General features: G+C 37.0%; 1 protein-coding gene across 1 annotated transcript; it reads left to right on the top strand.

Moving 5' to 3' along the window:
• Nucleotides 1-35774: 35774 nt before the first annotated feature.
• Nucleotides 35775-38450, top strand: LOC104653917 (calcineurin subunit B type 1). The gene has a single exon (XM_030934486.1). It carries the CDS (start codon nt 35827-35829, stop codon nt 36337-36339), a length of 513 nt encoding a protein of 170 aa, XP_030790346.1. The 5' UTR covers nt 35775-35826; the 3' UTR covers nt 36340-38450.
• Nucleotides 38451-72089: the final 33639 nt, after the last annotated feature.

The raw sequence follows: 72089 nt of genomic DNA, 5'->3' as shown, positions 1-72089 counted from the left end.
TAGCAGACAGATAGGATGGGTAAGTGGACAGATATGGGATAAAATAAGTATTATAAAATGTTAATTGCAGAACCTAGGTGGTGGCTATATTGGTGTTCACTGTAAAATGCAACTTTTCAGTAAACACATTCAAGATAAAACTTAAGAACAAAAGAAAACTCCCCAAAGTAATTTTACAACCTGAAACCCTAAGCAGTGGTTAAAAATAGGAGCTTGAAAGTCAGCCAGACCTACGTGAATTCAATTCATGCTTCAGTCATTTTTCAAGCTGTATAACCTTGAGAAAGTTACTTGATTTCCCCAAACTTAGGTTTCTTTACTTATACTACAATGATAATGAGATCAAGGATCCAATTCTCTTAAACAGTGTAAATAAATCACTTAACAGGGTGCCTGGTATAATCTTGCTCTTTAAAGCATGTATTTGACTATATGAAGTGAAAATATGTACTAATCATTTCTATTGGTAAATGTATAAATATTAAAGGGAGTATACAGGGAACTGTGGGTAAACCTGCAATAAATGTATCTCTACCAATAATAAACATAGATGGTAAAATAAATGAGAGTTCAGCTATTTTTTAATTACTTAATTAATTAATTAATTTATTTATTTTTGAGACAGAGTCGCACTCTGTCGTCCAGGCTGGAGTGCAGTGGTGTGATCTCGGCTCACTGCAACCTCTGCCTCCCGGATTCCAGTGATTCTCCTGCCTCAGCCTTCCAAGTAGCTGAGATTACAGGTGCATGCCACTACACCTAGTTAATTTTTGTATTTTTAGTAGAGATGGGGTTTTGCCATGTTGACCAGGCTGGTTTCAAACTCCTGACCTCAGGTGATCCATCCTGGCCTCCCAAAATGCTGGGATTACAAGCGTGAGCCACCGTACCTGGCCCAGCTGTATGTCTTAATAAGATTTACTTCTCAAAATTTAAAAAAGAAGAGCTGCCTGAACAGACCTGATCCAATAGGTCTTGGAGACCCTATTATTTCAAGAGATGATTATAAGGAAAAATGAAGTTAATATAAAACTGATGTGGGACCTTGATGACCAGGACTTAATGAGCACAAGAGATGAACGAGAAGATAAGAAGTTTTAAAAAAAATAACTCTCTGATGTAGTTAAGCCAGACTCCCTGTTATTCCTCTGGGTGTTGGCAATTTGGCAGTTGGTTTGAGTGGGTTTTCTGAAAGGCAAAAAAGTAAAACATCAAAATAAAAAAGTAACTTTTTTTTTTTTTTAAAAAAAGGACAAAACAAAAGAGAAAAGCATTTATCCTTTCTTTGGCATAACCACTGCTATTGTTTTGATACATTTCTTTATGAAAACTAACATTGGTTGGGTTTCTCCTGTGTATCAGGCCCCATGTTAGGCATTTTCATATTTTATTTAATTCATCTTTGTAATTCTTGCTGAACAAATCTCCATGATGAGCAAACTAGTTCCATTCTAAAAATTAATTGTAAATTTCCAAGGAGAAAGAAGGAAACTTATATCTGTTTTCTATGAAGGTAGGTTAAATAGCTGCTAAGTAACAAGTTCTTTCTAGAGAAGGCACAGCCACATTAAAAAACAACAACAACAACAACAACAACAACAAAAACTCTACTCTCCTCATCTTACTTCCCATTAACTCTTCAATTCACAGCAGCCTGGCCTCTTCTTCAGTCAGTCCATTAAAGCTGCTCTTGAAAATGTCACTGGTGACCCCAGAAGCACCAAATCTCATAGGCAATTTCCTGTATTTATTATAGTTGACTGCTGCTCTGCAGAGATTGATACCCTCAATCCTTCCCTTCTTGAAAGTCTTATTTTCCCTTAGTTTAGATGATAGGAATCACTCCTATTTCTTTTACCACTCTGACAGCTTATTATCAGAATTTTGTGTGTGTGTGTGTGTGTGTGTGTGTGTGTGTGTGTGTGTGTGTGTGGTGGGCTTTCTCTTCATCTGGGTTCCTAAATACGAATATTCCTCAAGATTGTTATTAGTTCACTTTTCATCTAATTCACTCTCATATACTATCTCATTCATATACCCAACTTAATATGCAGCTTAAATGCTAATGACTCCTATGTCTAGATCTTTCTTCAAAAAGACTATATTTTCATGGATGTTATAAAAATATTTGTATATTGGAAAAAAAGTTGGAAAGCACACAAAAGGAGAAAGGAGAAAATGCTTATACTCCTGTAAGCCAGAGAAATAACTACGGTTACTGTTTCTCACAAATGTTAGCATAAGAAATCTCTATAATGTGTGAAATCTCAGCTTACTGGTGTAAAATCAAAGTCTGTGAAATTTAAAGCACACATTAACTCATTACATAATAGAAACTGATAACCTACATAGTCGAGTCACAAACTTTTAACACAACAAATTTCTGCATTGAAATACATACAAAATAAATTTAATATGTGCTTCCATGTCTGACACATTAAAGAGTGATACATAAATGAATAAGTGAATAAATCAGAGTGAATAAGTAAGACAGTGGGAAGTTAAATGAAAGAAATAACTCATGGATTTGCATAAAAGCTTTACACAGGATTCTGTTGGTCTAGTTCCAATCCTGTCACACAGTAAATTATTCTATGTCCCTGGACCCCTACTATCTTATTTGTGAAATGGAAATAATATGAATATCTTACATACCTTTCAGAATGGTTGTGAGGATAACTGATCATTTAAGTAGAAGTTCCTCCAAACCAGGGTAGACTTGCATCTGCATCTACCACTAGAGAAGCATGCTCAACCAACAGAAGAGTACACAACCAAATCAAGACTCACTGGAGAGATCTGCAAGTGAAACCCTTATTCCCCAGGCCTCATAGTATCATAGAAGGGAATAACTTTCCACTCTTTTTTTTCTAAGTGGAAACACAGAAAGTACACTCTTTACCTTTTCATTCGCTCCTCCCTAGAGGAGGTGGAGTGATTTCCCTGATTGGTGAATTGACAAGAAGAAATAAATACTTGGCTTAATGCTTTCTGGGACCTGGTTTTCCATGGAGGTACTCTCTGGTGTGTGCATGTGTGGAGGCCTTTAGTTATCTAGCTGTGACTGTGGCTGGATCAGTTGGTTTATCTTCCTCAGGAATAAAATATTAGAAAGTCCATTATGACTGCTTATATAAGTCAAGTCCTGTCCTCCGCATTTATCATGAATAGACATGATTGTGATCTCTTTCTCTCACTTGTTTCTGAACTCAGGTATAAAAGACAGGACTGTAAGTTATTTATTCCTTCCCTTCTAAAATCCCCAGAAGGTTCATTCTCAGCCATCCCTCACAAAGCAAATTATTTGGGAAAATGTAGCAGTGTTTCCCTATTCAATGAATGATGCTAGGATAACTGGCTAGCCATATGCAGAAGATTGACACTGGACCTCTTCCTTATGCTATATACAAAAACAAACAAACAAAAAACTCAATATGGGTTAAAGACGTAAAACGTAGGACTATAAAAACCCTGGAAGACAATCTAGGCAATACCATTCTGGACATAGGAATGAGCAAAGATTTATTGATGAAGATACCAAAAATAATTGCAACAATAGCAAAAATTGACAAATAGGATCTTGTTAAATGAAGGAGTATCTGTACACCAAAAAAAAAAAAAAAAAAAAAAAAAAAAAAAAAAAAAAAAAAAAAAAAAACTATCAACAGGGTGAATAAGCAACCTACAGAATTTAGGAGAAAAAGTTTACAAACTATGCACATGATGAATGTCTAATATCCAGCATTCATAAGAAACTTCAACAAATTCACAAGAAAAAAAAATAACAGATAACCCCATAAAAAAACTGGGCAAAGGACATGACCAGACACTTTTCAAAAGAAGATATACATGTGACCAACATACATATTAAAAGAAAAACCTCAACATCACTGATCATTAGAGAACTGCAAATCAAAACCACAATGAGATACCATTTCACACCATTTAGACTGGCTAATTATTAAAAAGTCAAAAAATAATAGATGCTGGCAAGGTTGTGGAGACAAAGTAATACTTACATACTGTTGTTCAGAGTGTAAATTAGTTCAGCCACTGTGGAAGACAGTGTGGCAATTCCCGAAAAACCTAAAGACAGATCTACCATTTGACCCAGCAATCCCATTATTGGGCATATGCCAAAGGAATATAAATTGTTGTATTATAAAGAGACATGCCCATATATGTCCATTGCAGCACTACTCACTATAGCAAAGACATGGAATCAACCTAAATGTCCATCAATGGTAAACTGAATAAATAAATGTGGTACATATACACCATGGAATAGTATGCAGCCATAAAAAGGAACACAATTATGTTTTTTGCAGGAACATGGATGGAGCTGGAAATCACTACCCTTAGCAAACTAATTCAGGAATAGAAAACCAAATACCACATGTTCTCACTTATGAGTGGGAGTTAAATGATGAGAACACATGGACACATAAAGGGGAACAACACACACTGCGACCTGCTTGAGGGTGGAGGGTGGAGGGTGGGATGAGGGACAGGATCAGGAAAAGTAACTAATGGTTACTAAGCTTAAAACCTGGGTGATGAAATAATCTGTACAACAAACCCATGTGAAACAAATTTACCTGTATAACAAGCCTGCACATATGCCCCAGAACTTAAATAAAAGTTAAATAAAAACAATGAATGCTGCAGTGAACAACCTTGTAAATGTATCTTTGGACACAGTGCAAACATTTCTTCATAAAATAGAATCTCAAGAGCAGAATTGCTGGGCTTAAGGGTATGCCCACTTTTAACTTTAAAGGATACTAACAAATTGCCCTTCAAAATCATACCCCAACAAGTCCTGTGTCGAAATTCCCATTTCTGTACAACTTACCCAACTGAAATATTGTTACAGTTTTTACAATTAGAAGGAAAAAAACAAATATATGCTATCTAATTGTAGTTTGCATTTCCTTTGATTGATAGTAAGATTGAACATACTTTCCTATCTTTAATGGCCAAGTGTATTTTTCTTTAGAATGCTTATTTATGTTGTTTGTTCATTTGTTTTTCCTGATGGCTTGTTTTTTCTCATCAATTTGTAGGTACTTACTTATTTTTGAGGATATTAAGCTTTGATGCTTAGCTGTAATATATATGTTGAAAATATTTTTGAGGATATTAAGCTTTGATGCTTAGCTGTAATATATATGTTGAAAATAGTTTTATCTTATTATGTCTTTTCTTTCAATATTTTCAATATTTCATTTCACTCTCTTTTTGCTTGCAGGGTTTTATATTAGAAGCCTATTGTAATTTTTGTCTTTGTTCCTCTGTAGTAAAGGTATCTTCCTCTTCTCTTTCCCCTGGTTTCTTCTTCTTTTTTTTTTTTTTTTTCTTTTTTAGGTTAAACGCATGCTATTTTTGTTTGTTTTTAAAACTACTATTCATTTTAGTATATTAGCAAATAAAAGAAACCATTCTTTTCTATTGTGAGCTATATTTCAAATACTTCCATGTTGTGCATTTTATGGATTAGTCTTGTCAAAAAAAGAAAATTAAATAGATACCTTAAATCCCAAAGATTTTTAAATTATTTTAGGTTCACAGGTACATGCACATGATTGTTATATAGGTAAACTTGTATCATTGAGATTTGGTGTAGAGATTATTTCATTACTCAGGTACTAAACTTAGTACCCAATAGTTAATTTTTCTGATTGTCTTCCTTCCCCCACTCTCCACCCTCAGGTAGGCCCCAGTGTCTCTTGTCCCCCTTTTTGTGTCTATGTGTTCTCATCATTTAGCTCCCATATATAAGTGAGAACATGTGATATTTGATTTTCTGTTCCTGCATTAGTTTGCTGAGGTTAATGGCCTCCACCTCCATCCATGTTGCTACAAAGAACATGATCTTGTTCTTTTTTATGGTCAAGTAATATTCCATGGTACACATGTACATATTTTCTTCATCCAGTCTACCACTGATGGAAATTTATATTGTTTCCATGTCTTTGCTATAGTGAATAGTGCTGCAGTGAACATATGTGTACACGTATCTTTATGGTAGAATGATTTATATGCCTTTGTGTATATACCCAGTAATGGGATTGCTGGATATAATGGTAGTTCTATTTTTAGGTTTTGAAGAAATCACCACACTGCTTTCCAGAATGTTTGAACTAAGTTACACTCCCACCAACAGTATATAATATCATAAATAATCTGCCAGTTTTATATATTCAAGTATTTTATCCCTTTCCTTTACAGTTTCTGGGATCTATTGTCTAGTTTAATAAAATCTTCCCTATCCCAGGATTATCCCAGGATTACAAAAAATGTTATCTTATATTTTCTTGTAATGCTTCCTTTTATATGCTTTTTAAAAGTGTGTGTGTGTGTGTGCATGTGTGTGTGAGCATGTATGCATTGGGGTATCGCTGTATGAAATACATCTCTATAAGCTAAAGAATATATTGAAAAATGGCTATGCACTTGACACCCAGGTTCAGAAATGGAGTATTACCAGTACTCTGGAAGGCCCTTGTGGGCCTATGTCTGATTATATCCTCCTGCTTTCCCCAAAGAGGTAACCACTGTTGTGAATTTGGTTTTAATTATTGCCTTGTTTTTGTTTATAGTATTGCCATTTGTGTATATATCCCAAAATAACATACTGTTTATTTTTCTTATTTTGGGACTTCGTATAAATGGAATCCTACTACATTTTATTTGTCCGGGTTTTGTAGAGAAACAGGACTAATAGGATATGAATTTCTATAGAAAGTAATTTATTATAAGGATTTGACTCACACAATTATGGAGGCTGGTAATCCCAAATTCTGCAGGGTGGGCCAGCAACTGAAAATCCCGGAGAGCCAATGCTTCAGTTTCAGTCCAAATAGCAGCAGATTGGAGACTCAGGAGAGCTGATGTTCCAGTTTGAGTCTGAATGCCATCTGCTATAGAACCAGAAAGAACTGATGATGCTGCAGATGAAGTCTGAAGACAGTCTGCTCTGCTGGAGCATTTTCTTTTATTTGGAGGAGGGCAGCCTTTTTGTTCTATTTATACATTCAACTGATTGGATGAGGCCCATTTACATTATGGAAAGCAATCTGCTTTACTCAAAATCTACCAATTCAAAAGTTAATCATGCCCAAAAGTACCCTCATAGAAACACCTGACTAATGTTTGACCAAATATTTGATCACCCTGTGGCCCAGCTAATTTGACATATAGTATGAAATATCACATCTATTTATTCCTCTGTGGCTTACTTTTTTGACTAATATGTTATTGCAATTCATCCATATTAATACAAATAGAGGTAATTCATTTTCACTATCATATTTAGCTTTTTGAATATACCACAATTTATGTGTTTCACTGTTGAAGGATATTTGGATTGTCTCAAGTATTTATTATCTGAGCAAAGCTATACACATTTTTCTATATCACTCTTGATGTACAGGTGAAGTACATTTCTTGTAGGCAACAGATCATTGGGTCTTGTTTTTTCATCCATTCAGTCACTCTATGTCCTTTGATTGTAGAGTTTAATCCATTTACATTCAATGTTATTATCGATAAGTAGGGACTTACTCTTGTGATTTTATTAATTTGTTTTTTGTGTTTTATTATTTTCAGTCTTCTCTTCTTTCTTACTGTTTTAGTGAAGTGATTTTTTATGTTTTAATTTCTTTCTTTTTATTTTTTGTGTATCCAGTTTATGTTTTCTGATATGGGGTTACACTGAGACCTGCAAATATTTCATAACCCATTATTTTAAACTGACAACAACTTAACACTGATTGCACAAATAAACAAGCAAACACACAAAAGGAAAACTAATAAAAACTACCCTTTTACTTTATCCATTGTTTTTCATCTTTTTTGTTATTTGTGTCTTATTGTACTATGTCTTGAAAAGTTGATGTAGTTATTATTTTAATTGGTTCTTCATTTAGTGTTTGTACTTAAGATAAGAGTAGTTTACACACCACAATTTCAGTGTTATTATATTTCATGTTTTTCTGTGTGCTTACTATCACCAGTAAGTTTTTAATTTTCAGATGATTTCTTCTTTCTCATTAATGTACTTTTCTTTTGGATTACAAAACTCTCCTTAACATTTCCTGTAAGACAGTTCTGGTGCTGACAAAATCTCTGTGACTTGTTTGTCTGTGAATGTCTTAATTGCTCCTTCATGCTTAAAGGATATTTTTGTCTTGATATACAATTCTAGAATAAAATTTTTTTCAGTACTTTAAATATGTCATGCCACTCTCTCCTGGCCTGTAAGGTTGCTACTGAAAAGCCCGCTGCCATACGTATTGGAGCTCCATTGTATGCTATTTATTTCTTTTCCCTTGCTGCTTTTAGGGTCTTTTCATTGTCATCAGCTTTGCTCTTGGAAGTTTGATTATTAACTGCCCTGAGGTAGTCTTCTTTGAATTAAATCTGCTTGGTGTTGTACAACCTTCTTGCACTTGAATGTTGGTATCTTTCTCTAGGTTTGGAATGTTCTCTGAGATATTCCCATTGAATAAACATTCTGCCTATACCTGTTTCTCTACTTCCTTTTTAAGACCAATAACTTAGATGTGCTCTTTTGAAGCTATTTTCTAGATCTTGTAGGCTTGCTTCATTGTTCTTTATTCTTTTTTCTTATGTCTCCTCTGACTGTATTTTCAAATAGCTTGTCTTCAAACTCATTAATTCTTTCTTATGCTTGATCATTTCTGCTATTAAGAGACTCTGATGCATTCTTCAGTATGTCAGTTCAGTTGTTCAGCTCCAGAATTTCTGCTCGATTCTTCTTATTTTCATCTCTTTGTTAAATATATCTGGTAATATTTTGAATTCCTTCTCTGTGTTATCTTAGAGTTGAGTTTCCTCGATACAGCTATTTTGAATTTTCTGTCTGAAAGGTCACATATCTCTCTTTCTTCAAGATTGGCCGCTTCTTCTTTGTTTAGTTCATTTGTTGGAGTTAGTTCACCCTGTCTGGTGTTGATGCCTGTAGATGTTCCTTGGTGTCTGGGAATTAAAGGGTTAGGTATTTATTGTAGTCTTTACAGTCTGGGCTTGTTCGTGCCTGTCTTTCTTGGGAAGACTTTTCAGGTATTCACAGGGACTTGGGCCCCAAGCCCAATTTTTGCAGACTCATAGAGGTACCTCCATCTTGATGGCCTTGGATAAGATCTCAAAGAATTCTCTGACTTACCAGACAGAGGGTCTTATTCTTTTCCCTTCCTTTCTCCACCCAAAAAATAGAGCCTGTCTTTCTGCTGAGCCACTGGACTTAATGGTATGGTGATGCAAGCATTTCTGTGGCCACCATAACTTGGACTGTGTTGGGTCAGACCTGAAGTCAACACAGCACTGGGCCTTAGCCAAGACCTTTCTCTTCAGATTGGTGAGCTCCCCTAGGTGCTGGGTCTGTCCAAAAATATTTCTGAGAACCAGGGATTGAAGCCTAAAACCTTAGGAATTTACCAAAATTGAGTAAACCTCAATTTTACTGTGGCTAAACTGGTGCTCAAACCACAATACAAAGCTTTGCCCATTCTTCCCTGTGGTTTCTACAGGCCTCTCCCTGTGGCCACCACCACCACCTGTCCACAGGGTGTTCTACCAGGCCACCACTGACGCTTGATTATAGACCAACAGTTCTTCCATCAGCTTATGTTGAATGCTTGCAGGACTGGGACTCACCCTTTAGGGCAGTGAACTCCCCTCTGGTCCAAGGCAGGTCCAGAAATGCTGTCCAAGAGCCAAGGCCTGGACTCGGGGACTTTAAGAGCCTACTTGTTGTTCTACCCCACTATGCCCAAGGTGGTACCTAAGGTGCAAGATAGAGTCTCCTTTACTTTTCTCTTTGCTTTTCTCAAACAAAAGGAGCTTGCACCATAGCCACCACAGCCTGGAATGTGCCAGGTACCCCCCGAAGTCAACATGTCTCAGAGCCCAAGGCCCATTGCATACTCCCTGTGGCTGCTGTTTATTCAGGACCCAAGGGCTCTTTACTCAGCAGGCAACCTTTCCTTCCAGGAATGGGTTCTTCCCTTCAAGGCAGTGGGTTCCCTTTCTGCTCAGGGTGTGTCTAAAAATGTTTTTCAAGTATCTTAACCTGCTGAATAAGAATTTTAATTAGATAGATTCAATGTATGGGTTTATGGAGATGATCCCAAAGCAAATTTATGTACCTGTTATCAGTATTATGCTCCCTATTCCCTTTGCCTTTGAACACTACTGATTCTTATGCTACATGTATGTAAGTATTGGCCAATATAAGTTCAAATTTTTGAAAACAATGTGACTAAGAATAAAAAAATAATTAAAATAAAGCAACATCCAAAACCATTGCCAAAGCAAGAATTGTTCAAATGTACGATAAACTTTTCAATAATCTGGGTTGTGGACATGATGAATATGCTTATCTGTTCTCCTCTAACTGCCACATATGCTTACTCCATATTGACATGGGGTCTTCAGCTGTTAGGGAAATATTTTAATGAAATGTTATTTTTAAAATTAACAATAATTAAATGAACCTCCTCAGATACCACTAGTTATGAAATGTTGCTGTTGTATAATATGTGTGAACATATAAATGTGTATATATGGATTTGCTGCAGTTTGGTATGTGAATTTTAAACTTACAAGGTAATATTGATCTTTTTCTTCATGTATACTTATTTATATTCTCTTGAGCAATATATAAGAAACGCTTGAAGTTAAAAGACGAAGTTCTTTACTCATATTTTCTGCTAAAAGTTTTAAAATTTTGCTTTTGACAATGACATATGAAATACATTTGAAATTTATTTTTATTTATAGAATGAGGACAGGATGCAATTTCATTTTTTCCACATGGATAAGTCTTTTTCAGGTCCATTTATTGAATGGTTTCTTCTTCCCCACTGGACTTCTATGCAACTGTTTAAAAAAATTAATTGGGAGGTGATGAGGCTGAGGTGGCTCCAGTACTCTTGTTTTATATGTAAGGAAATCAGTGCTCATCTCAGTGTAGGTGGTCATAGCCTAAGACAGGGAAATGTAAGCTGAACCAATCATAAACTAACCTCTCACTTGGGATTTTAAGGCTACTGTCTCACTTTAAATAATGAAATATATATACATATATATTTTTTAAAATCTTATTTTGCAGACTACCTTATGAAAGTTTTCCCCTTGTACCTCTTTGGCAGAGCCCCAACTGCTTGTAGTCTGGTGCTGCCCAATTCATGAATCTCTGTCTGCTCAAATAAACTCTTTAGCATTTAAACGTGCCCAAATTTATCTACTCGTTTGTTTGTTTGTTTGTTTTGTTTTGAGATGGAGTCTCTCTCTGTCACCAGGCTGGAGTATAGTGGTGTGATCTTGGCTCACTGCAACCTCTGCCTCCTGGGTTCAAGAGATTCTCCTGCCCCAGCATCCCGAGTAGCTGGGACTACAGATGCACACCACCATGCCCAGCTAATTTTTGTATTTTTAGTAGAGACGGGATTTCACCATGTTGGCCAGGATGGTCTTGATCTCTTGACCTTGTGATCTGCCTACCTCGGCCTCCCAAAGTGCTGGGATTATAGGAGTGAGCCACTGCACCCGGTCACCTAAATTTATCTTTAAATACTAACTGTGTCATAAATCACCATTCCATGTATGCATGGATCTGTTTTTGGATCTCTATTATATTCCTTTGGAAAATTTTCTGTTGCAGTAACACCACAGTGTCCGATTATTACAGCATCAAAATTATACCTAACATCTGGTATGGTATTATCTCTATTCTTACTCTTTCTATGTGTATTTAAATTTTAGTAAGCTTATTAAGTTCTACAGGAAAACCCTGCTGCGGTTTGAATGGAGTTGCATTAAAATTCAATTATAGATAAATTTGGAGAGAACAGACATACCTACAAGGATGTCTTCTATTTAATGAACATGTGATATTTCTCTGTTTGTTTGTCTTTTGTAATATATTTCAATGCCTTTTAATACTTTTTTAAATTTAGGTCATGCATATATTTTGTGAGATTTACTGACAAGTACTTTATAGTTTATGTTGCTATTGTAAGTATTGTCTTTTAAGAAAATTGTACTTTCTAGTTGTTTGTGCATGTATGCAAATGTAGAATTGACATTTGTAAATTCACCCGTTTTTCAGTCAGGGTTATGGAGGCATAAATGACAACGATTAAAATCCACCGTGATATGATTTTATGAGTTTTCAAAAGCACTACCAAAATTAAGACATGAGAGGGTTCAATCACCCTCCAAAATTCCCTTATATGCCCCTTTACAATCAACTCTTGCTTCTGGAAACCAGAAGGCTTATCATTTTGCATTTTTTGAAACATGATTTAAATGAAATCATATAGTAGCCTTTTAAGTCAGGTTTCTTTCACTTAGCAACATGCATCTGAGGTCTGTTTACATTGCTGTGTGCAACAGTAGTGCATTCATTTTTCTTGCTGAGTATTATTCCATTGTTTGGATGTACCACGCATCATACTCATTCATTTACCAATTGTTTCTAGTGTTGGGCTAGAACAAAGCCATTAAAGTATTCACATGCAGGTTTTTTAACAAAAATATATTTTATATCTCTTTGGTAAATACTTAGGAGTAGGATTGCAGGGTTGTATGGTAAGTGTATATTTCACTTTTTTAAAGACAGGGTCTTATGCTGTTGCCCAGGTTGGAGTGCAGCAGTACAATCACAGCTCACTGCAGCCTAGATCTCTGAGGCTCAAGCTATCCTTCCACCTCGGCCTCTTGAGTAGCTGGGATTACAAGCATGCACCACCATGCCCAACTAATAGTGCATGTTTCAACTTTAGAAAAGAAAGTGTCAAACTGCTTTCCAAGGAGACTGTAGTTTTGCATTAACTCAGGGCACATGACTTCATCCAAACCTCTGCACTAAGTGATGACCAGCTTTCTATCATGTCTTCTAGCAGTGCAAAGTTATGCCCTTAAGATAACCCCAGCCCCACATTAAAATTCCTGCCTGAGAAAGCTCAGAATTCTCTGTTTTTTTAGCCAACAGTTGATGATATGCTCTTGACCTCCCTTTCTTAGAGCATTTACTAAAAGGGACTTAAAATTGTGAATCCTTTCTCTCTCCCTTTGAGATGTATATGTATCTCTAGAATGTCTTTATCAAGGATCTGAAAGCCATTCATTTGAAATGTAATCATCAGGAAAGATGGAGCTTCTGTCTCTCAGTTTCTATGGGAGGATAGAATCCTGACTTCCATAATTGCCAGTTAGCAGACACAGCTGGCCAAATCACATTTACACAGAACAACCCCTGGTTATTTTTCAATTCAACCCTGATCTCTCTCCCATCCCTACTGCCTTGTTCCTTTAAAAGGCCAGTCACCTGTGGAAAAATTTAAAGACAGATCAACTCTTTCCCCCAGTCTCTAGTAGTTGCTGAATAAAACCTAGTTTCAATGCTTTAACTTTATCTTTGACAGAATTTCACATGCTCTGAATACTTACTAGCACTTGCTATTTTATTTCTAAATTTTATTTTAATATGCATGTACTGGTTTCTCATTGAAGTTTTAATCTGCTTTTTCCTAATGACTAACAATATTGAACTTTTTTTTTTTTCATGTCTGTCTTAGTCCTATTTGTGTTATTATAAAGGAATATCTAAGGTTGGGTAATTTAAAAAGAAAAACATTTTATTTGGCTCATAGTTCTTTAGACTGTATAAAATCGTGATACCAGCATATACATCTGCCGAGAGCCTCAGGCTGCTTCCACTCATGGCAGAAGAGGAAGAGGAGCCCACATGTGCAGAGATCACATCCAAGAGAAAGCAAGAGAGGAAGGGAGATATCAGGCTCTTTCTTATCAACTAGGTCTTGAGGGAGCTAGTAGAGTGAAAACTCACTTATTACCTGAAGGACTGAACAAAGCCATTAATGAGAGATCTGCCCCATGACCAAAACAGCTTCCATTAGTCTCCACCTCCAACATCAGAGATCAAATTATAGCATGAGATTTGGAGAGGTAAAACCAACCAAAGCAGAGCAATGTGCTTATCTGATGTTTATTTATCTTCTTTGCTGAAGTATCTGTTCAAATATTTGACCCACTTTTCATTCCTCTTTATGTTTTATAATTTTTTTAATTTTAAAAATCCTTTATATATTTTAGGTACCAGTCATTTATCAGTTATGTGTTCTTCAAATTTGCTCTCCTAGTCTGTATTATCTTTTCATTCTGTTTCAAAGAGTGGAATTTTTCAAATTGTTTACTTATTTGTTTTTCTGTTTGTTTGTTTATTTATTTATTTATTTTTACCCCAATACAGGAAAAAAGTTCAAATATTGATGAAATCCAGTGTATCCATTATTTTATACATTTTGCTTTTGGTGTCATATCTAAGAAATCTTTGCCTAACTCGAGATCATGAAGAGTTTCCGTTATATTTTCAGCTAGATGTTTTATAATTTAGGTTTTACATTTAGGTTTGTTATATATTTAGACTTACATTTTATGTGTAGTGGGATATATGCATCAAGGGTCATTGTTTGGGATATGGCTTTCCAATAATTCAAACACTATTTGCTGCACCTTGGTCAAAAATTAATTGGATATTTACCTGTGAATCTATTTCTGGAATCTTTATTATGCTCCATTAATCTACGTATTTTTCCTTTCATCAACACCATGCTGTCTTGATTACTTTGGTTTATAGTAGTCTTGAAATAAGACAGTTAAAATTTTCCAACTTTATGAACTTCAAAAATTTTTTAGCTATCCTAATTCCTTTGCTATTCAATATCAATTTTAGAATAAGCTTGTTGATTTCTATAAATATTTTTTCAAATAATTTTATCAGAATCGCATTGCAATTACAGATCACTTTTAGGGAACTTACATCTTGAAAATGTTGAGTGTTCCAACATATGAACAACTTTAAGGTATTTTTGGTTGTTTCATCAATGTTTTGTGTTTTTTAACATGTAGCTATTCATGTATTTTGTTAGACTTTTACCTAACTATTGCATATTTTTGTGCTATTGGAAACTACTGTTTATCCTCTAATTCTTACATATAATATTATGTATTATCTTGTTTGATCATGGTGTGTTTTCTTTTTCATACGTTGTAAGATTTAGCTATCTTTTTGTTTAGGATTATAGCATCTGTAGTCGTAATTGAAATCACGTTTGTGTTTTATCTTCCTATCCTTCTTTGAATTTATTATCATGATTATACCAGCCTCACATGATAAGTTGTGTAATATTTTTTCTTATTCTATTTTTTGGAAGAGTTTGCATAATATTGAAAAGTTCCTTGAAAGTTTTGCTTGTAAATTTTATATGGGCCTGGTGCTTAATTTGTGTGAAGTTTTTAAGTAACTGCTTTAATTTCTGTCATACTAACTTAAATATTCACACACTTTGATTTCTTCTTGAGTCAGTTTTGGTAATTTATATATTTCCAGGAAGTTTTTCATTTCATCTAACTTTTCAAGTTTACTGACATAAGGTTTTTAAAAAACCTTTCTAATATCTTCTTTAACTGTGCCCATATTTAATTTTTTATTTAAAATTATACCGTCTTTTTTTAAGAAAAATCTTGCTATAGGCTTTTTCATTAATGTTTCTGTATCTGAATCCTGTTTTTATTATTCACAGATCTCAGTGACATGCTTGATATATCCAATATCCGCTAAGCTTTAGTAATAGCTAGAGGCTATCAGATTTCATCCAGAAAAAAAAAATGTGTTCATTTGTACTGGGGTTAGAACATTTAATATAAGCATTAGAGGTCATAATTTTTAGGCATTTTCTTGAACTCTTGTTGAAATTTCTCCTCCCTTGTCTCTTTATCTTTTAGCTATCAAGTGTGAAAAATAATAGCGCATTTCACTTCAGCTACAGTAAAATAAAGAGAACTATTAGTAAACTTAAAAGTGGATGATTAAAACTATTTGTGTACTCTAATCTTGTTGAGGCACTTAGATTTCAATGTGCAGTGTATACAGCAGCATTTTCACTTATGATATTAACACAAAATATATAAATCCCTTTTCTTCCTATTTCTTAAGCTTGCTATATGCCAACGAAGATACCTAAAATATACAATTTTGACAAGTCGAGAAGTTGGCAGCTATTAGCTGTTCTTGCAAAACAAACCAAAAACCAACCTGTAACTTGGAAACTCACACATGAGCAGAAACGGTGCATTACTATGAGGGCAAAGTAGGAATGAGATAGGTACTGTTTCTTCTTCAGAAAACTTGCATCTAGCATGTTATTATTCTTTATGACACATTACAGAATCTTCTTTGAAATTCCACTGTAGTGGACTTCACAATACCACTTACTGACTCTTAAAAATTGTTTCCTTAGAAACAGGGTCTTGCTATTTTGCCCAGGCTAGCCTGGAACCCTTGGGCTCAAAGGATCCTCCTACCACAGGCTCCTGAGTAGCTGGGACTACAGGTACGCACCACCATGTTCAGTTATCACTTATTGTTTTATATTGCAGATCATACCTCATTCATTTGCATACTGTTGTGCAGCTATCTTTTGCACTAAGGCAGAGTTGTTATGCATGTGGGCTCTGAATTCAAGCTATTTTGGTTTAAATTCTGGCTCCACAACTTCCTAGCCATCTGGCTGCTGGCAAGTTGTTTAAACTCTGATTCCTCATCTGTTAAATGAGGATACTACTTACCTTACATGACTGTTGAAAATATTAAATGAATTAATCTGTGAAAAACTTTGGCATGGTACTTGCTACATAGTAAAATCTAATTAGCTGTTTTAATACATGACAGGTACATTTTCAATTTTTTTACTGATATTAAAATTAGTTTAGGGTTCTGTCTATATTTGGGTATTGATTTATAAAACCTTAGCCATAGCCAAAGTGTTAGAGTATAAAAGTAAAGGAGATGTGAACTATATAAAATACAGAAAGTAGAAATTACATCAGAAATTTAGGAAGAGAATATTTTGAAACAATAGTCTTGAAAATAAGAAGTTGTTTTTACATGTTCTCTAATTTATTTATTTAAAATTGATTTTTAATTGACAAATAATACTTTTATATATTTATGGTACATGAATACATTGTGGAAAGATCAAATCAGGCTAATTAACATATTCATCACATCACATACTCATTATTTCTTTGTGGTGAGAATATTTAAAATTCATTAAATTTTGAAATACAGGGTACAGAATTTTTCTTTTTTTTTTGAGACAGAGTGTTGCTTTGTTGCCCAGGTTGGAGTGCAGTGGCACAATCTCGGTTCACTGCAACTTCTGCCTCCTGGATTCCAGCAATTCTCCTGCCTCAGCCTCCCGAGTACCTGTGATTACAGGCATAATCCTGGCTAATTTTTGTATTTTTAGTAGAGATGGGGTTTCACCATGTCGGCCAGGCTTGTCTCGATCTCCTGACCTCAGGTGATCCGCCTGTCTTGGCCTCCCAAAGTATTAGGATTACAAGCGCAAGCCACTGCTCCTTGCCGATACATTATTTTTAACTGTAGTCACCATGTTGTGCAATAGATCACCAGAACTTATTCCCCTTGTTTAAAATGGAAACTTTGTTCCGTATGATCAGTGTCTTTCCTTGCCCCAACCACCCCTACATCCCTCAGTCTCTGGTAACTACCACATTCTATTCCTTACTTGTATGAATTCAGCTTTTTAGTATTCCACATATCTTTTTAAGTAAAGGCCTATAGCTGGGCATGGAGGCCTATGCCTGTAATCCCAGCTACTCGGGAGGCTAAGGCAGGAGAATCACTTGAACCCGGGAGGCGGAGGTTGCGGTGAGCCATGATCGCGCCATTGCACTCCAGCCTGGGCAACAAGACGGAAACTCCGTCTCAAAACAAAAACAAAAACAAAAACAAAAGTAAAGGGCTAAAGTGATGATGTAGTTTTATGAGTGCAGTCATGAAAAGATGTCTCAAGTCTACTGTTAATTTGAAAAAAAAAGTTAACATGTATATTTATGGAATAAGTGCATTCGTTTAAACTCTCTGCAAATGCATTTTTACATGTAAATGTATCTTTAAAAAATATGGAAGGTAAATGACTAAGATGTTAACAGCATTTAACTTTGAGTGCTCTGAGTGGCATATTCTAAGTTATTTACTCTTATTTCTTAAAATTTATGCAATATTTTAAAATTCAGAGTATACAGGTAAAACTCTGCATTCTTCTTAAATAAGAAAACCACTGATACTTTGGGAAAAAAAGAAAGCCTAATTCAAGAATCAGAGAAGAGAGTAAATGTTCACCACTTGTCTAAAGTAAACTAGAGTAATCCTTTATGAGAAATTATATCTGCCACTTTTGTTAGTCAAAACATCACATTCTTATGATATACTTCTTCATCCAGAATGTCTTTAACAGGAATCAACTTTATAAATAACATGGCAATGTATGCTGACCTAACAAATAAAGGGGTTTATATTTGGATACATTAAATAACAGGCAAATGGTTTGTAAAATATCCAGTGTGCATTTGGGAGATTAGGGAGGAGGACTGGGAAGTGTTGGCTGTATTTTGCTTATAGTTGGTGTTGGTTACCCTGAATTGAAAATGGACAGACATAATCTATACAATCGTGTTTTGGTTATACTTGGCTTCCGGAGCACAGAAATGTATTTTGTGTCTGATAATTTGTATTGTTTCTTCAATACAGAGCTTATTTTAAAGATATTTTGTTCCTTGAGAATCAGAATATAAATATAATCAAAACGTCTAGCATAGCTATATCTTATTTTCACCTATAAGTCACTCTTCTGTAATAGACTTTATGAAGTCAGATTGCTATGCCTCTAAAATGGTCAAATTTTAAGAGCTATTTTAGGTTGAAAAAAGCCACTGGCCTTGTGATGCTTAAAATGATCAAACCAACCGTTTTTAGGTCAGTTACACCAAAGGTGGAGTGTTTAAGGCAGAGGTAAAAGGTAGATTTAATTTAAAAAGAGGAAGGGCCATCTAGAATGTCCTGTTTCAAGGTGCTGTTTTTAAATTCCAACCTATACTAGTAGCTACAGCTTTTAGAGAACATACTAAGTGCCAGGCATTGTGCTAAAAGTTTTACAGGTGTTTTCCCTTTTAGTTTTCACAGTAACTCTGAGAGGTTAGGAAACTTATTACCATTAGCCTGTTAAAAAATGGGGAAACTGAGGCATAGACATGCCCATGATTAAATATTATTAAGGGTTTCAAAAGAAGTTTTCTCGACTCTAGAGCATCATTACACTATAAAATCCTGTCTTAGTATCTGTAGGGGATTAGTTCTAGGACACCCCTTGGTTACCAAAATCCACAAATGCTCAAGTCCCTTATATACAATGGTGGAGTATTTGTATATAACCTATGTGCATCCTCCCATATACTTTAAATCATCTCTAGATTACGTATAATACCTAATGTAATTCCTACACATCACTTCATTTGCATGAATTCAACACAGCACTTGGTGTGCAGCAAATTCAAGTTTTGCTTTTTGGAACTTTGTGAAATTTTTTTTTTTTTAACAGTATTTTCGATCCATGGTTTGTTGAATACAAAGGTACTGAACCCATGGATAAGGAGAGTTATCCCGCCCTATAAGTACTGCCAAAGAACAACCTTTATTTTATTTTCTGGCTTACCCAACCAAAGTTTATTTCTTGCTCTCATTACATATCGAGCACAGGTCAGAATAACTTCTAATACTTTAAAAACAGTACTTGAATCTAAAGAGGTGGAGAAGTTCAGTGACCTAAGGATAAAATATGCTTAATTGAACAAGAATATTTGCACTTGGAACTGTGAAGCATTCCTTGAAGATGGCCTGTGCCTAATCTAAATACAGGAATGTTAAATGATATCCAAGAGAAAACTGCGGCTTAGGAACTGAGGCCAGTAAACAGCTGTGACCTCAGTCAAGCAGGCAGTGTTTTCATTCTGCAAGCTGTGCCTCATGCTTCTTCGGCTAGAGCTATGTATATTTAATTAGTGTCCTCTCACCTTCACAGTACATGTTTTTCCACTTGACAGTTTTTGATACCAAAAGAATGTCCTTGAGAAAAACGTAGGGCCTATTGACTACTCAGCATGTTATTTTACTTGGTATTCAAGCATTCTAATGAAAGAATTGGGAATAATGAAAGACAGTGGGGCATAGAGCCACTTTAACTGACACCGTGAGGTCGGTCAAAGCTATTGAACAGTTTCTATTAAATTAGTTTGGCTTCATCTAGGCTAGTTAAAGCTGACATGCTGACAGATTAGTTTCTGTCTGTTTAGAAAAAGAGTAAAGAAGAGCATATTTACATTTGGAGGCTTAGTGGCAGTCACTTTACAAGGTCAACAAGAATATATCCATCACAGAACTGTTTGTCTCCTGTCGATACATTGGATGATCAGCTTCGAAGTATTTAGCCCTTCTCTAGGTGAGTGCATTTCTCCTAATGAATGTTATTTCGTTACTTATTTTAAATAATTTAACAGATGATTATAGTTTTGTAGTTTGTTGGAAATCCAAATGTAAATTTTAATACAGCAGTTCTACTTATAGAGGTGTGGCATAAGATAGTGCCACCACCCCAGTAAAAAAGTAATAAATTAAGATGCTCATTTTCTTACCAATGTGAGTTTAGTCTTTGGCTTAGAATAAAGTTGAATCTATGATTAAAAATGGAGACAAAATTGGTCCTATCTGATTTTTTTTCATCCTGTGAATCCGATTGCAAGCCATATGGAGTTTAGAATCTTTATGAACATAAGGGAAAAATAACTGTCATAGAGGGAATCTTAGCCCCTTCTAGGAATTCTTTTGTATGTAGATCAAGAGCTCTTAACTCAAACTAGTTTCAAAAACTGACTCTTACACAAACCAATGTCTTGAATGCATAAAATAGCTCACTTCTTTATGTTGCTCAAAATCAAAGGAAAACTTATTCTGGAGACATTAGAAAATGGGGTATATCAAAACGACCTTCTCCAGTGCATACATACAGTGAACAAAGTGTCTCTACCATCACTTGGTGCTCTCTCCCTTCATCCCCCGTCTACCTGATTCCCCTTTTGTTGCCCAAACTTTTCAATGATATCATTCATCCAGGCCAAATCTCTTCATGCTTCCAAATTCTCTCTTCCTCTCTCCACTCTATCTTCATACTGAGTCACATTTTAGAGCTCATTTTACTATTTAATCAGATCACTCCTTCCAAGAAGTTAAATAGCGGATAGCGCCCCCAGAGGAACTTTATATTTTAAAAGAGAGCAAATGCATTAATATCTACTTGTTAGAATTTTAAAACTGTCTCAAAATAAATTATTCTTTAAGAAGATTTCAAAGGCAAAGTCTTCTACCTGGCACTTCTAAATTGCCCTACCTACTTTTCTTCCCTGACTACTCCATTCCGTTTGTTCTTATTTCCTCAGTCTCCTTCCCACAGATAAAATCAATAGGTCTTATTATCCAATTGAAGCTCCTCTATTCACCATTTCCCACAGATTGTGACAGATGGTCCTCAGGTTTCATATCTGCTCTATTCGTTATAACATTGCATAACAAGTTGTCTCAAAATTTAGTGGCTGAAAACAATAATAAACATTTTTATTTAACAACTTTGGTAAGTCAAGAATTTGGGAGAAGCTTAGCTGAGTGGTTCTGGCACAGGGTCCTTTGCAAGGCTTCAATCAAGGTGTGAACTGGGGCTGCAGTTACCTAAAGGCTTGACTGGGAGATGATCCACTTTCAAGTTCACTCATGTGGCTGTTGGTTGAAGATATCAGCTCCATTGGGATGCTCACAAATGACTCTTTAATTCAGAGAGAGAGAAAAGAAAAGGAAGAGAGAAGAGAGATAGGAAGAATCCAAGGTAGAATTTTTATTTTATTTTTATATAATCTAATCTTGGAAGTGAAATCCCATTATTTCTTTTCCTTAGAATCATCTCAGTGTAGGCCCACCCCACAGTCAAGGGGACATAATGACACAAGGCCAGAATACTAGGAAGTGGAGAATATTGGGGTTCATCATAGAGACTTTTTACCACATTTGCGTACACACAAATGAAGGGATGAGAAGGTTAAAATATCATTCTTAGAATGTTTGTTATTTGAAGTTGTATATACATTATAAACTTGGTTATATCTATAGATGTCCATATAACCTAAACCAGTTACTCTTAGATGACATACTTTTTGAGAATGCATGCTTATATGATGACTATGTGTCACGCATCATACAATATACTGTTGACATAAATGTAAGTAAAACAAATCTATGCCTGCAGGTCGTTCTAGTCTAGTGGAGGCGACTAAAAGGTAAACGAAACCTACTACAAAAAGCACATCCTAGCATAGGAGATTGACTAAATATTGTGGATAATGAAGTGCATAACTTTGCCTGGATATCTGGGAAAGGAATTGTAACTTGACCTAAGTCTTGAAGTAAGAGTGGTATGTGTGGAGGGAACAGAATAGGAGAGCGAATTACATGCAACAGCAAGGACAGCATGAACAAAGGGGTGGAGTCAAGAAGGCATAGGCACATTAAGGAACCCAATGTGTTCAACAAGAGGAGCTCTGTGTGTGTGATATAGGGAGAGAAATCAGAGGAGGCTTGAAATAAATGTAGGCAGGGAACGGGTAATATCAGGCCTTAGGTGCTATGTTAAGGGCTTTGGACTTTACATTGAGGTTAATGATGCATTTCTGGAAACATCTGGATTTTACATTGAGGTTAATGATGCACTTCTAGAAAAATCTAAGCAAAAAGTTAAGAAGGCTGGTAGTTTAGAAACATCGCTCCAGCTACAGTGTGGCTTGCAAGGCAAGGCGGAGGGGGAGTTGGGATTATGGGGCTGTAAAATAAGGTTAAGGAGCATGTGCTTTGGCTTTAGACAATTGCTCTCCACAATTTACAAAGAGTGGCTAAATCTCTTTGAAATCTTCAGATTCCTCACTGGTCAAATGCAGATGGGTATAGCATCATCCTCATAGGGTTGTGATGGAGATTGTAGGAGCTGATAAATACAAAGCACTTAGTAGAGTTTCTGACTCATAGTAATTGCTCCATAAATGATAGCTCTTCTTATTCAGCCTATTTCAAAAGAGACCAATTAAGAAGTTTTTACAATAACTCTGGTAAGAGAGGAGGGTGACCTGGATTATAGTGTTGGCATTACTGAAGGACAGAAGTGGATGTCAGAGAGATTTTCAGGAGGTAGAATCAATAGGTCTTAATATCCAATTGGAGTTCTTCTATTTACCATTTCCAAGTAATCTATTAGTAACCACATAAGACTGCAGCTTTTGTTTGACTGGAGAAAAGAACTAGTGATAGGCTGAACTATATGACATCAATACAGATCCCTAGTTGCTTGATGCTGATATAAAACTTGCACTTTAATCCTGCTTTGAGAATTAAGGTTGACTGAAACTGTTCCTTTCTCTCACTCTCTTCCTTTATATTAATGTTACAAATTATATAAAGAATACTGGCTTAATTAAGGAAGAAAAGTATATAAAAACCTAGAAATAAAAATCACTTATATTATTCTTGATAGGTCTTGATAGACAACTGGGCCTTTTGTTTAATTGTTGTCAAAATCGAATGGCTAAATAAACAGTTCTCCAAAACAAACAAATAAAAATATGTTCTTTCCTTTTGAAGATGGCCTCTAATAATTAAATGGCTTATATATAAGGTGATAAATTTAATTATTAAGGATATATTTAGAAGATGTGGTAGGCAGAATAGTTTCCACCTTTTTTGGTGGGGTGAGTAGAGGGCACTATTCTGTGAATCCCAGAAATCTGTGAATTTGTTATCCTACGTGGTAAAAGGAACTTTGGATATGGAATTAGGTTAATGATGTTGAGATGGGAGATGATCCAGGATTATCTGGAGGTGAGGGGTGGCTAATGCATTAATTAATTCACAAGATGCCTTTAAAAATGTAAGAGGAAGGCAAGAGTCACAGAAGGATATGTGATTATAGAAGTAGAGGTCAAGGTGATGAGAATGCTGGCTTTAAAGATGGAGGAAGGCACCATGAGCCAAGGAATACAGATAGTTTCTGGAAGCTGGAAAAGGCAAGGATATTGATTTTCTCCTGAAGAATCCAAAAGGAACAGAGCCCTGTCGTTAACTTGATTTTAGCCCAGGGATACATATATCTGACTTCTAACATCCAGAAATGCAGGATAATAAATTTGTGATGTATTATGGCACTAAATGTGTGGTACAATTTTGTGGCAGTAGCAAAAGGAAACTAATACAGATGTCTTCAAATCAGGATTTAGTTTTTTTTTTTTATTTATTTAAATTTAATTTGTAACAAATTTATTGAGATACAATTTACATACCATACCATTTACTCACTTAAAGTGTACATTTCAAATTGGGTTTGGAATATCCACAGATATGTACAGCTATTACCAAAGTGAATTTTAGAACATTTTTATCACCTCACAAAGAAACCACATACCCTTTTTCTAACACCCTCCATCTTACTTTTCCTTCACCAGCCCTAAGCAATTACTAATCTTTCCTGTCTCTATTCATTTCCCTATCGCAGATTTTTATGTGTAAGGAATTACTATAGTTTGCATATTTGGCTTTCCAAGCCTTATGTTAAAATTTGATCCCCAGTGGTAGAGAGGGAGCTTAGTGAGAGGTGTTTAGGTCATGAGGGTGGATCCCTCATGAATGGCTTGATGCTATCGTCCTTGTACTTGAGATAATAAGCAAGTTCTCATTCTATTAACTCCCATGAGATCATACTCCCACCCTCCCTTACTCCGCACCCATTCTCCCCCACCCAGAGCGGCTTGAGAAAAAGAGCCTTGCACCTTTCCCTTCTTTTGCTTCTTCTATCACCACGCGATCTCTGTATGTTAGAAGTCAGATATGTACCTCCCTGCCAGCAGTAGAAGCAACCTGAGGTACTCACCAGAAGCCAAGGAAATCAGGCTGATGTGGATGATCCTTGCACATCAGTCTGAAGGATTATCTCTAGTATTTCCTGTAAGTCTGATATGCTAACAACGTCTTAATTTCATCTTCGCTTTTGAATGAGATTTTATAAAGGAGATTTTCTAGAAAGAAATTTTCTATAATTCTTGACTGATAGTCATTTTCTTTCAATTCTTTGAAGATATCACCCCACAATAGTCATACGTTGTTCAAGATTTCTAATGAGAAGTCAGCTGCCAATCTTACTGAAAAAACTCATTTCTGTTAAATTATTGTACTTTGTTGCATTCAAGATTTTTCTCCCTGTCTTTGACTTTTTCAGTTTGACTGTAGTATGTTTTGATATAGTTCTCTTTCAGTTTATACTATTTTGAATTTGTTGGGTTATTTGGACCAGTAGATTAGTGTTTTTCATCAAACTTAGCAAAATTTCAGCCATTATTTCTTCAAATACTTAATCTGCCCCTTTTCTTTATTTTCTCCTTCCGCCGTGTGTCCATTATGCATATGTTGGCATTCTTTTTTTTTTTTTTTTTTTTTTTTTTTTTTTGAGACGGAGTCTTGCTCTGTCGCCCGGGCTGGAGTGCAGTGGCCGGATCTCAGCTCACTGCAAGCTCCACCTCCCGGGTTTATGCCATTCTCCTGCCTCAGCCTCCAGAGTAGCAGGGACTACAGGCGCCCGCCACCACGCCCGGCTAGTTTTTTGTATTTTTTAGTAGAGACGGGGTTTCACCGTGTTAGCCAGGATGGTCTCGATCTCCTGACCTCGTGATCCGCCCGTCTCGGCCTCCCAAAGTGCTGGGATTACAGGCTTGAGCCACCGCGCCCGGCCAACATATGTTGGCATTCTTGATGGTGTCCCACTGGTTTCTGATGTGCTGTTTTTTTTCTTTACTCTTTTTGTCCATCAGGTAGGTTTGCTGATTCTTTCTTTTGTCACTCAAATATGTTTTTGAGCCCCTGTAGTCCATTTTTAATTTCAATTATTGTATTTCCCAACTCCAGAATCTTTATTTTATTCTATTAAAATAATTTCTCTCTATTGATATTCTCTGAGGAGACATTTCGTCATACTTTCCTTTAATTCTTTAAACATGATTTCCTGAAGTCTTTGAAGATAGTTACATTAGCTGATCAAAAGCCTTTGTCTACTGAGTCCAAAATCTAGTTATCCCTTAGTGCCATTTTCTAGTGGCTTTTTATACCCATTAGTATATGATATATATTTTTTCTTTCCCTGTCTTGTAATTTTTTATTCAGAAATGAAAATTTTAAGTATATATTATGTCAACTCTGATATCTTATTCCTATGTCCCCAAGATTAGTGATTGTTGGCTTTGCTCTTATGGTTGTGCTATTGTTTTTTGTTCATGCTTATTTGTTTAGCACTCTCCTGGACTATTTCTCTCTAAATCATATGTTCTCTCTAGTGTATGGCCTCTGGGATTACTGTCAGATTTTTTTTTATAAGTAGTAATTTTTATTTTAAGCCTGGATTCCTAGTGATCACACCTGGGTCATTGTAAATTTGGTGGTCAGCCAGTGATTGGCCAGATTTCCTTACATGCCTTTCCCAAATGACTTACACCCTTTGTCAAGAGAATCTGTGTGAGAAAGTATGTCTTCACACTTTAGGGAGCTTTCAGAAAGGCTTTAGCTTTCACTTCCCGCTTTTACAGGGTGGCAAGGTCAGTCAGAGTTGAATGACTTCTGTTTTGCCCTCTTCTGGGCATGTACATATTGTCATACATATATGCATCATTTTAAATCCCTTGGAATCTTTTGGAGCTTTTCCAATGGTCATTTAATTCTCCAGGATTTGCTTTTCAATTCTCATTCAGGTACTTATTTGCCTCAATCGATATCACAGCCTTAGATAGCTGAGATGTTGCCAGCAGTTTATAATTTTTTTTTTTTTTTTTTTTTTTTTTTTTGTGATGTACTAGGTTAGGCATAGCATTTTTTTCTCACTAAGCTGAGCTGTGTGTCAAGCACCCGAGAACGGAGATTTCTAAGGGAACTGTAAGTTCTGATAAATTATTGACTGTTCTCTGGGGATTGTGCACTAACAGAACTCCAAAAGTAGTTAGAGCTCTCCATTGTCGGAAATACCATTCCGTTTTGACTCCTGCACCACTGAACTGGAGAGGGAGGGTGGAAATAACCTCAGGTAAAAATGTTACAGCCTCTCTTGTCTTATTGAGGTTTAATAGTTTCTCTTTTATAGACAATTTTTTAGGTTGTTCTGTGGGTTTGATTAATTGTTAGAGTACTGAAATGGTTTATTTTCATTGGTTTTGCAATAAAAACAGTTGTTTATTAGGTTGTTTGAGTTGTACAGTCTTGTACTGCATAATGATGTTTTGGTCAAAAACAGATCACATATACAACAGTGGTCACATAACATTATAATGAAGCTCAAAAATCCCTATTGCTCAGTGACATTGCAGCCATCCTAATATCATAGTGCAATGCATTACTCAGGTGTTTGTGGTGATGCTAGTGTAAACAAGCCTACTGTGCAGTCAGTCATATAAAATGATAGCACATACTATTATGTGCAGTACCTAATACTTGATAATAAAAACAATTAGTTACTGATTTATGTATTTAATGTATTTTTACTGTTATTTTAGAGTGTACTTCTTTTACTTATTAAAAAAAGTGTACTGTAAAGCAGTATGCTGTGTTATGCAGGCAGCAACCTCTTACATCTTATGTTTACTGAATCTCTTAATTTCATTTTCTATTGCACTTGATTTAAATCTCTTGATATTTTGTTCATCATGGCCCTTAAGAGTCGAAAATCCACGGCTAATGTTGCCAGTAAGAGCCACGGTTGAGAGCTTGACCTGGAAGCAAAATTAAAAGTGATTAAGGGCCGGGCGCAGTGGCTCATGCCTGTAATCCCAGCACTTTGGGAGGCCGAGGTGGGCTGATCAACTGAGGTCAGGAGTTCGAGACCAGCCTGGTCAACATAGTGAAACCCCATCTCTACTAAAAATACAAAATTAGCCAGGCATGGTGGCACACACCAGTAATCCTAGCTACTCAGGAGGCTGAGGCAGGAGAATTGCTTGAACTCAGGAGGCGGAGTTTGCGGTGAGACAAGATCGTTCCATTGAACTCCAGCCTGGGCAACAAGAGCGAAATTCCATCTCAAAATAAATAAATAGATAAAATAAATGAATAAATTAATAATAAAGGTGATTAAGAGCTCCAAAGATGAAAACTCAGTGATAGTTATTGCTCTTCAGTCACACACACCCCATTCCACCATGATGTATGATCTTGAAGAACAAGAAGAAAGTGATGGAAGCTGTTGAAGGGTCTGCTTCATTGAAAGCAATAATACAAAAATGATGAAGACCCCCCAAGAAAACTGGCAGTGAAGGGCTTAGCAGAAGCCTTTGAAGACCTCAACAAGATTTTTAAAAATGTTATATGGACCCTCAACAACAAAAGGTCTCATTTATTAATAGAGAGGAGTGTTTATGGTGCATTAAGCAAATCTGTGATGAAACAATGAAACAAACCAAACAACTAGCCACGGACATATTTCTGACAAGAGTGATACATCCTGAAGAACACTCAGGCATGTCCTTCACAAGGTATTTCAGAAGAAGGCATTGTTATCATAGGAGATGACAGCTCTATGCATGTTATTACCGCCTGAAGACCTTCCAGTGGGATAAGATGTAGAGGTGGAAGACAATGACTCCGATGATTCTGACCTTGTGTAGGCGTAGCCTCATGTGTGTGTTTGTGTCTTAGTTTTTACACAATAAGTTTTAAAAGTAAGTAAATAAATAAATTTAAAATAGAAAGCTAAGTATGGTGGCATGCACCTGTAGTCCCAGCTACTTGGGAAGCTGAGGCTGGAAGGTATCTTGAGTCCAGGAGTTTGAGGCCCGCCTAGGCAATACAGTGAAACCCTGCCTCTTAAAATAAATAAACAAATAAATGAAAATAGATAAAAGCTTACAGAATAAGGATATAAAAAAGAAAATATTTTTGTGCAGCCGTGCAATGTGTTTATGTTTTAAGTGCTATTTAAAAACAAGGGTTAAAAAATTTAAAAATTTTATAAAGTAAAAATGTCACAGAAAATTAAATTTAATTGATCATTGAAGAAAGAAAAATATTTTAAAAATAAATTTAATGTTGCCTAAGTGTACAGTGTTTTTAAAGTCCACAGTAGTATACAGTAATATCCTGGGCCTTCACATTAATTGATGAGTAATTCACTGACTCACCCTGTGATGGTTAATAATGAGTGTCAACTTGATTGGATTGAGGGATACAGAGTATTAATCCTGGGTGTGTCTGTGAGGGTGTTGCCAAAAGAGATTAATATTTGAGTCAGTGGGCTGGGGAAGGCAGATCTACCTTAATCTGGTGGGCAGAAACTAATTAGCTGCCAACAAATATAAAGTAGTCAGAAAAATGTGAAAAGGGGAGACTGGCCTAGCCTCCCAGCCTACATCTTTCTCCCGTGCTGGATGCTTTCTGCCCTCGAACACTGCACTCCAAGTTCTTCAGTTTTGGGACTCGGACTGGCTCTCCTTGCTCCTCAGCTTGCAGACAGCCTATTACAAGATCTTGTGACCCTGTAAGTTAATACTTAATAAATTCCCATGTATATGAAATATCATATATTACAGATATATCTATCATATCATATTGTATATATATCATATCTATATATCTATATCTATATCAGGTATAGATATATTGATATGTCTATATATCTATATTATATATTATATAGCTATATATCTTATCATATATATCATATATATCTATATATGATATATATATCATATATGTCTATATCTGTATCATATTATATATAGATATAAATGATATAACTATATATAGATAGACATGATATATTGTTATATATCATATATATCATATATATCTATATATCATATCATATATATCATAAATATCTATATATCATACAATATATCATACATCCATATATAGATATAGATAGATATAGACTGGCTGCACAGAAGGTTTACACTAGCATCTATCTATATCTAGATAGATATGATACATATCATATATCTATCTAGATATAGATAGATATGATACGTATCATATCTATCTATATATCATATATAATCATATATCTAGGTATCATATCATATATATATGTATCTATATTGTATATATCTGTATATAATCTGCATATTTATATACATCTTATATGACATGATATAAATATATAGATATATATCATATAGAGATCTATATATCTGGCATATAGATGTACACATATGATATATATGATATACAGATATATATCTATATGTAGATTTATCTATATGTAAGAGATAAATATCAATATATATGATATCTATATATCATATATCTATATATGATATATCTATATATGATATGATATGGATATATAGATATATGATATATACTATATATAGATATGTCTATATATAGATATCATATAGATATATATTTATATATAGTATATATCTTATATAGAGATATATATCATATAGATATATATTACATAAACATATATCTATATATGGTATATGATATATCAGATATATATGATATAAATGATACATAGATATATATGATATGTATATCATAGCTAGCTATCTATCTATCTATCTATCTATCTATCTATCTATCTATCTATCCTATTAGTTCTGTCCCTCTAAGAGAGCCCTGACTAATACACACCCCAAGCAACTTTCAGTCCTGCAATCTCCATTAATGGTACTTGCACCATACAGGTGTTACATTTTTTAATTTTTCATGCCACATTTTTACTGCACCTTTTCTGGGTATAGATATATTTAGATACACAAATACTTACTCTTGTTTTACAATTGCCTGCAATATTCAGGACAGTAACATGTATACAGGTTTTGTAGCCTAGGAGCAATTGGCTATACAATATACCCTAGGTGTGTAGTAGGCTATACTACCTAGGTTTGTGTAAGTACACTCTATGATGTATCCCTGTCATTGAGTGATGCATGACCGTGTTTACAGTGTTTTACAGGGAGAGCAAGTTAACCCAGTTTCTTATTCTACCGGGCCTGAGATTCTACCCCTTACTATTTTATTGTGTTTTATAATATTTCTTGTAATTTGATTTAAGGCCCACCTAGATAATCTAGAATATCTCCACATCAAGACCCTTAACCTAATCGCATATGCAAAGACTCTTGCCAACTAAGGTAACAAGTCACAAATAATTTCTTCTGCTCCTCCTTCTGATATTTCTCTTTTCTTAATTGAATACTTTTAAAATTCTATCTTGATTTACTTACAGTACCCTTCTATACATTACTTTGTTTATCTTAGTAGTTGTTCTAAGTATGACAATATACCTCTATAACTTAGTATGGTATACTGGTATTGTCTCTATCTCTTCCTCTGGAACTTTGATGTTAGGTCTTTTGCTATTGCAGGACTCTAAGGCTAGTTTCATTTTTTTCCAGTCTATTTTTTTATCTCTTGTTCATAATGGATAAATTCTGTTATTCTTTTTTCAAGTTTCTTGATTGTTTTCTCTCTTTTTTTTTAATCTACTGTTGAGCTAATGTAGTGAATTTTTGTCTTAGGTAATGTACTTTTTAGTTCTGTAAATTATACTTGGCTCTATTTTATTTCTTTCACTCCTTTGCCAAGATTATATATTTTTTCCATTAGTTCCAACAATATTTATAATTGATCACTGGAGCATTTTTATAAATTCTGCTTCGTAATATTTGCCAGATCATTGCAATATCTAAATCATTTGCATTTTGACCTCTGTTGTTTTTTCAGGTTGTAATTTTCCATTTTTTGGGGGGTATGATGAGTAATTTTCTATTGTGTCCTAGGCATATGAGACTTCAGATTCTATTTAAATCCTCTGTTTTACTAGGGATTCATCTTATTTTAGTGTGCAAGTCTGGTATCCTCTTTTGAGCTGCGTTTCCAATAACAATTTACTATCCAGAGCCCTTGCAGTGCTATTTTGGTTTACTTTGTGTAGCACTTGTGAGGCATTCTGAAAGAGTGATTTTCTACACTGTAGTTTAGTTCTCAAACCTTTCTGTGTGTTGATACTAGTCACATTAAGGTGTGAGTCATTCCAGGGTCTTTTCAGTACTTCCTATGCAGATATAAAGGACCCCTGTCTCCAATTCACTTATCTTTGATATCCTTCCTTTACTCTCTATTTGGGAGGGAGATGGGCACCTTTTGATAGAACTTGGAAGTGGGTGCAAGTCTAGACTCACTACTTGGTCTTTTGTTATAATGTACCAACATGGAAGTGGAATTTTAGGTCATCCGACATGGCTTGTTGGGGAGTATTAGTAAAGACTTTCACTTGGCCCTCACTGATGTTGCCAATGGGAGAGAAAATTACCTCCCAACGGTACTCAGTGCCATGTTATTTGGTTGTCTTATTTATTCTACTGGCTTTTACTCGTAGATTATTTTATTCTATGTAATTTTGCAATTTTTTCATATGGTCTTCATATTTATTGGTGCTTTAAATGTAAGAACTATTTGATAATTATAATTAAGGATTTTAGAATTTGACTTAAATATTTCTTAATAACTTCATGCTCCTTTAATAAATGAAATATATTTTTTAAAGAAATTATCACTTTATCTCATTCTCACTGGGAAGGTTGGTTAATGTACTGCAAATGCCATATAACTGATAACTGAGTCTTGTTTTTATTAAAAATCAGACTAAGTTAGAGTCTGCTCAGGAAGTTTACTGGAATTTAACTTGCCTTTTTTTCAGAGAACAAAATCTAGAGTTGGTAAATATCTTGTTTTGCTTCTTAAAATCATTAGTCTCTTAAGATTAATTGAATCCAATAACTCCCCTCTTGATTCATGTTTTTTGTGTAGTTGTTAATTGTCAGATTATGTAGAAGATGGAATAGTAGTCCTCCAATGATATCAACATCCTAATCCTGAGAATTTGTGACTTGTTACTTTACTTGTCAAAAGCGATTTTGCATGTGTAATTAGGTTAAGGATCTTGATGTGGGGAGATTATTCTGTATTATCTAGGTGGGCCTTAAATCCAATTACAAGGGGTCTTGAAAGATAAAAGAGGGAGGCAGAAGAGTCAAAGAAGGAGATACTATGATGGAAATATAAATCAGAATGCAATTGCTAGCTTTGGAGATGGTGGGAGAGAGCATGAGCCAAGGACTACAGGTGGACCCTAGAAGCAGGAAAAGACAAGAAAGCAGATTATTTCTTTGAGACTGCAGAAAGTGATGCAGTCCTGTTAACGCCTTGACTTTAACCCAGGCCTGATGTCTGATGTCTGGAACTATGTGATAAGAAATTTGTGCTATTTTGAAGTACTAAGTTTATGTTCATTTTTTACTGCAGTCATAGGAAACTAGCATTGAGGAGTGATAACTGCTTGAAATTGTGTTCAATGCGTGATGACTTAGATTGCTTTCTATAACTCTCTTAAATGACTAAAATTACCTGTTTTGATAAAATGTACAAGTCAAAAGTATTGCATTCTCACTATGGTATAAATCTCTTGGGTCTTAATTGCCCTTTTATCTTGGTAATATTTATAACTTAAAAAACAAAACTAAAAGTAAAACAAACAAAAAACTCAAAACTCTACTCCAGTTCACAAGTACCTTTTTCTCAACCCAGTTGCGGAGATAGGTTAAATCATTCACTCAAACATAGATTTTGGTTAGGGGCCTTAACATTAAGAGACTATCAATTCTAACTTCTAATTATTAAGCAGTAGTTAAGAGCATGGGTTCTGTAGTCAGAGTATCTGATGTTTTCTCAAATATACCTTTGGAATTAAGTGGGAATGTTACAGTAGGTAGTTAGTCAGGCATGAGTAGGGCAGGAGAAGACCCTCCCTACACCCCTACCAGGAAAGTCAGGTGACCATCTGGTGATGGCCAGGTGGTTGTTAACTGACTCTCTACAATAATAATTGGTTGCAACCAGCACCAGGGGAAGGCAGTCTCTCTATAGATAGGAAACATCTGTAACTGGTAATTGGCACCTTTCAGGAGTTGGGCCAGTAAGCTCAAGCATGCACACTAAAAGACAAAATGGCAAAGTATGACCTTCCGGGGTCATTCTACCAGAAAAGAAAAGAAAGTCTCAGGTGGGCATGCATAAAACTTCTTAAACACACACCCCATGTGAGCAACTTGAAGGGTAAGTGTAGTGTTTGACCTTTTGACTTGAGGTTTTATATGTTGGCATACTTTCAGGGTCTTTTGTCCAGGCTACCACACATGCAGGTTGCCCACCCTGAGAGAAGAATCATGGAAAAAGAGACACAAGACCCCGTAGGTATGCCAACATATAAAATCCCAAGTTGAAAAGTCAAACACCACGATTGTCCTCCAAGTCAACCACTTGGGTCTCCTCCAAATGTACTTTCCTTGCTTGCTTGCTCTAAACTTTTTAATAAGCTTCTGCTGTTGTTCTGAAACTTTCCTCCATCTCTTTTTCTGCCTTATGACCCCTCAGTTGAATTCTTTCTTCTGAGGAGGCAAGAATTGAGATTGCTGTAGACACATAAAAATGTGCCACTGGTAAGTAATGCGGATATTCTCCACCACTAATGTATTGGTACCATGTGACTTGGATACCTTGTACCCTTAACATATTTGATGCTGTTTGGCTTGGATTTTTCCCTAGTGGTAAGAGATCTCTATGCCTCACCTTCATCAGCTGGAGGCATTTGAACCCCGTGTGTTGTTTTCTTCTCCCCTTTCTCTCTCTCCTGCTCACTAACCATCCCCTAGAACAATTCCTCTTGGCCATAAGTAACTCTGTTCCCCACAACTAATTTCTCAGCTCACCATGATGGGTTGCTCATGGAGGTAGAAAGGACCTTAGGGTCCACACCAAGTAGATCTGAGGCACGGACGACCCTTGTGGAAAGGAGGCTCAAAGGAGTGGTGAGGCTAAGATCTAAAAGCATGCAATGTCTTGGGGTTTCCTCTGTTTTTTGACTAAAATTAGCTCTTTTCCAAAACCCTGCATGGCCCAATGACCCATTCTCCCATTTTCTCTATGTGTGTTCTGAAATGGCCTTGTGCACCTGCCAGACCATCTGCCTCAGGGGCAAGTCCACCTCTTTGCTTTCACTTTGCATGCCACATGACTTCTTAAATACACACTCGCCATTACTCTCTGCATTTCTGTGGCAGGCTCCCTTATAGATATCCCCTGAGATTTTAACTTGTTTTTACCAGCTCAGATGACTTCCAACTCTTCTGTCTGCTGTTGTATGGCCTGGACAGACACTAAGTGGAATTCTAGCTCTGCCAGCATCTTATAACTTGCCATATGCTTTTTATTTCTTTTATGCCCTGGGGCTAAGTTTTTGGTGGCTTTTAAAAGCAGTTTGCTCACCTGCATAGGGCTTCACTCTGAATCTTTAAGGATCCTACCTACTTTCTTTTTGTTTTTTTCTTTTGAGTAAGCACCACTTTGAGAGGAAGGGGAATTTTTCCTTTATTTGTAAGTTCTTATGCCAGCCCCAAGCCTTCCAGGGGTTACTGTTTTCTACCCAGAGGGTGAGTAAACATTGCCCTTTTGCATCCAAGGGCCGCTATTTTCATGAGCATATGAAGGCTTTCCATGAATATTCCTCCTGTTTCCTTCCACTTTCTCCTACAGCCTCCATTTCTCTAATTACCTCCGCACCCTTCTCAAGATACATCAAGAGCTTCAAAGTAATATTCTAAGGGAAGGGGAGGGAAGTCCACCCCCTTGCAGTAATTAGCTGAAAAGCAGACTTATAAGAAAAAAGATGGAGCCCGCCTGAGCGCGACACTTCTCCGAGCCAGCGAGCCGCCGACCCGCCGAGCAAAATGGGAAATGAGGCAAGTTATCCTTTGGAAATGTGCTCACACTTTGATGCGGATGAAATTAAAAGGCTAGGAAAGAGATTTAAGAAGCTTGATTTGGACAATTCTGGTTCTTTGAGTGTGGAAGAGTTCATGTCTCTGCCTGAGTTACAACAGAATCCTTTAGTACAGCGAGTAATAGATATATTCGACACAGATGGGAATGGAGAAGTAGACTTTAAAGAATTCATTGAAGGCGTCTCTCAGTTCAGTGTCAAAGGAGATAAGGAGCAGAAGTTGAGGTTTGCTTTCCGTATCTATGACATGGATAAAGATGGCTATATTTCCAATGGGGAACTCTTCCAGGTATTGAAGATGATGGTGGGGAACAATCTGAAAGATACACAGTTACAGCAAATTGTAGACAAAACCATAATAAATGCAGATAAGGATGGCGATGGAAGAATATCCTTTGAAGAATTCTGTGCTGTTGTAGGTGGCCTAGATATCCACAAAAAGATGGTGGTAGATGTGTGACTCTTATCAAGAGAGTACCACCCAACACTTTTGCTTTCTTCTCCATCTCTGAAGATCTGCTCAAGACGTCCAGCAATGCTCTCTGTGTATTTAAATGGAAGTATTTTTCTCTGTGAAGCCACATTTTCCAACATGAGCCTCATGAAGCCAACTAAGTGTTATTGAACTGTAATTCTCTCAATAACTCAGTGTAGCACTTTAAAGTCTGAAGGACAGCAGCATGAAAAGAGCATATCAATGTGGTGGAGAAAGGGAAGGGGTTGGCTTTTTAATTTATTTTTCTTCATCTTTTATAACAAGAAAGTATCTATATATACATATGTAAATATTTATATATAGATATATGTAGCTTTCTATATATGTAGTAGGTTGGCTTTAATTTAATATACTTGATTCAGAAACAAAACAATAGAGTACAAAAGTGCCAAGCAGAACATAAAACATCCTTACTTTTATTTCACACAGTTTTATATATAGATAGAAGACTGTACAATTTGAGCCGGGTGTTAGGCCAGCTATTTTCCTTTTCCTGTGCTTTCTCCTCTGAGAGATTGACAAAGCATTTGTTAACGTCCTATTATTTACCTTAATTACATTTTTGTAACAAAGGAGTCTGTAACTTTATTTATACTTATGAATATATTTCCAGGGACTACTACTCATTGCTGAGCAGCTTTTAATACACCTCTGCTTGAGGAGAAAGTCTAGTTCATTGCTACTGCCAAGAGCTAGTTCTTGTGTTCATATAGTAACTGCACAGTGCTTATGGCTGCTTCATTGTTACTTTGTAACTAGGAGCCATTGCATTTATTAAATGTCCCTCAGTAACGTAAGTGCTAGTTGTGATTTTATACATAAAGGCCAGATGCTGTCTGAGGCAATCATGACTAATATTGTTATGTATCACTTACTGAAGAATACCTGAAGTGATCATGTAACTACTTAGGATATCCATTTGTTTGATTACATGGGTAAATAATTTGTCATTAAACTTGTGTTTGAATCATGAATTTCCCTTCTGTGTTTCAAAAGACTTGCAGCTAATCTAAAAAACTGGTGATATTTAATATGCATGTATGTATCTAAACACCCACATATATTTGTGGTTTAAGTGTGAGAAATCTTGCTAATAATGTATATGCCACAGAAGAGCAAAATTTTATCCAAATTTGTATGTCTTAAATTTCTTTACCACGAGGGATAGAGCATGCATAATTTTTTTCTTGATTTGCTTATATAATTGGTAATGGATGATAACTTAATAAATTTGTGTGATATAAAAGTAGTGTATCATGTTCTACCATTTGATCTTATCCCTTCCCATTTCTGCAAAGGTACTATTGGCTGGAAGAAAAACATTTTGGTTAGCTTTGTATGACAGTAGTCTTTCCCTTTATAGTTTTTTCTATAAAAACTGGTTTTAAAATCAGTAGAAAAGGGCAGGTTGAATCAAGGTGAATGAATCTGAAATTGAGCACACCTGCCTGTCATCGCTGTTCCTTCAACTGAGTGCTGCACATCATGGGCTCTGTCTGTGAGAGAAAAATCCCGGTGCTTGGTGTCCTTGCATGACATGGAGTTTTGCATGTAGATCAATTTAAAATGTACCTCTTGTTTACATAATTTGCATAATTTTGAAAGATAATGTTGCCAAACTTTGGAAATGTTAATGTTCAGACTGAAACTCTCCACTACATGTAACTTTCTTCCTCTGGATCGGTGGCATGGCTTATAATCCCAGCCAGTGGTTTGAACTGTTCCAGTGTCAACTGCCATGTGCTCTGCTTCAGGGGGGAACTAGTCTTTTGTGAATTTTTTGTACATAAGTATTTGTTACAAATATTTTAGCAAATGCTTTCTATTTCTCTTGCTTGTGCATATCTTGGCTGGCGTTACAGAAAAATAGTGCAAACATTATTTCCTTACCGGGGAATGAGGGTTTTTTCTTTTTTTTTTCTTTTTCTTTTTTTTTAGTTTGTGTGTGGGGGTGGGTAGGGGAGGGGGTGGTTTATGTTGAATGTTTAGTTTTTCTTCTGCATGATACGTCATGTTGTGGGATCTTTAGAAAACTTCATACTGTATGAATAAGAAAATAAAATATTTGAAACTTGCTTGAATGTAAAAAAAAAAAAAAAAAAAAAAAAAAGAAAAAAGATAATCATTTTATTACTAAAATGTTTTGAGTGAGAGTCACTATAAGGTCATGGAAACAAGGATATAGGCTGGACCAAGGCAGAAGACATAAGAGATCCATAGGACAGAGATTAAGGGTTGTCCCAGGCTAACAGATTACCACTGAAACAGAGATGAAAGGTTATGTGGTACAAGGTAAAGTTATGGGGTTTTGGGGTGTTACTTTTCTGGCCAGAAATCTCTGTGACCGGTGGCGCCTTTGCCCAAGTTTTGCTTGGGCCCACTGGGCCCATTCCGCTCACTTGATCTGGCATGCTGCCCTCATCTCATGCTACCAGCCTGGATCCCACACTTTCAAGGGAGACTGCAAGTGAGGTGTGGAGCAGCGAGGGGTGTGTGAGCAAGTATGGGGTCCAGCCACTGCCCAGTGAGACACTCCGGCTACTGCTGTGGGATGGGCAGCTCCAGGTACTGACACGAGTGTTGGCTGTCTGAGAGACTGCGGCTGGACCAGGTGCACCACACGTAGCTTCCTAGGCTGGCGCCATGGAATGCAGTGGTGTCCAGAAGCTTGGAGACACCAGGAACTGTAGGGACCCAAAGAGGGAGTCACAGCCCTGGCTTGGGGAGTTCCCAGATCTGGGGTCCCCAAAGGGCCCCAACTTTTATCTTCTCTTGCAGTGTGGTGAGCAAGGGCATGTGTCAGCCCTGTTTGTGTTACTGCTCTTTTAGCCTCATCATGCAGTGGGTCCTGAGTTCTTGTCCTGTGACCAGGAAGAATGAGGTATGCAGACAAGTGGAAGGTGAGCAAGATGAAAAGGGGCTTTATTGAGCGATAGAACACCTCAGAGGAGACCTGCAGTAGATAACTCCTTTCTACAGTCAGGGCGTCCTGACGTGTGTTCAGCTCCTAGCAGAGAGGAGACCCTAGAGTAGGAAGCTCCCCTCTGCAGAGAGGTCATCTCATTGAGTGTTCAACTCCCTGGAGTGGAAAACTCCTCTCTACAAGCAAGTCATCCCATCATCTCTGCAGCTCTTAGCAGAGAGGAGGCCCTAAAGTGGGTGGCTCCTGTCTGCAGTGAGGTCATCCCATTATCTCCCCATTGTCTCTCTATCCTGTCTTCAAGTGTGGCTGAGTCTGAGGCCTCCCCCTGGGCAGCCATGGGAGGGCCCAGGGAAAAGCACCACAAGTTTCTCCTATGGTCCATGGGACTGGTGGCCTGGCACCCAGGATTTAGGTCCTCTTTGGCTTGAAGGTGGGGCTTCAGCAGGGACCCACCCCCTTCTGCCTAAAAGCTTGTCTGCCTCATGCCGTTATTCAATGTGCCCAGGCTGTTCATGCCAAGGGGCACCTGCAGGCCAGCCCTGGGCAGTCCTCAGCACCCTCCTGGCCTCCCTCCTGTGCTTGTCAACATTCAGTGTCTGGAGGGGACCAAGGTGACAGGGGCTTGTCATGTCAGTGCTACCCCGAGCATGGGCAGACCCAGCCAGGCTGCAATAGTACTCTGGCTCAGCCCCAACCTTGCTCCAAGAATGGAGCAGATGCTGAGAGCAGGGAGAAGCCAGGTAGTGGAAGCAGGCATCCTCAATCATGTGGGGGGGCAGAGGGGCCTTCCCAGGTTTCTGAGAGTGCAGAGACATTTGGGGCCACAGCCATGGCAGGGTGGCTGTAACTGCACCCAGGGAGCTCCTGCCTCACCAACTTGGAATGGTGAGGCTCTCACTTGTCCCTAGCTCCTGCTGGTTCTTTGGAGCATGCAGCCCTGGTCATGCCCCTTCACAGCCTGGGACAGGGGCTCCAGGTCGTTAGTGGACCCAGGCTGGCATCCAGGGCAGGGGCAATGTCACCGTGAGCTCCCACCACATCCCCAGCATTCAGGAGTGGCTTGGGGCTTCCCCTCATCTGGCTCATGGTTCTGCCCAGGGAGTGCCTCTAGAAGTGAATCGTGGGCCCTGGTCCCGGGGGTCAGGAGTGCCAGGATTGGTAGTCACCCTGATACAGGGCAGACCCTGGGGATGCAGCTCCTGGCAGCCCCATGCAGAGCCTCCTCCCGAGGCACAGGAACCCAGCGCCCTCAGTGGGGTGAATATTGTGGCTGTGCCACTGACCAGGTCCCCGAAGTGGACACTGCTCCCAGTTCCCACCCTGGGCCCCTGAAGCACAGCCCCAGCTCCAAACCCCAGGCCTGGCCCCCATGCTCCATGTGCAAGTGTGTCACTGCCCCGGACCAGCTTCATTTTGGGGTCCCTCTCTTCCCGACTGCACTGCTACCCCACTAGCAAGTGATTTGGCCTGGTCCCGTTGTGGTGGCCCCCGGAGGGGGGGTCTCCGGGAGGTTCCTAGGGGTGGGCTCTAGAGACTGTCTGCCTCCTCTCCATGCCCTATCCACAGCAGCAGCGGGTGAGAGTAGCAACAGGGGATCAGGGTCTGGAGCGGTGGAGGCTCTGGGCCTGGGAGTGGGTCCCGCCCAACAACACAAGAATGCGGGTCATGCAGTTGGGTTCCTCAGGGCACAGGAGACATGTGGCACAGGAGTTTCACCACCGCCTTTGCTGCTCCCGCAGCCACTCCTGCCACCACTGCTCAGGCCTCCCCACTGCATCCAGCATGATGTCAGTGGCCACTCTAGATGGTTCCCCACTGCCATCAGTAAGACGGGCTATTTTGAAACCTCAAGGATGGACAGGGGCCCAGTGTTCACTTCAATACCTTCTCTGTTCTCAAGTGGGTAATGGTGATTATATGGGATCAAGGGTACACAGTAAGACTGGTTCATTCTGGAACCCAGGACAATGTGGGACTTCCCATTCAGGATAATAGGAAAAAAAGGGGGACACCTTCTTTTTCCTTTTGCCTTTTTTTCTCTTCTGTTTTCTCTTTGCAGATAGGTAATTGCATCTCCATACCACAGGACATGCCCCTCGGGTGGATTCCCCCAAACAGGGAAAAGTTTGATTTCCCTGAACCTTAAAAAATCTAGCTTTCTCTCCTGTAATATTGTCTGACTTGAAATGAACTGGGAGAAGATTACAAATGTCAGCCTTGGGACCCTGTGCTGCTATGCAGGAGGTCCTCAGATTAGCCTCTTCAGTCTTTTATAACGGAAGGTAGAATAAGGAGGACAGGGCTAAGAAAAGGGAGAAATGCAAGGACAAGAGGCGGGCTCAACTATTGGCTGCTTTAAAAGCTGGCTAGCCCCTTCCAGGTTGCCCTAAGGACACTCCTACAGTACAAAGCTGAAGCTAACTCTGGAGGAGGAAAGTAAAACGATAAATTTCCCTTTTAGGTTCAAGAGCAGCCTACTCTGTGCTAATCCCCTTCTCTGAGCAACTCTCCTCCAAATTCTGTTGGGTGGGGCAAATGGCATCCCCTCCCTCCAAAAGAAAAGATTCATACCCCTTTATGTTACTTGAGGGCCCAATTACCATTCTCCTACTGGTCCCTGGTCATTATTTCCCCACACCTATTTGGGGTAAAAATATAATTTCTAAGATCGGTGCTCACTTATTATTTACCCAACCTCAGAATTCATCTTTCTCTCTAATAGCCCTAATTCCCCTGGGAAAGCTACCAAAATTGTTAACCAGTAACTTTAACCTAGGCAGTCCTCCCCCAGGGTTCTAGAAATAGCCCACACTTAATTGGAAAAGCCCTAGCAAAAATCTAACTAAGCAGTCTCTTGAGGAGGGATAACTTCTAAAGTATTCAGATAAAGCACTTTATCTGCTCCTCTTTTACAGGAATTACACAGCCTTCTGTGAAATGGAAAGTGATTTTTCCATTGTGTTGCGGCTTGGCCACGAAGGCTATGGAGTGGCAAGCAGGATCACTAGAACTGCTCAGGGAAAGGGAACCCAAAAGCCTGGCATGCTGGCAAAAGGATAAAAATTTCTTACCATACTTCTGGTTTCTCTCTCTGTACAAAGCAGTTGTAAGAATGTTAAAAACCACTGTATCCTCTGCTCCTCCATGACAACTTCTGACTTCCCTTCTTGAATTTTTCTCTTAGCCACCTTTGTAGACTCAAAATCTTATAAAAACTGTTTACCACCTCTACCTTGTACATTCATGGTTAAGCCATACTTAGTCAAGGCTTATTGGTTTCATATGTGAGGTAACTTTTGGTAAAGTTCAAAGGTCAGAAATATTGGCCATTTTTGGCCTGGCTAAAGTTGGGTAATAAGAGATTTAAAATGACTTCTTTTTTAAGAGTTCTATGGTTAAAAGTCAGCTTGATTGGCCGGGTGCGGGGGCTGGCGCCTGTAATTCCAGCACTTTGGGAGGTCGAGGTGGGCGGATCACGAGGTCAGGAGATAGAAACCATCCTGGCTAATGCGGTGAAACCCCGTCTCTACTAAAAATACAAAAAATTAGCCGAGCATGGTGGGGGGCGCCTGTAGTCCCAGCTACTCAGGAGGCTGAGGCAGGAGAATGGTGTGTACCCGGGAGGCGGAGCTTGCAGTGAGCCGAGATTGTGCCACCGCACTCCAGCCTGGGCGACAGAGCGAGACTCCATCTCAAAAGGAAAAAAAAAAAACAAAAACAAAAACAAACAAACAAAAAAAAGTCAGCTTCATTAAAAGCAGATATACAAGCTATACATATACTTAAAAGGCCTTTGTTTTTTCTCTTCTTGAATCTTACTTTTCTGAATAAAAGAGTTTTTTTTCTTCTCAGTTGACTTAATTTTTTTTCCATTTCATCTTATTGCCACGCTTGATGCACACACGAGAAGACCCAAAATAATTTCTAACAGCTTGGGACTCCTTGGGAAAGACAGAGGAGGTACCACAGACCCAGTTCAGGGAGAAACCTCTGTTTTCCTCATGGAACTCCAGAAATTAAAAGTGGATAGATTCTTCTCAAAACCTATGGCTCTGTTATGTTTTGCATTGTGCTGACTGATGTTTTTGACTTTCGGGAGTATCAGAAATTACTTAGCATTATGACAGAAATTTGGTAATAACTAAGTAGGAAATATGCTTTTATGGATGACTAATGGCAGTTATGGGGGATACTCGGTTCTTTGGCATTTAGATTAGAAAATCATGCTCTTGGCCACCTGGAAGATATAGAAACATCCCGACCTCCCAATGAGAGATAAGACTCCCATACAAAATGTGCTGATTCTCCTTTTGGGGATCTAGGATCTGGTATAAAAAGGACCCTCAATGTTTGGAGATCTGTTTTGTCTTCCAGCTGTGCTTATCAGGCTCTGGAAACTGCATGTTTTCCCAGCCCTGTTTCTCAAAGGGCTCCAGCCTAAAGCATACAATTAAGAAACTTAAAAACTGGCAAATGAAAAATCTTACAACTATTGAATCTTCTGTCTGTCTATGTATTTATATGTGTTGTGTCTGTTGTTTATATAAAGGAGTTCTAATTAATTGGTTTACAAAATAATAAGCACTTAAATCAAATATTGTTAGAAAAATAAGAACTGTAATGCCTTTAGTTCACATAACTTTAGCTCATGTAAAATTCATAGCTTTTCACAATTGAGGTTTAGGGAATAAAGATAGTTTTAAAAATTATTGGTAAAAAGAAATGTCTTCAACATTTAGACGTTTGGTCTAAATCAGGTCAAATATTAGGTTTGCCAAATGCTGTAATGTTATAAACTGCTTCTTTAACTTGACAGTTGTTCAACTTACCTGCTTTAGAGCCATTAGATTCTAGGTAAAACCTAGGACATGTGGAGTTAGCCACAGCCTCTGGCTATGCGGGAAAGAGTCAGATATTATGGACACTTCTGTCTGGTGTCCTAGGCTCCATGGGTGGTACATAACTAAAATCGTTTACTTACCATGTTTTTCACTGAAAATAAAAGTTGCTGAGTTGATATTGTAACATGTAATTGAGACTACTGAAGAAACAGTTTTACACGCAAGGTATGTGAGAAAAGTAAAATGTGTTTTTGATAAAGATTATGAGAAGTCATGGGATGTGGATTGTTTTGCCTAGATTAAAAGGGTTAAGGATTGTTTCAAGTTACATAGGATAAACCTGAAGGGTTGGACATGTTATGGAAGGTTTATAAGAAACAAATTAGTCATGTAAAAGAAATTCTGTTTGTGAACATATTGGCTAAAGTTAAAGGGGCATTAATCAGTTTATTCGTATAGTAAAATCAGAATAAACACACAACACAGTTTTCTTAAAACTCTGTCCTACTCTTTAACAAAATATTGTAAAGGGGTATAAAAGGTTTATAAGAATCTTACCTTATGATCAAACTGCTTAAAACTGAATAGATTTGCTTACAAGGTTTTATTAAAAATTGGGTTTAACATCAAGAGTATACTAATGCAAATGTAAAATTTGACTTTCTCTCTTGAACAAGATTTTCATGTAATATTAAGAAATAATGGAAGATTTTTGTTTGCCTTTTGAGTAAACTATAGGGAAAAGAAGGGGAAAAAAGAGACAGGTTGTTCGGAAAGCTGGCTTCCCTCTTAATGAGTATACGATTTTGCCTGAAAAACGATTTTTAAGTTATTGTTTTGGCTAAGTAAATGACTTATGGTAACCTGGGATTTGATTTTATAATATTAAGGTTTTTAAACCTTTGATATTTGATAAATTTTCCAAAACAGAATTATAAATTATATATTTTTTCTAACTTAATCTTTTAGATATTGTGTCCTCTAAAGTCCAAAAATTACATATTTGGTTTATTTTGTATAAAAACCATATAGGAAGCATTGTCAAATATGAAATGGTGTTTGGCTTTCTTTGGGCTGTATTTGTATAAATGTTATTGGTATGTGTTCCAAAAGTATGAAATTCTGATATCACTTAATTTTATGTTATTCATAATTATAATTGTTATGTAAAATTGTTGTGTGCCACAGAGGTAACACATTTTCTTGTCAATTGTGTCTTTAATTGTGGCTGCCCTAAGATTTTTTTATCATCCACTGACAATTGTTGCTTTGTTTTAATCCTCTTCAAAAGATGGTTTATAATCAGCTATAGGACTTTGACAGGTGCTTTTGAATGCAAGTTGCTGATAACTTTGGATATTATGACATTAAAATAAATGAAACTTTCAGGATTCACTTATTTTACACAGAGAGCTAAAATGTTAGTGAATATCAAGAAGAACTGGGGTTAACTGAATGGACTAAACTAATAGGAGATGAAAGTAATCTTTTTTTGACTTTTTGCTTAAAATGATGTTGATTCTTTTTTTTTTTTTTTTTTTTCAGAGCCAAGAAAACTTTTCCTTTGAGTTATTTATAGCTTTTAACAATTGAGTATAGTATACTCCTGTGGACAAAATTTGGAGCACATATGTTCTTCTCTACCTGATTTCTCCCGAATGTGGAAAATATTTGTGAGTATTCTTAACTTATGGGAATCTAGTTGTTTTCGTAAGTGCAATAAGAATGTTTTCTTCTGCAACAGGACACAATTGGAGAAACTGGTTATCTTTCAAAGGCTTTGACTGGAATGGCATGCTTTCCTTTAAGGAATTAAACTTGACTTACAAAGCCAATAAAAGCCCCTTGGGAAAACCGGACTCATACTGTCTCCACAGTCTCTGTACAGGGTAACCTGACCTATGGTAAGTAAAGAATGTCACGTTCTAACAGGCCCAGAAGCCCCAACTTACCTTGAAATCTCAAGAGGAGAAGAATGTACCCAACTGATACATACTTGAGGGTACACATTCACGGCTGGGCTTGACTTTAAAGAAATCTTATTTGAGACTTCTCATGGAACAAGTTTCCATCAAAGCAAATTTTAAAAGCCTACATGAAAAATAATTATTCTTGTTGCATTTTATACAAATAATCAGGCCAAGTATAATGAGACTAAAGTTTATTTTACAAACAAATCCATCCTATAATTTGTTTTCAATAATAAATGAAGACTAGAGAGAGACAAATTATATTTCAAAAATTATGGCACACCTGTTATTAGACTCTAGTCTCAGCAGGTTTTAAGTTTTTGTCTGCATTTTAGACTAACCCTGATTATTCCTGTGAACCAGCCAGTGATTTCTGGCTGCAACTCAGAATGAACAAAAGGGATGTGTAACATAAAAATCTGGATCAATATTCTAATTCTGGGCACACAGGAATTGGCTACCAACCCCATGCACCCAGTGTCTTAGTAGGCATGACTGTAGCCATCAGCTACCTTGATGTGTTGGCAGCCTTGGGATTTTTAGAACTGCCCTCATCCCCCTTTTGCATTTTAACATTCTTCTAAATCTAATAACCTGATTTATCGCTTCTCATCTTCAGGGCATCAAGTTCCAGATGATACTCAGTGAGGAATACTGTCCTCTCAATATTCAAGAGACATCCTTCTATAGAGAATCCCTGGACTGCCTATTGGTGAGATAGGATAGAGGTGAAATCCTACCCCTTTCTTCCTTGGACCTGGTTGGATACCATTTTCACCAACCCAAAGAGCCACCCTCCTCCCTTGACAGCTAGCAAGAGGCCAAGATCCACAGAACCACCACCATTGCTTCTCTGTCAGCAGGGAGTAGTTACAGAACACTGGCCTTCATTCATTCACACCAAAAATTTGGGGTCTTGGACTCTTGGAGAAAAAATATTACAGTAGGTAATATGAGTGGGGCAGGAGATGGGCCCCCTACTCCCCCACCAGGAAAGTCAGGTGAATGTCAGGTGATGGTCAGGCTGTTGTTAACTGTCTCTCTAAAATAATAACTGGTTCCAGTCAGCACCAGGGAAAGGAAGTCTCCCTATATAGACTAGAAACAACTGTAACTAGTAATTGGCAGCTTTCAGGAGTTGGAAAAGTAAGCTCGAGCATGAACACTAAGAGACAAAATGGTAGAGTATGACTGGGGACATTCCACTAGAAAGAGAAGAATGTCTCTGGTGGGCATGTGTATAATTTTTTAAACACACTGCGCATGTTCACCTTCCAAGTGTTAGGCCACCACACAGTGGGTGGCCCACCCTAAGGGAATAAAAATGGGAAAAGGGATGCAAGACCCCAGAGGTATGCCAACATATACAACTCCAGTTCAAAAGGTCAAACCCAGCACTTGTCCTTCTAGTCACCTGCTCAGGTCTCTTCCAAGTGTACTTTCTTTTCTTTCCTGTTCTAAAGCAAGGAAGGAAGTTTTTAATAAACTTCTGTTCCTGCTCTGAAACTTGCCTTGGTCTGTTTTTTTCCCTTATGCCCTTCAATTGAATTCTTTCTCCTGAGGAGGCAAGAATTGAAGTTGTTACAGACCCATAAGGATTTGCTGCCAGTAACCCAGATATGTACCACTGCTAACAGAAATATGTGCATTGCATTAAAGTGCACAGATGCACATAGACAAACATTTGAGTTCACTTAAGAGTCTTGTGAAACATTCTCAAAACCCAATTTCAACCTGTTATGCCTCTTTGAGTTGAGAGAGAAGGACTTGCAGATATCAAAACTCATGACTGACTAGCAGTACTGTATGTAGTGATGAGCTGTAGGGGAAATAATAGCAATAACTTAATGGTATGAGTTTTAAACAAAGGGCAAACCCACTTTTTAAGTGTAGGGAGGCATTATACATATAAATTAAGAGGGGAGGTTCAAAAGCTAGACTACTCAGAATCAAAGTTTATTAGCTGTCACTATTTACAAACTGTGTAATTGGGCAAGTTCCTCAACCCCTAAAAGGCTCAGTTTCATTAAATATGAACTGTGTGCAGTAATAGTGTTTAATGTATAGGGTTGTGAAGACTAAGCAAAATGATCTATGCAATGTGTTTGTTTCAATGCCTGGAAAATAGTAAGTCCTTGATCAAGAGATAAAAGTTAACAGCACCAGTGATGAGACATAGGGACACCATGTACCCGCTTACTGATAAGGTTCATGAAAAGGGGCACAGACTCTTTTCTTTTGCATTCTTGTACAAAATATATAATCTGAATTGAATCATATTGAAAAATCAGGAAAATATAAAATGAGAAGCATTCTTTAAAATAATTGGTTAGTACTTTTCAAAAGATTCCAACTCATAAAGAGAAAGAAAGACTGAGGAGCTGTGCCAGACTAGAGGAGACCAAGGAGACTTAATAACTAATTGCAATGTGGGATCCTGGATTATATTCTGGAACAGGAAAATAACTTTAATGGAAGAATTGGTGAAATCTGAATAAAGTCTGTACAAATACATTGCAGGTTTAGTTCCAGACCCCCCACTGCAATAAACTGGATATTACACATATTTTTTTGTTTCCAAGTGCATATAATAGTTATTCTTACGCTATAATATTGTATTAGTTTTTTCTCATGCTGCTGATAAATATCCAAGACTGGGTACTTTATAAAGAAGAAGAGGTTTAATTGACACACAGTTTCATGTGGCTGGGGAGGCCTCACAATAATGGCAGAAGGCAAAAGGCATGATTTACATGGAAGCAGGCAAGAGAGAATGAGAGCCAAGTGAAAGGGGAAACCCCTTTTTAAACCATCAGATCTTGTGAGACTTATTCCCTACTACAAGAACAGTATGGGGGAACTGTACCCAAGATTCAATTATGTCCTACCAGATCCCTCCCACAACATGTGGGAATTATGGGTGCTCCAATTCAAGATGAGATTTAGATGAGTACATGGACAAATCATATCATTCCAGGCCTGGCCCCTCCCAAATATCATGTCCTTACATTTCAAAACCAATCATGCCTTCCCAAAAGTTCCCCAAAGTCTTAACTCATTTCAGCGTTGACTCAAAAGTCCATAGTCCAAAGTCTTGTATAAGACAAGGCAAGTCCCTTCAGCCTATGAGACGGTAAATCAAAAACAAGTTAGTTACTTCATAGATACAACAGAGGTACAGGCATCAGATAAATACACCAATTCCAAATAAAAGAAATTGGCCAAAATGAAGGGGTTAAAGGCCCCATGCCAGTCCAAAATCAAGCAAGGCAGTCAAATCTTAAAGCTCCAAAATGATCTCCTTTGACTCCATGTCTCATATCCAGGTCATGCTGATGCAAGAGGTGGATTCCCATGGCCATGGGCAGCTCTTCCTCTGCAGCTTTGTAGGGTACAGCCTCTCTCCCAGCTGCTTTCACAGACTGGCATTAAGTGTCTGCAGCTTTTCCAGGTTCACAGTGCAAGCTGTCGATGGATCTACTATTCTGGGGTCTGGAAGATGGTGGCCCTCTTCTCACAGCTCCACTAGGCAGCGTCCCAGTAGGGACTCTGTGTGGGAGCTTCAACCCCAAATTTTCCTTCTGCACTGCCCTAACAGAGGTTCTCCATGAGGGCCCTGCCCCTGCATCAAAATTCTGCTTGGACATCTAGGCGTTTCCATACATCCTCTGAAACTTAGGCAGAGGTTCGTTCCCAAACCTCAATTCTTAACTTCTGTGTACCTGCTGGCTCAACACCATGTGAAAGCTGCCAAGGTTTGGGGGTTGTACCCTCTAAAACTATGGCTCAAGTTGTACCTTGGCCCCTTTTAACCATGGCTAGAGCAGCTGGGACACAGGGCATCAAGTCCTTAGGCTGCACACCAGAGGGGGGCACTGGGCATCACTTATGAAACCATTTTTTTCTCCTAGACCTCTGGGCATGTAATGGGAGGCACTGCCGTAAAGGTCTCTGACATGACCTGGAGACATTTTCCCCATTGTCTTGGTGATTAACATTTGGCTCCTCATTACCTATGCAAATTTTTGCATCCAGCTTGAATTTCTCTACTGAAAATGGATTTTCCTATTGCTATCACATCATCAGGCTGCAAATTTTCCACACATTTATGTTCTGTTTCCCTTTTAAAGCTGAATTCTTTTCACAACATCAAAGTCATTTCTTGAATGCTTTGCTGCTTAGAAATTTCTTCTGCCAGATAGCCTAAATCATCTCCCTCAAGTTGAATGTTCCACAAATTTCTAGGGCAGGGACAAAATGTCACCAGTCTCTTTGCTAAAACATAGCAAGAGTAACTTTTACTCCAGTTCCCAACAAGTTCTCCATCTACATTTGAGACAACCTCAGCCTGGATTTCACTGTTTATATCATTATCAGCATTTGGTCAAACTCATTCAACAAGTCTCTAGGAAGTTCCAATCTTTCCTACATTTTTCCGTCTTCTTCTAAGCCCTCCAAACTGTTCCAACCTCACCTGTTACCCAGTTCCAAAGCCACTTTCACATTTTTTCATGCTTTTAAAGAAGCACCCCACCCTACTGGTACTAATTTACGGTATTAGTCTGTTCTCACTCTGCTGATAAATGCATACCTGAGACTGGGTAATTTATTTTTAAAAAAAAAGGTTTAATGGACTAACAGTTCCATGTGGCTGGGAAGGCCTCACAATCATGGTGGAAGGCAAAAGGCACATCTTACATGGCATCAGGCAAGACACTATGCATGCCAAGCAAAAGGGGAAACCCCTTATAAAACCATCATACCTTGTGAGACTTATTCACTACCATGAGAACAGTATGGGAGAATTCACCCTCATGATTCCATTATTTTCCACCAGGTGCCTTCCACAACATGTGGGAATTATGAAAGTTAAAATTCAAGATGAGATTTGGGTGGGGATATAGTCAAACCATATTAACTAGAGTCTATTAAGTGTGCAATAGCACTATGTTAAACAACAATGTACATAACATAATTTTAAAATACTTGATTGCTAAAAATGCTAATAATCATCTGAGACTTTAATGAGTTGTAATATTTTTGCTAGTAGAGGGTCTTACCTCAGTGTTGATGGCTGCTGGCTGATCAGAGTGGTAGTTGCTCTAGGTTGGGGTGGCTGAGGCAATTTCTTAAAATAAGACAACAATAACATTTTCAACATCAATGGACTCTTCTTCTACTGAAAAATTTATCTGTATCATGAGATGCTATTTGATAGCATTTTACCCACACTGGAATGTCTGTCAAAATTGGAGTCAATCATCTCAAACCCTGTGGTTGCTGTAGCAACTAAGTTTATGTAATATTTTAAATATTTTGTTGTCACTTTAACAATGTTTACAGCATCTTCACCAGGAGTAGATCTCATCTCACTTTCTTTGGTCATCCATAAGAAACAACTCCTCATCTATTCAAGTTTTATCATGAAATTTCAGCAATGCAGTCACATCTTCAGGCTCCATTCTAGTCCTCTTGTTATTTTTGCCACATCTGCAATGACTTCCACTGCTTAAGTCTTCAACCTCTCAAAGTCACCTAGAAGGGTTGGAAACACCTTCTTCCAAACCCCTCATAATGTTGATATTTTGACTTGCTCCCATAAATTACAAATGTTTTTAATGACATCCAGAATAATGAATCCTTACCAGGTTTGCAATTTACTTTTCCATTAGAAAACTTTCAATCTATGGCAGCTATAGTCTTATGAAATGTATTTCTTAAATACATTTTTTTTGCCTTGAAAGTCAAAATTACTCCTTGATCCATGGGCTGCAGAATGAATATTGTATTATCAGGCATGTAAACAAATAAATTTTCTTTAATCTCCTTGTGTATCTTCATCAGAGCTGTTAGATAAATGGATTCATTGTCAATGAGCAGTAATACCTTGAAAGGACTCTTTTTTTCTGAACAGTAGGTCTCAAAAGTGGGCTTAAAATGTTCAGTAAATCAAGCTGTAAACAGATGTGCTGTCATTCAGTCTATGTTGTCCCACTTACAGAACACAGGAAGAATATATTTAGTATTACTGTTAAGGACCCTACAATTTTCATAATGATAATTGAGCATTGACTTCCACTCAAAGTCACAAGCTGCATTAGCCCCTAACAATAGAGTCAGACTGCTTTTTAATGCTTTGAAACCAGGCATTGACTTCTCTCCAGCTAAAAAAGTCCTAGATGACACCTTACAATATAAGGCTGTTTTATCTACATTAAAAATGTGTTGTTTAGTGTAGTCCCCTTCATCAACTATCTTAGCTAGATTTCCTGGATAACCTGTAGCTCCTCATTTAGCACTTGTGCTTTCACCTTGCATTTTTATGTTATGAGGAGGGCTACTTACATTAAACCTCATGACTCAACCTCTGCTAGCTTCAAATTTTTCTTCTGAGTCATTCTAACCATTCTCAGCCTTTATAGAATTGAAGAGTGTTAGGCCCTTTCTCTGGATTAGGCTTTGGTTTAAGATAATGTTGTGGCTGGTTTGATCTATTCAGACTACTAAAACTTTCTCCATACAGCAATAAGAATGTTTCACTTTCTTATCATTTGTGTGTTCATTAGAGTAGCACTTTTAATTTCCTTCAAGAACTTTTCCTTTGCATTCACAACTTGGCTGTTTGGTGCCAGAGACCTTGCTTTTGGCATATGTGGCCTTTGACACGCCCACATGTCAAGTGAGGAAGGCATGTCAAAGCCTACATAGGCCAAAATCATGCCTTAGTCATTTCTGTTTTTTTATTTAAAGTGAGAGATGTGCAACTCTTCCTTTCACTTGAACATTTTCAGACCATTGTATGGTTATTAACTGGCCTAATTTTAGTACTGTTGTGTCTCAGGAAATAGGAGACCCAAAGACAGGGAAAGAGACGGGGGAACAGCCAGTGAGTGGAGCACTCGGAATACACACAGCATTTACCAATTAAATTCACCATCTTATATGAGCATGGTTTGTAGTAGCCCAAGACAATTACAATAGTAACATCAAAAATAATTGATCATAGATCATGATAATAGATAGAATAATAATGAAGAAGTTATTATTTGATAATGTGAGAATTATCAAAATGTGACACAGAGATATGAAGTGAACACATGTTGCTGGCAAAATGGTCCAGATAGACTTGCTAGATGCAGGGTTGCCAAACACCTTCAAATTGTAATAGACACAATATCTGCGAATCACAATAAAATGAGATATGTCTGTAATTTAGTTGTGTTAAGTAGATATTAATTTTTTGGTTTCTATTATTGTACTATTATTATGTAAGATGTGAACAATGGAGGAAGCTAAATGAGGGTACCTAGGAACGCGGTAGACTACTGGAAATTTTTTTTTTTTTTTTGAGGCGGAGTCTTGCTCTGTCGCCCGGACTGGAGTGCAGTGGCCAGATCTCAGCTCACTGCAAGCTCCGCCTCCCGGGTTTACACCATTCTCCTGCCTCAGCCTCCCGAGTAGCTGGGACTACAGGCGCTCGCCACCTCGCCCGGCTAGTTTTTGTATTTTTAGTAGAGACGGGGTTTCACCGTGTTAGCCAGGATGGTCTCGATCTCCTGACCTCATGATCCGCCCGTCTCGGCCTCCCAAAGTGCTGGGATTACAGGCTTGAGCCACCGCGCCCGGCCGGAAAATTTTTATAAATCTGAATTTATTTCAAATTAGGAGGTTAAATAGGGATAACATAAATGGAGGTGCAGTATTATTTGAAATAGAAATTTTAAAAAACTATAATTAGCACTGCTAATTTACAACTATAAGGCAAATACCTTAGACCTCAGTTCATAATGAACCAAGTATATTCAAATTCATTTGAAACTTATTACTTAATTTTGTCTAAAAGTTTGGAAGCTGTTATGGGTTGTGTCTCTCTACAAAATCATATGTTGAAATCCTTGTCCCCAGCACTTTTGAATGTGACTGTATTTGGACATAGCATCTTTAAAGAAATTAGTAGTCATTTCCAATTGTCTGCCATTAAGATTTTGATAAATTTGGGATACTATGTGAAAAGTATTATAGTACAATTTCAATGTAACAAAATGCTAGAAAATGAGCATTCTGGTTTACGTAGTTTTTGCCTATGTGAGTATTTAAAATGACATAGTTATGTTTCATTCCTCTGCTGAAAACATTTTAAACATGTTTTAGTTGTGTTAGTCCACTTTGCTGCCTTGGTATTGGTAGTCTGGGGAAGGCAATTCATTCTTTGGTGATTGAGAATCTTTCAGGACCTTCAGGCATTATTCTTAAAATAAATCATTTATAAAAATGACTTTATTTTACTTGTAAATAAAGCTGTTTTAAGAGACTTGGTCTGAAGATGTAACTTTTAGATCTCAGCATCTACTAGAGAATATTTTATTGTGTTTTATATCTTTATTTTCTAGTTATCAGTATTCCTCTTCCTCCTGTAGGAACTGTAGAACAGAATTAAAATGTGATTACTAAGAATTACAATTCCTCGGGTCTGGCTAATCAGTGTTTTATTATCTTAAGGCAGTTGTTTGCATAGTGATGAAAACAGAACTGTTTTAGGATTCAGAAGACCTGAGTTATAGTCCCAATTTTGTATCGTAATAACCATATGACCTGGACACATAACTTAAATTTTATTAGTCTTACATTACCCATAAAAAGTAGATAGGTATATGTGAAAAATAGACTAAAATAAATGTATTTTGTCTTCACTGCTTAACTAAAAGTTTGTTGTGAGGATCAAATAAGATATGTGTCTCAGTTGATTTTTGCTACTATGATAGAATAGCTGAGAGTGGATAATTTATAAAGAACACAATTTTATTTTCTCACAGTTCTGGAAGCAAGGAAGTCCACGATCAGGGTGCCAGCATCTTCTGAGGGCCTTCTTGCTGTGCCCTTGAGAGGAGAGGATCTCTGTGTATTCACATAGAGTAAGGTAGACAAGCATAGCGAAAAAAAGGGGGCCAAGATCACACTCTTCTAAAAGCATTAATCCTACACATATGAGGATTGGATTTGACCTCATGGTCTAATCATCTCTTAAAGATCCCGACTCTTAATACTGTTATAATGGCAATTACATTTCAGCATAAATTTTAGACAGGACAAATATTCAAACCATAAGAACATGTAAAATGTCTGTAAAATTTAGAAAATACTATGTAATTATGAAGTGGTAATGATTAAAGTAACAAGATTTAAGTATTTTTAAGTATATATAAATATATTAACAATATAGTATTTATAATATATAATTAAAATATTTATAATGTAGAATATAATTTAATGTAATATATATTTTATAAGAGACAGGATCTCACTCTATCACCCAGTGGAGTTGAGTTGTGAAATCACGGCTCACTGCAAACTCAAACTCCTGGGTTCCAGCAATCCTCCTGCCTCAGACTGCTGAGTAGGTGGAATTACAGGTGCCTGCCACCATGTCTGGCTAGTTCGTATTTTTTGTAGAGACAGGGTCTCACAATGTTGCCCAGGTTTGTCTTGAACTGGTCTCAAACAACCCTTTTAACTCAGTTTCTCAAAGCACCAGGATTACAGGTGTAAGCCTCCACTCCCAGCCAGATTTAAGTATTTTAAACACAACAGATTCAAATACATTTTGGAGGAATTTGCTATTTTTTTATATAAACTCATGAGAGTCAGCCAACAATATTTATGTTCAATGAAATATTTTTTATTTAATTAAAAGATGACCTATTGAACTATTTTTAAATGAAAAAACTTAATCTTTACCTGCATTATTTTCTGGGAGCAAATGTGATGTTTATACATATAAAATTCCAAGTACAGGTTTCTAGTAGGAAAAAAGTTGACATTTTGACTTAATGCGTTTCACATACCTATAGGCAAAAGAAAAAAAAAATAACTGCTCTCTTGTTACTAATTAGTAGATATACAGTAATACAATATGAAAATTGGGAAGCACTGGGAGTGAGTAAAAATTGAAATCTCTTTCTGGCAATTTCTTAAGAAGTTTTTCCTCTTGGCAACGTATTTTCTTTGCACTTTAAAGCAGTACCTACTTGTTAAACAATATGAGTATCACAGGGGTCCTGAGAGTAAGTAAAATATCACATGGACCCTAGCTTTTCTATGTAGCCAAGTTGTTTACCACTTAATATATTATGCCTTTAGATATCATAAGAAGGAGTATAGCATAGTAATTAGGCACATAGGCTCTGGAGACAGAAAGCCTGGTTGAGAAACCAGCTTCATCATTTGCTAACTGTGTGAATTTGGGAAGAGGTCTTTGTATTAATTTCCTATGGCTGCTGTAATGAATTTCATGGCTTAAAGCAAAAAAATAAAAATAAAAATAAAAAAATTATTATCTCACAATTCTGGAGTTTGGAGGTTTGAAATTAATATCACTGGGCTACAATTCATATGTTGGCAGAGCTGCTTTTCTTTAGGGGAGAACCTGCTTTTTTGACTTCCAGCTTCTGGTGACTACCAGTATTCCTCAGCTTGTGGCTGAACCACTTAAATCTGTGCCTCTGTGATCACCTTGTCTTCTCTTCTATTTGTGATTGAATTTAGAGCCCACCTGGATAATACAAGATTATCTCTACTTCTCAAGATCTTCAAAATATGTATTTTTTTCAGTTTGAAAGCAATTACTGTTTATTAACTGACCAGGTTACAAAAATAATCATGGTAAACACTTTAGTTTATCTTTCTAATAAACTTGCTGTTCTGGTGTGCTCTGTTGCCAGCATCTCCACCATCTACCAAATGTGTCTTTGTTTTCACCTCTGGAGAGGATAATTTGAAGGGCCACAGGAAGTCATTTGCTTATTTGAAGCATTTTCCAAAATTATAGATGCCATGAGTCAATTCCTTCCTGCAGATGGCGCCCTATTTACTGAGACATTGAGCAACCAAAGTGTTATCTGTCACGGCAATTTGCTTCTTATTGATTTTGCCATAACTATGCTTGTAGATTAGTTTATTTACTGATTTCAGGTTTAGGTAACCCTACGGTTCTACAGTCCTCAGCATGTTAACTGAAGACTTGTTGAGCTTAACAAAAGTTCCATTGAATATGTGACACAAGCAGAGAAGCTGCAACACCTTTTGGACCTTTGGGCTCACACCATTAATAATTCTAATCCTGATGACAAATGCCAGTTTGGATTCGGCAGGTACGTGGAAGTTTCCAGCTTTTCTTGCCATCCTAGCCATTCATATTTCAGTTCTGTACATCTGCCTATAGTCATTGTGATAGTAATTCACTTTTTCACAGAAAAAGCATGCTTGCCTTTGTTCTCCTTGCCTTTCAAAGCATCTTTTGGGCAAACTTTTTTCTCTGGAGCTTGATCCTCAACTACGAAAAATTCCTTTTACTTATTGTTAAGGGTTTCTGGCACAGAAGGAACCTTTTCTTCCTCTTTTCAATACCCTCCATATTTCAACACCCTCCATGGTTCCAGCTGGAAAAGAGCAAGATTTTAAAAATCCTAATCCTATCTACAAGTACTCAGTAAAGTAACATTGACCAATTCCAGGGATTAGGACCAGATATATGTAGTGCGGGTGGTGGGGGAAGTGTGGGACTATTTATCAGACTACCACAGCACTGAAACCTTTCTGAGGCTTCATTCTCTTTATCTCCACAGTGATGATGGTAACAGCACCCACCTCCATGGAGGTCCATGGAGAACTTTAAAATAATGCAACAATTTATGTAAGCTTTCTGGCCACATGGGCCAGATATATATTAAATGCTCTTATGATAGCACAAAACTCTCCTTCCAGATTATTTTAAAAATAGAACATACTCATCATCACGTGCATATTTTTATTATGGTTAAACACAAACATAGAAACTAGAAAATCAGAGACAAACCAGTAAAATTATATTTTTTCAGTATTCCTTAAAATCCTGAACAAAGTTGGCATTTTCTTCTAAATCATACTGAATTCACTTGCTAATATTGAAAAATGATCAGGATTAAATATGAAGAAGTGTTTGTCTCCTGGCTACAATTACCACTGACAAATGTATAACTCATGACATGGAGAGCGTTGAATCTGCACTGCCTCCTTTTTAAACGAATACATGTTTTTAATTTTAGATTCACAGAAAAATTGCAATGGTAAAACAAAGGGACTCCATATGTTTTCTACTCAGTTTTCTCTACTGTTAACATCTTATATTGCTATTGTGGAAAAAAAATAAATATCAGGGCCCCAAAATCAGTAAGCTAAAGGGAAACGTCAAGCTAGGATCTGCTTAGGGCAAACCTGCCTCTCATTATATGAAAAGTCACCCCTCTGCTCACTGAGATAAATGCACATCTATTTGTCTCTTTTGGAGCAGTTAATCAGGAACTCAGAAGAATACAACCGTTTGACTTTGAGTCATCCTGACTTTGCTTTGAGTTATCCCACCTTTCCAGACCAAACCAATGTTCATCTTATATATGTTGATTGATGTCTCATGTCTCCCTAAAATGTGTAAAACCAAACGGTGCTCTAACCACCTTGGGTCCACGTCATCAGGACCTCCAGAGGCTGTGTCACAGGCACGCATCCTCAACTTTGGTGAAATAAACTTTCTAAATTAACTGAGACCTGTCTCAGATATTCAGGGTTCTCAGATTTTGGTAACCATGAAGGGCTTCTGAGTAAAGGTGTCCCTGACCTTTGACAAATCTCCTATTGGTTCTTGGTACCAGCATGAGCTAACTTTATGGCTAAAACCAATAGGACAATTTGCTGAGGTCTGGGAGCACCCCCCACCATATTTCCCAAAATTGGGTTGAGATATAAAGTTTATTTTGCTGTACAACTCCCTTTTTGGAGTTTTACTTACTTCCCAGAAGGCAGACAAAATTTTCTCCTTCCATGATGATGAAAGACAGAAAATTCCTTCATAGAGTTTGACCTCACTCCCAACAGAGAAGCCAAGTTTGACATTTTTTGTTTGTTTCTAGGATGGTAGAGAGAGACTTCATCCTGAGACCCATTTTCAAGCAAGTAGCTGAATCCGGATTTTGTCTTGGCTAAAGTTAACAACGAGCTGGTCTTAATTTCTCCTTACAAATAGAGCGCCCAGTGATCATACTGTTGGGGTTTCCTGTTGTTATTTGTTCCGGTCTTTCTCACATTAGATTTGACCAACTCTACCTGACTTGATCAAATCTGAGTGAGAATTCCAAATTATGGGTAACAAATCCTCTCTAATTTGGCAAAATTCCTCGCAGCTGCAAAAGAGGGAACAAAACAAAACAAAATAAAACACATGTACTTGGTTTCTGTGTTTTTTTCCTCTCTTAAAAAAAAAAAAAAAGTTCTTGGCCGGGCGCGGTGGCTCAGGCCTGTAATCCCAGCACTTTGGAAGGCCAAGAGGCGGGTGGATCACGAGGTCAGGAGATTGAGACCATCCTGGCTAACAAGGTGAAATCCGTCTCTACTAAAAACACAAAAATTAGCCGGGCGTGGTGGGCGGCGCCTGTAGTCCCAGCTACTCGGGAGGCTGAGGCAGGAGAATGGTGTGAACCCAGGAAGCGGCGCTTGCAGTGAGCCGAGATCCCCCCACTGCACTCCAACCTAGGCGAAAGAGCGACACTCCGTCTCAAAAAAAAAAAAAAAAAAAGTTATTTTGTTTACTCTTCTTCCAACCTATACCTCCTTCTCCCTTTGCCATCTGCAGTACAAAAAAATCTAGAGAAGACTTTCAATGACTTGAATCCCTTTAAAGAATTTAAAGCAAACGTGACACTCACCCCTTTTGGCGTGTTGTTTTCTTTGTGGAGTTTCAAGAGCCATGGGCAGGTTCTTCTTAGGTCTAAAGCTAGTTTTATTTTATTGCATGACCTGACCTCTATGATTTTGGGTGTACCAGAGGTGACCTTGTATTATGAGAGGATTTGACCCTGGCCTGTGTAATGGCATACAAGAGCTACAAGGTTAGGGGTGGCTGTGAGCATTTTACAGGAAGTGGTCTTCGCTGTTTTTATTTTTATTTTTTTTCCTCCTAGGAAGTTGTTGTTTAAGGATCCTAATTCTAGTGTGGAGATGCATTCTAATGGGTCTCCTCTATTGCTTTTTCTCCCAAAATTAATCTTGATTGGGCTTGTCTGTGCACACTCGCATGAGGAACTGAACTGTTGTTTTCATAGGTAAATGAGAGACTCGGTTTTCTCAGCTCTGAAGAGAAAGGATATATTGCTTCTCCCAACTGAAAGGTGCTGCTGGGTGACCAGGAGCCTTGTGGGAGCATCTGGGGACTTGAACCCCTGTGACATGCAGCAGTCCTACAGGGACATCCCCACAAATTTGATTTTAAAAAGGCTCCTCCAAGAAACACATATAAAGGCTGATCGCCCAGTGTTTTGAGTCATCTCAGAGGACATAGACTTCTGGAGGGAAACTGAGACATGTAAGAGGGTGGAAACGACTCAGTGGTGACACACTGTGGAGTCCTGTCCACAAGCAGGACACATCAATCCACCACACAAAAACCCTAGGCCACAACTCAGTTCTTCCTTTTAAGAAAAAAAGTGGGAAACAAATAATCTGAGAATGAAGAGAAGATAAGGATAATACCCCCTTTCAAGCACTCTGTACATTTTATTGCACCTCTACTTGCCAGAGTTTATGTAAAATTGAAATAACATGATCTTTATGCACATTTACATTAAGGAAAAAGAGCCCTACGTTTGACCTGCAAACTATACAGTTCCTAAGTTCTCTTTTTCTCTTTGTTCTTTTCTGCCTGATTTACATGTGCTCTTATTTTTCTACTAAGATAAAAACCACTATTTGGAACCAACAGGGTTTTTTTCAAGCTGGGGAATTTGTATTTATCTCACCGCTAAAGTTCTGAAGCAAAAGCTATAGGATCTTTGTGTGTGTGTGTGTATGTGTGTGTGTGTGTGTGTGTGTATTTAAAATGCCTTTCTAATTTCTATAATTTTATGTTTAATAGGCAATTACATCAGTTTTAATATTCCTCTAGCACCCCAGGCTTTTTCTCTCCATACTTTATGTTGCAAATTTTGCAATTTGATTTTTACCTGAGTTTTTTTCTTTAATATACAAATTTAAGGCTATTTAGCTGACAACTGCTTAGGGTAGTGAAACAGGTTATTAAGAATTTGAAAGTCCAGGGCCAAGCACCATGGCTCACGCCTGTAATCCCAGCACTTTGGGAGGCTGAGTCAGGTGGATCACGAGGTGAGGAGATCGAGACCATCCTGGCTAACACGGTGAAACCCCATCTCTACTAAAAATACAAAAACTTAGCCTGGTATGGTGGCGGGCGCCTGTAGTCCCAGCTACTCTAGAGGCTGAGGCAGGAGAATGGTGTGAACCCAGGGAGAAGGAGTTTGCAGTGAGTCGAGATCGCGCCACTGCACTCCAGCCTGGATGACAGACCGATACTCCATCTCAAATAAATAAATAAATAAATAAATAAAACGAATTTCAAAGTCCAAGATAGACAGAAAAAGATCTTTATGAATCTATGAGATGTACTTCTATTGGCATGCCTAATACATCTATGTATTTATGTGTTGTGTACACAATGTTCCACTACTGAAAATATATAAATGAATTCTAATTAATTGGCTTAAGAAAAGAAAATGGCTTGAATCAAATATTTTATTAGGAAAAAAGAAAGTAATAGTTAAATGCTTTTTCAAGTTTACATAACTTAGGTAAAATCTTTAATAAATAAGCTAGGTTTAAAATATTTGTAAAGTAATAATAGAAATGTCTTAAGAATTACCAGCATACATTTTTGTTTGCATTTATTAATCAAGCAATTTTATACTTATCCCTGCCAAATATTATAAGGTGTCAAAATTTGGCATAGAGGTTACAGAACTATAAACCCAGCGCAAAACAGCATAATATGTGCTTGTGTAATGTTTAAAAATAAGACACTAATATTGGTTTAATGACAATAGCTGTATTTTCAATTTAGTAAGATTACCATAACTTTTAATCCTGTGGCTTTAGGCAGTTTAGTCCACATATAGTAAGGAGCTTTGTTTTGGGAAAGGACTGTTATCATCTTTATTTCAAACCTAAACTATAAACTAAATTACTCCCAAGTTAGTTCGGCCTATACCTGGGAATGAACAAGGACAGCTTTGAGGTTAGAAGCAACATGGAGTCAGTTAGGTCAGATCTTTTCTACTATCTCAGTTATAATTTTGGCAATGGTGGTTCCATAATTGTAAATGATGACTATCACAGTTTTAATAAATAATCTAGGTAAATAATTAAAATAAATAGGTAAATATAATGGAATAAATACTTGTATACAAACTTGTTGTAGTTTAGAATCTAAAGTTATATCAAATTAAATAATGGATATTTGATTATTTGGGTATTTTTCAATAAAAATATTGTAGGAAAACATTCTAAGAAAAAAGTGTGTTCTTTTTAAAGATGAACAATTTTTCTCTAATATAAATCTTGCTTAAAGGTTATATATAAAACAAGGTAAAAGGAAACAGGAAATAAGAGAGATGTAAGAAAGTTATAAAAATAAAGAAAGGTTTTGTTGGTAAGAAAGCTTAAAGAGAAATAATGAAAAAAGAATCTTGTATGGTAAATTTAGTCCTAGAATAAAGTGACTGGTTGTTTAAGAAAGAGGGATGTTCAGGGCAAACCAGAAAGTTCAAGCATGTCATGAATGATTTGTATAAATAGCAATAAGAGCGTTTACAAAAAAGAAAAAAAGAACAAAAAATCTTTTATATGATCAAGTTGTCTATAAAGGGAAATTATAGTGGTCTTTCAAGAGATTGGGCTTGATATAGAAAAGAAAAGCAATTACACATTAAATAATTGGTTAAAACAATGAAATTTTCTTAAGAAATTGATTTACTCTTAATAAATTATGAGATTTCAATTTTTTAACCAAAAGTTCAACTTTTATTGCATGTTGCCATTTTTGCTTTTTCTCCTCTTTGAAAGAATGCAAAATAGTAATGCTCTCTTTAGACTCATTTTTAGTGCATATAAGTTTTTTCCTGGAGTTCTGTTTGCTGTGGCCTGATGTTAACAATATTTTATTAAAGGTATAAAAGAAATATTTTCTTACAACGTAATATTCTGTGTAGTGCAGAAGGTCGTTTCCTTTTAATTGGACTAACAGATTTTACACTTTATCACAATAATTTCTATGCCATTACTATTAAATTTTGATACGCTTAGGAATAAAACAGTGACTTTTTTTAAGTTAAGGTTACTATATCCATTTATTTTTTCTGTATGTGCTTTTAAAGTCCCTGTGGCATTAAGTTACAGGTCTATGATTCCTGGGTCTAAAAAGGAGACCAAGTACTGCTAAATCTTCAACGCTGACAGCAATTAAAGCCTCATCTTCAGGCTCAATAGAAGATGCCAATGAAACTGCATTCCTGAGACACACGACCAGAATTTAAAGCTATTCTACTCCTCAAGGCCCAGGGACTACTATGGAACAGTTAGGCATGTGAAATTGTAAGGGCTGAATTTGAGAGATAAAATAAGTTCAATTTCTCCATAAATTAATCATTAAGGTCAGAGGCATAGTGATGTAACACCACCATATGGGCATCTTGTGTCAGATTAACAAGGTTTCCTTGAAGGATTAGCCAACTCCTTAATAAAGGTTATAAAAGTTATAACCACTTTTGGAAGTTATATCTTATGGTCAAGATTAAAATTTTATAGATTGTATATAAAATTTAGAAAAACAAATCTACCTGGCTTTTATCCTGTTTTTATTTGAGCTTACTGTTATGAATATTGTTTCTCCTCTCTCAAATAATAAAGGATTTTGCCTTGTTTTGAAATCCTTGAGTTATCACCTTGGTCAAATGAATGACTTATTTTACAATGACCTGTGATATCAAATGTTTTAAAACTTTGATATTTGACAAACTTTCCAAAATCAGATTATTCATTATGTCTTTTTCTGACCTAATTAATCCTTTAAGATATTAGGTTTCCTGAAGTCAGAAAACCGATGTAATTTGTCTTATGTGGCATATAAATTATACAGGAAGCATTGTCAAATATGAAATGGTGTTTGGGTATTTTGGGGTTGTATTTGTATAAATATGTTATTGGTGATATCACCATCATTCTTCACAAAATTAGAGAAAACAATTCTAAAATTTATATGGAACCAAAAAACAGCCTGCACAGCCAAAGCAATACTAAGCAAAAATAAAAAATCTGGAGGCATCACACTACCTGATTTCAAACTATACTATAAGGCCATAGTCACCAAAAGAGCATGGCACTGGTACAAAAATAGGCACATAGACCAATGGAATAGAATAGAGAACCCAGAAATAAACCCAAATACTTACAGCTAAGTGATCTTTGACAATGCAAACAAAACCATCAAGTGGGGTAAGGACACCCTTTCCAACAAATGGTGCTGGGATATTTGGCTAGCCACATGTAGGAGAATGAAACTGGATTTTCATCTCTCACCTTATATAAAAATCAACTCAAGATAAATTAAGGACTTAAACCTAAGACCGGAAACTATAACAATTCTAAAAGGTAACATTAGAAAAACTGTTCCAGATGTTGGCCTAGGCAAGGATTTTATGACCAAGAACCCAAAAGCATATGCAATAAAAACAAACATAAATAACTGGGACATAATTAAACTAAAGAGCCTTTGCATGGCAAAAGGAACAGTCAGCAGAGTAAACAGACAACCCACAGGGTGGGAGAAAAATCTTCACAATCTATACATCTGGAAAAGGACTGATATCCAGCATCTATGACAAACTCAAACAAATCAGTAAGAAAAAACAATCTTTCCCACCAAAAAGTGCTCTAAGGACATGGATAGAAGATCCTCAAAAGAAGATATACAAATGGCCAACAAACATATGAAAAAATGCCCAACATCACTAATGATTAGGAAAATGCAAATGAAAACCACAATGTGATACCACCTCACTCCTGCAAGAATGGCCAAGGTAAAAAATTAAAAAACAGTAGATGCTGATGTGGATGTGGTGAACAGGGAACACTTCTACAATGCTGGTGGGAATGTAAACTAGTACAGCCACTATGAAATACAGTGTGGAGTTCCCTTAAAAAAACAAAAGCAGCACTACCATTTGATCCAGCTATCCTACTACTGGGTATCATTACTTGAAAAAGATACTTGCACACGCATGTTTGTAGCGGCACAATTCACAGTTGCAAAATCATGGAAGTTTCCTTAAAGAACTAAAAGTAGAACTTTTAGTTTATATATTGATGTATATTTATATATAAATTTATAAATACATAAATATATAAATTTATATATTGATATATGTTTTATATAAATTTATATATTGATATATTTTTATACAAATTTATATATTTTTATAAATTATATTATATAAATATATATAATACATAATATATAAATAAAATATATTTTTATATAATATATAAATAAAATATATATAAATAAATATATAATACATATAAATAAAAATATATGTAATCTATATATATATATAATAAATATATTTATATATAAATTTATAAATGTATCAATTGATATAAATTGATATATAAATATATAAATATTTATAAATATATATTTATATAAAAATATTTATAAATATATATTTATATATAAATATATGTCAATATGATATACATATTTATAAATATTTATATATCATATATAGACTATATATATAATGATATACATATCATATAGATATATATATGTGATGGAATATGACACAGCCATAAAAATGAATGAATGAACAGTATTTGCAGTGACCTGGATGAGGTTAGAGATTATTATTCTAAGTGAAGTAACTCAGAAATGAAAAAGCAAACATTGTATATTTTCAATGATATGTGGGAGCTAAGCTATGAGGACACAAAGGCACAAGAATAATACAAAGGGCCGGGTGCAGTGGCTTATGCCTGTAATCCCAGCAATTTGGGAGGCCAAGGCAGGTGGATCACCTGAGGTCAGGAGTTCAAGGCCAGCCTGGCCAACATGGTGATACCCCGTGTCTACTAAAAATACAAAAAAAATTAGCTGGGCATTGTGGTGGGCACCTATAATCCCAGCTACTTGGGAGGCTGAGGCAGGAGAATCATTTGAATCAGTGAACCAAGATCACACCATTGAACTCCAACCTGGGCAACAAGAGCAAAACTCCGTCTCAAAAAAATAAATAAATAAATAAACAAAAATAAAAATAAAATTAAAGATAAAGAATAATGAAATGGAATTTGGGGATTTGGGGGGAAGAAGTAGCGGGGAGGGATAGAAGACTACAAATATGGTGTAGTGTATACTGCTTGGGTGATGGGTGAACCAAAATCTTACAAATCACCACCAAAAAACTTACTCATGTAACCAAATACCACATGTACCCCAATAACTTATGGAAAAATAAAAATAAATAATTAGATAAAAATATGTTATTGGTATGGGCTCTAAAATTATAGGAAACTCCTATAATTCTCTTATAAGTTAGTGTACATTATCAGAAATAATTAAAATTGTTATGTTATTTTGTGCCAAAGAGATAACAAACTTCCTTGTCAATTTTGTCTTTGACTATGACTTCCCTGAAACTTTTTGTCATCCACAGATAATTGTTTTCTTCTTTTAGTCCTCTGTACATGGTAGTTGTATAATCAGCTATAAAACTGTGACATATGCTCTTGAATGCAGGTTTCTGATAGCTTTAGAGATTGTGACATCAAAAAGAGGAAAAACTTTGAGGACTCATGGAGAGCTGAAATATTCATGAATATCAAGCAGAGCAGGAATTAACTGTATGAACTAATAGAAGGTTGAAGTAATTTTTTTGACTTTTTGCTTAAAATGGTGATTATTTATTTGCATAAGTACAATAAGAATATATTTTTATTTGTAATAGGACACAATTGGAGAAACTGGTAATTTTACCAAGACTTTGACTGGAATGGTGTGCTTTTCTTTAAGGAATCCAACTTGACTTATGGAGAAAATAAAAGCCCCTTGGGAAAAATGGCCTCATACCTTTGCCTACACAGTTCCCATACAGGGTTCCTAACCTGTGGTAAGTAAAAAATGTCACTTTCTGACAGGCTCATGAGCCCCAAGTTTATCTTGGGACCTTAAGAAGAGAGAAATTCATCCAACACATAGGTATTTGATGGCACAAATCCATGGCTGGGGTTGGCTTTAAAAATGTCTTATCTGAGATTTCTTCTATGGAATAAAGTTCCATCAAAGCCAATTTAAAAGCCTGTGTAAAAATAATTATTCTTGCTGCACTGTATACAAATAATCAGGTGTAGTATAATAAAGTAAATCAGTGCTACCATGATTTGTCTTTAGTAAAAATGGGAAACTGGAGAGAGAAAAATTATGTTTCAAAAACTGTAGTATACCTGTTGTTAAATTCTAGTCTTGCCTAATGTTTTTCAATTTTTATTATTTTCGACAGTTTGGACCAATTTCTTTTTTTGGCGGGGCTACAAGTCTTCAAAATAATGTTTTCAATTTCTTTTCCTTTTTCCCCACCCCCATTTTTTCTAATTTGGAGTCACTGAAAACTAAGCCATGTTTTCATAAAGCCCTACAAACTGAAGCTAGACAACTTAAACTTTAGAAGAAAATAACAGCAACCTATTTACATATTTAAGTCACTTTCATACCTGCCTACCTGATACAGAACAGCTGGGCTCCCAGTTAAATCGTCCCCCACCTCCCCACCATCAAGCCTGGAACATTGGTCCTAAGTGAAAACAGCTGACCCTGAAGGGCTGGGCTTCCAGCTAAACCCCATCAAGCCTGGAACATTGGTCCTAAGTGAAAACAGCTGACCCTGAAGGGCTGGGCTTCCAGCTAAACCCCATCATACCTGGAACCTCGGCCCTAAGTGAAAACATTTAACCCTGTTTTTCCACCCAAATGATTGCTTTTTTGGCCCACCCCACTCTTATCCTGTGCCCATAAAAATATTTCAGCTGGCAGGGCAACAGAAGCAGCTGATGCAAGTCGTCGGGGATGCAAGCTGCTGAGTCTCAGGTATATAAGCTGCTGAGTATTGGGGATACAAGCCACTGAGCAACAGGGTTACAAGCTGCTTAACATGAGGGATACATGTGGCCGAGCGTTGGAGACTACGCATAGACTCGGCTAACTTCAGGTGGTGCAGCTTCAGGCAAAGATCACTTTCTTCCCCTACCATCCCCTTTCCAGTCCCCATCCCCCTGAGAGCCACATATATCACCCGATAAAATCCTCTGCATACACTATCCTTCAAATAGTTCATGTGACCTGATTCTTCCTGGACAGCAAACAAGAACATGGGTGTCAAAAAGAACTACAGGTTGAGTAAAATGAGCCACTTCAGTTTCTGCCCACGAAGGGGGTCAAAATCACGGGAACAGTCCCATCTCATACTGATGTATGGACTTCAGAGTGATGCGGCCTATATTGATTTTCCAGGATTATTCTATTGATTGTTTTCTCCCTTATTCCCCCTATTTTCTCTTCATAGGTCATGAGACTTTACAACCTGCTGAAAATGAGCTTTCCTAATAACTTTGGACCTACCCATCAAGGAATAAATCATTCTAGCTGTGAGAGATCAGACAAAAATCTGAGACCAGAGACTAATTTTCTTCTAAAATGCTTTCTTTTTTGGAAGGACGACTACAGAGGTAAAGTACTATCCTTACCACATCATCACAATGATACATGCATCAAAATGATTTATGACTGATGATATTGTCACTACCTAATAGGTTCTTTCTGCTCACTGAGCAGACAAAACCAATTTACTGAGACCATGGCATTGCAATAAACACATAATTTAATATGCATGGGGCCAACCATGCCATGTGGGAGATGAAGTTATTACTCAAAACAATCTCCCCCAAATTTGGAGGCTAGTGTTTTTCAAATATAGTTGGGTGGGCCAGGGAGTCTGCTTCTGAGTAAGGCCACAGGACTGGTTGGCCGGGATTCAGTGGGTCCAAGTGGAGCCATAGATCATCACAAATGAAAAAACTCAAAAAGACATCTCAGAAGGTCAATTTTAGGTTCTACAATACTGATTTTATCTGCAGGAGAAATTGGAGAAGTTGCAAAACTTGTGACCTCTGGAATAATTGCTGTTAATCTGTTATGTCTACACCTTAATAGAATTCACTCTTCACATATACCCCTAACCTGGTGGTCTTTTATTAGCTTTACATTAGCGGTTTAGTTTGGGGGGAAGGACTATTATTATTTAAACTATAAATGTCTTCCGAAATTAGCTTGCCACAGACCCAGGAATGATTAAGGGCAGTTCAGAGATTAAAGGCAAGATGGGGGTTGGTTACATCAGATATCTTTCACTGTCATCATTTTCTCATTGTCATAATTTTTGCAAAGGTGGTTTCAATTTGACCTTGATTATGTAACCACCCAACATGTTCACTTTGCCCGCTGCATAGACAAAGCCAATTTGTCGAGAAAAAAGGAATTGCAATAGAGAAAGAGTTATTTCACACAGAGTTGGCTGTGCGGGAGACTGAAGCTTTATTAGTACTAAAATCAGTCTTTTATTTGGGGATCAGAGTTTTAAGTGATAATTTGGTGGGTGGGGTCCAGTGAGTCAGGATTGCTGATTGATTGGGTCAAAGATGAAATCATAGGGAGTCAAGGCTGATCTCTTGTGCTGAGTTAGTTCCTGGGTGGAGGGCACAAGATCAGATGAGTCAATTTATAAATCTGAATGGTGCTAGATGATCCATCAAGTAGAGGATCTGCAAAATATCTCAGGCACTGATCTCAGGTTTTACAAAAGTGATGTTATCCCCAGGAAGCAATTTGGGCAGGGTCAGAATCTTGTAGCCCCCAGATTCATGATTTCTAAACCATAATTTGTAATCTTTTGTCTAATTTGTTAGTCCTACAAAAGTAGTCTAGTCCCCAGGTGAGAAGAGGGTTTGTTTTGGAAAAAGGCTGTTATTGTCTTTCTTTTTAAACTATGAACTAAGTTCCTCACAGTTAGTTTGGCCTATGTTCAGGAATGAACAGGGAGAACTTGGAGGTTAGAAGCAAGATAGAGCTGGTTAGGCCAGATCTCTTTCGCTGTCTCAGTTATAATTTTGTAATGGTGGTTTCAACCATCTGGCTCAGGTAATGTTTTTCATATTTATTAGCTGATAAGTTATTTTTCTTTCCTACCCCCTTTTTATATTTTACTCTTGGGAAGGAAGTCAATGTGTGCCTCCACATTAAAAAAAATGGGATAAAATACAATATCCTTTTATAACTGGCTTACTACACTTAGCACAGTGTCCTCAAGGTTCATCCATGTTATATCATGTGTCAGAATCTCCCTCTTTATTTAAGACTGAATAAAATTCATTGTATGTATATACCATATTTATCCATATATCTGTTGATGGACATATGGTTTGCTTCCACCATGTGGGTATTGTAAATAGAGTTGCTTTCATGAATGTGGGTTGTGCCACTACATTTAAGATGTGGATAATTAGGCTATACTATTTGTATTGCAGAGTATTTAAATAAGTGATTTGAAATTCTTACCTATGTGAGATTTGTCAGATCCCTCCATGCCTAATTATGTACTTAATTATTTAATTATATCAACATGGATTCTCTAATATTTATTTTATACTTTGAGTTACAGTTCAGTACTTCCTCATTTTGTTGCTAAAATTGTCTCAGTTTTGACGATGGAGGCCCTTTCACTTTACTTCTGTGTTGATTTGACATACTCAAATTGTTTTAAATGTTGAACACTTCCTTTATTTCTGGCACTATCAGATGTTTGAAGTTCATTTTTTTTTTTTTTTTTTTGAGACAGAGTTTTGCTGTGTTGCCCATGCTGGAGTGCACTGGCATGATCTTGGCTCACTGCAACCTCCACCTCCTGGGTTCAAGAGATTCTTCTGCCTCAGCCTCCCAAGTAGCCGGGACTACAGGCATGTGCCACCACACTCCACTAATTTTTTTTTTTTTTTTTTTTTTTTTTTAGTAGAGGTGGGGTTTCACCACATTGGCCAAGCTGGTCTCGAACTCCTGACTTTGCGATTTGCCCGCCTCAGCCTCCCAAAGTGCTGGGATTACAGGCGTGAGCCACTGCACCTGGCCGAAGCTCATATTTTTTATGGTCATGTTTTTCCTGGCTTCTTTCAATTTTTTTCAATTTTTAAGTTTTTGGTGTACATAGTAGGTGTATATATTTATGGGGTACATGAGATGTTTTGATTTAGACATGCAATATGAAATTAGCATATCATGGAGAATGGGGTATCTGTTCCCTCAAGTATTTATTGAGTTGCAAACAATGAAATTTTACTCCTTTAGTTATTTTTAAATGTACAGATTAATAATTCTTGACCATAGTCACTCTGTTGTGCTTTCAAATAGCAGGTTTTATTCTGTCTTTCTTTATTTTGTACCCATTGATTATTCCTACTTCCCATATCCCTCTGCCATACTTCTCAGCCTCTGATAACCATCCTTCCACCCTCTATGCCCATGGGTTCAATTGCTTTGTTGAGGAACCTTCAAACTGTTCTCCATAGTAATGGTATTAATTTACATTCTTACCAACAGTGTACATGGGATCTCTTTCCTCCACATCCTCACCAGCATTTGCTATTGCCTCTCTTTTGGATATAAGCCATTTTAACTGGGGAGAGATGATATCTCATTTTAGTTTTGATTTGCATTTTTCTGATGATCAGCAATGTTGTGCACCTTTTTATATGCCTGTTTGCCATTATATGTCTTCTTTTGAAAAATATTTATTCAAATCATTTGCCTATTATTTGTTCAGATTATTAGATTTTCTCCCATAGCATTCTTTCAGCTTCTTATATATTCTGCTTACTCATCCTTTGTCAGATGGGTAGTTTGCAAATATTTTTTCTTCCATTTTGTGGGTCGTCTCTTTGTTGATTATTTTCTTTACAGTATAGAAGCTTTTTAGTGTATTTGATACCATTTGTTCATGTTTGCTT

This window comes from Rhinopithecus roxellana, chromosome 7 (genome assembly GCF_007565055.1).
Source record: "Rhinopithecus roxellana isolate Shanxi Qingling chromosome 7, ASM756505v1, whole genome shotgun sequence".
In the NCBI taxonomy this organism is placed as follows: Eukaryota; Metazoa; Chordata; class Mammalia; order Primates; family Cercopithecidae; genus Rhinopithecus; species Rhinopithecus roxellana.
The sequence above is the reverse complement of the archived record's forward strand: the minus strand, read 5'-3'. Positions and strand labels throughout refer to the sequence as shown.

Coding starts and splice junctions, on each gene's coding strand:
- LOC104653917 (XM_030934486.1), top strand. CDS start 35,827: ATGGGAAATGAGGCAAGTTATCCTTTGGAAATGTGCTCACACTTTGAT.